Raw genomic sequence first — 72,089 nt, forward strand, 5'->3', positions numbered from 1 at the left:
ACCAGGCATTTATCCCACTGACCAGCAATTTACAATTTGTGCCTCTCAGGTCTTCTAACTCTGACACCAATTATTGTTTTGGCTATTTGTAAAGGTGACATTTATCTCACTGGCAGCAATGCAACCAGGCATTTACTCCACTGACTATCACACAAGCATACAGTGATCTGTGGATTGTGACAATGGTTCCTTAAAACTCAACCAAGCCATGCATTATGTCTTTGCCAGATACTTCTCCGCCTGCCTCTCAAGTACTAACTGTTGGGCAAAGGGATAAAAGCCCTGAGAAAGCTCAACCTGTGAAATTACTAATAGAAAGAGGTCACGCTCTCATTCCAGGAACAAATTAATGAATTGGGCATGTGGTGCAAGAGCATTACCATCTAAGCGCATGTGTGCTATATGCTTTAACCTCCTGGATGGTTCATTTCTGTCCGGTTTTATATGTCTAAAAGCGGTACATTGTTTTTCACGAAAATTTATTTTACAGTATAACATAATAGTATGAGTATAATAAAGTTTGAAGCACAAAATCATGTCAAAATAATAAATTAAATAGATAATAATAACAAAAAATAATATACCCATAATATTATATTATACTGTAAAATAAATGTTCACGAAAAACAAATGAATTTGAATTTCCCACTCCACCCCAAACAGAACGTCCTCACGCACCAAAGTCACCGGGAACTTCCCGGTGACTCATCAAGTGCAGAGGAAGCCAGCCTGAGGAAGGAAGAAGACGTGAAGTACAATGTGGGACGCCGGCGGATCAGGTAAGACTTGATTTACTAATATATCCTATCGGTTTAGCTCCCCCGAGTGTAACTTGAGGTTACCGCTTCAAGCTTCTTTTATCTACCCCAAGTCACATTCGGGGTGACCTCCCAGAAGGTTAAAGAAGCAGGCCGAGATAAAGAAAGTTATTCAAGGCTAGAGGAAAGTGGCCATTCTTCACCAATAGAAGTTATCCCACATTTTAGAATGTTTCCAGCATTTGGAAAAGCACGTGGACACCCTGTGTGATTTTAGTCAGGCAACAATGTTACTGGATTGAGCTTTTTGTCAGGCTCTCTGAAATCCTGGTACATTCAGACAACAGTTCCAAGTGATTCATAAAAGTGCAATGTGCTTCTATCTTATGTGAAAGGAATCGGAGAAGCAGTTTTGCTGCTTTCAATAGGAGAGCAAGAAAGATGATTCTATTCCAAACTTTTCATAGTAAGGAGATCTCTAATGGGTTTAGGTCAATTCGGGAACTGAAGGATTTAAATTCCTTTCACACTAGAAGGTTTTGTATGATAACTTTGCAGATGACCTTGTCAGTCATTGGTCTGGCTCATTAGATGATTTCAAAAGATCTAGCAGAAGCTTACAGGCCTGTCTCAATTGTGGAATGCCACCAGACATTCTTCCTGTGTGCTACGTTTCAAACACCTCCAGTTCACCTGTCTACCCTTCTGTCTTTAAACAGCTCCAAAGATGTTTAATAAAACATTTGTCACAATGATAACCTTGCTGTGGTTCAGGGAGTCAGCCTATGTCATTACTTTATTGATGTTCCTTGCTGACAATATTCAAAACCAAGTGGAGAGTCACAAGAAGAGAATTCTGCAAACTCTGACTCTGGTGAACTAGAAGTGTCAGTTAGGGCCTATGCAGGGAATATAAATTTGAGGATAATAATAATTACAGTGAAATCTAGAACACTTTTGTCTTTGTACAAAGTGGCACAAATGATGGTGTGGGCTCAAAGCGTTTTACAGGGGTCGACATTGCCAGCGAAGGAACTATTATTTTATTATAATTATGCAGGTCAGATCTTCTACATTACCAGAAAAGTGGAACAAAGATTGTCTATTTCCATCAAGTCACAGTTTTTCAAGTTGATATACCTTCTTGCATCTCCAGGTATGTCCAAATGCCAGCAAATACTGTCAGTAACCTTGGAATGAGAAAATTGATTTTTTTCCCCCAAGCTTTTAGAACCAATAGCACTGATCTAGAGGTCTTCTGAAATAAGGAAGGATTCAGAAAAAGCAAATGTTATTTATTTTTTATTTTTCCTTTTTATTTATTTCCCATGGAAAGGTGTTAACTCTAAATGATGGTTACTCCTTTTATTCTTACTTGCCAGGACTAACTTTTCCATGACCCTTAGCAGCATTCTATCCCTGACTGCCCAGGACTGAATGCCAACTTGCTGGAAGGCAGAGGCTCCTAGCATCTGGTTATTATTTTCTGTGGTGGCAGATATGTTCTAAGCTTACAAACATCTATAAATAGATGCCACAATATATAGAAAGTTTTTATTTGTATAGGAGAAATCAAGGGTTTTCTTGGTTAACCCATCACCAGCACAGGTTCAAGAATGTTCTGCATTCAGCTTCGGACGAGGAACTCTGGGTCAACTTAATTAGGTCCAAGTGTCAGCCCCCACATCCACCAAGTGAGTGAAACATCTTTTGCGGTGGCAGTTCTTTAAAGCAGTTGTGAAATTGAAGCCTTCAGTAAAGTAATTCTTTTCAACATAGGATTTGCTACATAGGTCCTACAAGTTCTCAGGGAACTTCCCTTCCATCCAGTCTAAGTCTGCTCAATAAGTAAATGGACTTGGAAGATGAAATTCTTGACTTACTGTGACCATGAAAGCAAGGTTTCAGAACTATGCATCCTCTTGGAAAGGAGCCAGATTGCACCTATCTTTCCGAAATGTATATGCATCTATCATTGAATGTCTTGTTTAGGGTGTATTCTGTATCACTCGAAATGAGAAGTAATTCTTCAGCATGGAGACACATTTTATGGTTCTCGTGTGACAATGAGGAAGATTTTCTCCATTTACCTACAGAGAAACAATTTTTTTTTTAGTTGTGGATGTTCTCGTCAACCTCCTTAGCGCTCCTATATGGAGCACAGCAGCATCTTTGACCAATTTTGCATCCTAGGGTTTTTAATACTATGTGGTATGCTTACATCATGAGGGCTTGATTCTGTTGCAGGAGGTCAAGAGACATTCAACTAGGGAAGGGGCAACCTTATAGTCTTCATTTACAGAAGTATCTACTGAAGTGATCTGTAACTAACCAGTTGGAAGTCTCCAAACATTTGTTTAGCTTTATGGGTTTGGACCTTCAGCCTTTGGGGCTTCCATTTGGCAGGTGGCAGAGGGTGGTTACATTTATTGCTTTGGTAAAGTGGTCCTATGAAGAGCAAGGGGCAGAGCTTACCCATGCATGCTGTCAGGTGGTGTTTATTGGAAAGGAAAATTACAGGTAAGTATGACAACAATTTTACATTATTGCAATGAAACAATATGGCTACAAACACAATACCATGCAGTCCCTGAAGTTTGGCTGTTTGTTTTGATTGGTCCCTCCATAATCATTTATTACTATGATCCTTTAGATTTGACTTTGTACACCAGTGAACATCTATCTAACAAATACATATAAATACACACACACTCACACACTCTAGTCCACTGGCAAAAGCGAGGTCTCGCCTACCAGAGTAGTCAGGGATTTATCAGCAGGCGGATCCTCGGGTTTGGTATCGTAAGTGTTTAACAGCGTAAAACAGCGCAAATAGGTTAACTTGTTCAGAACCCAAAAATATTGGGTCATTTCAAAATATGCTTGTTTCAAATTTCTAATATATATTTTTTAACATTTGAATACATCATACATTTTTATTTAGGGCTAACTGGAAGATGTGTAACATTTGAAAGAATGATCGGGGAAAGATTGACTTTTAATGCAAGCTGCTATGGTCAAGCTGCAGGAGATGCGCGCCTCGAAGCCTCAGATCATTTTAATTCAAAATTGTTGGGAGAATATGCCAGCGTATTCTCGTCAACTTAAAATACGTTGATAATGAGGTTAGATGGGTCCGATGTTGGATCGCGAATAGGTGTGCGCAAACTTCCGTTTTTGCTTGATAAATTAGCCATGTACCATCTGCATCAAAATCCCATTATTTTATTTCTAGAAGTAATTAGTTTGCCTTTTACTTATATTAGAACTCTTTAATTACATCAAATGTGTAAGGAAATTCATCAAATTTTCACTCTTCACACGCGGTAATCCCGAGTGTGACTCGAGGTGGATTTTTAATGCAAAAGCGGTAACCCCGAGTCACATTCGGGCTAAGAAAAAAAACCCCTGTTACCTGTGCCCTTTTTGCATTAGGGGCTGTGGCCTGGCGGGAAATTTAAAAGCAGATTACTGTGTACCGTTCTGGTACGCACAAAACGTGGGAAAGAAGTGATATAGCCACAGGTGGTGATTGACTACAACAACACCATGGGAGGTGTCAACAGAGATGACATTCTACCCAGCGATGTGGAAACAGCAAAGGAAGTACTACAAAAAGATTTTCAGGCATCTAGTTGAGCAGTGTCTATGGAATGCCTACATTCTGTACAGAAAAAATTGTCAGGGGCCTATAAATCATTCAGACTTCATTTTGGAAGTTTCCAAATCCATAGTCCAGAATCACCAAACACCATCAGTGGCTATGAACAGACCTGGACGTCTTGCTTCCACCATTGTCAACCCCTGACTGGTCGTCACTTCACTGAATACATCCCACCAACCTAGAAAAAGGCAGCACCTACAAGGATGTGCATGGTTTGCTGCTCAAAGACCGATGACAGAAGAAGGAAGATCAGAAAGGAAACCAGGTTCTACTGTCCTGACTGTGATGTTGGACTTTGTGCAGTACCCTGCTTCAAAATCTACCACAACCGGGATGTCTACTAGAAATAAAAATTTTTTTTTTCTAAAATCTGCATTTAATTTATATTATTATTTATCAATGATATTGCACCCTTATTTGGACAAATTTCCGTAAACATTTTTTGATAAATTTGTTTTTTTTTGATAAATTACATTGTTGTGGTCAATTATTTCATTATTTTTTATAATTATTATTTATAATTATTTATTATATTATAATTTATGATAATATATTAAATAAATATAATTATCATACCCGAGATTTAATCCTAAGAATTACAGGCCCACTATATATAAAAAAATTTCTATGCAAAAAAAATTGTATCACTTTTTGCATCAAAAAACGGACAGAATTATAACGCTAGGGGGGTTAATTAAGGATATGAATCCAGTGACCCAATGTTAAAAAGTTATCACTACCGGTTACAATACCCCAACACTGGATAATCTAGTCCGCTGGCAAAAGTGAGGTCTCGCCTACCAGAGTAGTCAGGGATTTATCAGCAGACATATCCTCAGGTCTGGTTTTGTATTGTAAGTGTAAACAGCTCAAATCAGTTAGGGCTAACTGGAAGATGTGTACCATTTGAAAGAATGATTTGTTAGGGAAAGAATGACTTTTAATGCAAGCTCGTTATGGTCAAGCTGCCGGAAATGCGCGCCTCAAAGCACTAGATCATTTTAATTCAAAATTGTTGGGAGAATACGGCAGCGTATTACCGGTGGCTTAATATACGTGGATAAAGAGGTTGGATGGGTCCGATGTTGGATCGCGAATACACATGCACAAACTTCCATTTTTGCTTGATAAATTATAGCCAATGTACCATCTGCATCAACATCTCTATATTCTATTTCCAGAAATCAATTAGTTTGCCTTTTACTTATATTAGAACTCTTTAATTACATCAAGTGTCTAAAGAAATTCATCAAGTTTTCGCTTTTAATTAAAGGTATGAATCCTGTGACCCACTGTTTGTAAGTTATCACCACCGGTTGCAATACTCCAACATTAGTGGGCCATCACCACAGTAATAAACACAAAAAAACTTTTTTATCAACTTAGCAATCATTTCCATGGAATCCAGTGTTACATTGAGGTGTGAATGTTAACCACTTTTCTCACACTGAATTCCCTCTCTGGGGTTATGATTCCACCAGGAAAAAAAAATTGAATGTATTATTGGAGAGGCACCTAAAAAATCCCAGAAAAGAGAAAATTGTGTTTACAGTGTTTCTTACACTGGTTTCCCAGGGGTGTTGCTATCATTGTGAAAGACCCATGGGTACTAGAAGCTTATACTCCTCTGCAATAAATAGTAGGTGAAACCAAATAGTGTTCAGTTTTATATCTTATTAATTATTTGTAAATAGCACTTATATGCCTTAGGCCTTTATTCTCCACTCCTCATCCTCTAGTCACCTTTTATCACAAACCATGCAAGTCTGTTTCACCTGTTGGTGGTATTATGTTCCAGAGTTTCAATGGACTACCATTAGCAGGTGGCCTTCTGCACTTGTTTTATCTGCCAGTATGCACTGTGTTGTATAGCTTACCGTAAACCTTATTTGTTCACCAGCAGGTGGGATTGCAGGGGGGTTAATGAAGCACACACCAGTGGACTGGATATTAAGATTGTGCCCTACAAATCCTTGCAGGAACTTTGGTATCCTTGATCTTTTCTTTCTGCCCAATTTTCCAGAAGTTTACCTTTTTATGGCTAACCTCAGAACCTAAAATGACTTTCACATTTTACTGCAGACCAAATTGTTTGTGTTAACTAAATGAGGCAAATATGCAATTGGAAATTTGTATATACTTTTCTCTGAAAATGGCAGTTGAAGGATCCAAGCAATCCTGGGTTTTTGTTAAGATAGCAATACTAGAAGACCATTGTTTTGTGTTATCAGATTTTTGACTCTACCCTAATTAATACTTTGTAGTGAAAACTTGACAGTTTAATGTAAAGAATAAAAAATTACACGAGCAAACCAAAACCAACTTAATATAACAGAAATGAAAAACAAACCAACTATCTAACTGTATACAACCATACCAGTAGGGTAACAAGCAGAAGAGAAGACAAGAAGGCAGGGAGATGTAATAAAAGTTCAGACAAGTTTCATAAAACAAACAGAAAGCAGGATCAGGCAATTTTAAATCGAAGCACTGGAGCACAAACAGTGGGGTAGAAAAAAAATGGTGTCCTAACAGCGAGATTTAGATAGGCGTTATTACAGTTGTTGGAGAACTGTGATTGCATCATCCCTGGGTATAATATATAGTCTCATCAGCAGATGCTCTTGCTGTGCTGTATTTTCCTGACCATTTAATTGCAAGGTAAATCAGTGAGTTCAGCATAAACAATGAGATTTAAGTTGAATTTTCCTTCAAAATAAAAAAAAAATGTTGTGCATTTCACTTCTTTGTGAACCTATTACAGTTGTACTTGATATTTATTACACTCTCCTTTGTGTCATCTGAAGTGCAACACTAAGCTGTTGTGACAGAAATTGTCTAGTGTTTGGTTGCTATACCCATATCATGTATATATGGGAGGGGTCACCTGCTTCCCCATACTCAAAAGCACACAGTCATGCATCCACATGTTATAAAGGCAGGAGCCTAAGGTCGAGAATCAAGAGTGTAGTGAAGGCCACTACAGAGAAGCTATCACTGTGCTGAGAATGGCAAACATGACAATTGTTTTAACAATGAACTTCCAAAAAGGGTTACATGGTGGTTCTAGAATGAATGGTTGCTACATGTATTGGGTATAATACATTCATTTTAGAAGCAATGCGTTGATACACCTGCTTTCAGTAATAAATACATTAATTTGGTTATTTGAAAGTTTATAGTAGGAATATAATGCTGTGATAGTAGACATCCTTGATGTTTAGAATATTACAGTAAATCATAACTTATGAATTAGATTCTTCTAAAACCAGATAAACCTTCACCAAATATGTCCAAAATTTTTGTAATTTACCCAATAGGGTTGATGTAGACTACTTTATTTATGGTGTCAACTTCCTTACAGTTGCCCTGATTGATTTATCAAGGCACATGCATTTTCGCAGTGCTAGTGCACTCACCTGCTGGATTGCAGCATTGACGAGCAGTGGGGTTGAGAATTTGCTAATTAGGGTGATTAATTTTTGGCTGCGCAATTGAGGTGGGTCTGTTAAGCACTGTCAATGGTGATGTCATGGCAATCAATAAGTGCACACCTGGTCCCTGTTCTGTGTACACCTACAGTCCATTACAGGTCAAGTTTGAATCTTTAGTGCTTGATCTTTCTTTTTGCTAGGTGCTAAAGTTTTATGTTACATTATACTTTTCAGAAAGTTCATTTATTTTTTGATTGGTTCATTTATGGTTTGATTTTCTGCAGTTGTTGTTTTGATACCTTTTGTTTGGTTGCAACACAGCAATGTAATCATTGTTAATAAAGGTTTTGTCATTTTATCCACAAATAATTAGTACAAATGTATGCATGGTTTCCACTACAAACTGGTACTTGACCCCCCCTTGTTGCCATTGTCCCATTCTTAAAGTCATATTGTCACATATTGGTATTTGAATGTATTATGTAAGTTTTCCTTTAATGAAAAAATTGTCATGGTTTTTATTTATTTTTTTTTTTTAAACTGACATTTGCTGAATAAGCTGTGGTTTTCCTTTAACATACTTCACACATGTTGATATGTTGCCACTGTTCTACAGAACTCCTCTGTTCATTTGTAGTAGTGTTATGGGTTTTTCTCATTGTGCTGTGCTGCCTGATCTTAGCTCTATTGAATACAAGCACATTTCCATTTCCTGGTCAAACAGGTTGTCAAATAGCTGTCCAGCTGAGTTGCATACTCATTCTAACACACCTAATGGTGATTGAAGGAGGTCCAGGTGGCCAAGCACAACATTAAACCACATTGGTTGACAAGCTCATAAGCAGGGTTAACCCCCTAACCGCTAAGCCCGTAATTTCTCGCACTAAATATTTTTGCTCTTTTGGTTAAGCCCGTATTTTTTCGCCTACACTAAAATCCCCACTTACCTGGTCCCGCTGTGCTAATCCAGCGTCGGTTCCGTGTTCCAGCATCTTTCACAAATTTACAGTAGTCTGTAATGTGACATTCCAGAGGCTTGCCAGAGGTTCCCAGCAAAGGGATGTTATCATCCAGTTACAGAATAGAATCAATTGTTAGGATGTGTTAAGCACTTAAGTAATAATAAGTGATATTACTTAAGTAATAATAAGTTAAATAAATAAATGAAATTATGTTTTGTTGGCAACTAGATGGTGCTGTATTGTATTTTTCCTGCTTTTCAGGCTGCATAAGCAATGCTTGGCCAAATCTAGATATGTGCATGTATAAGTATAAACAGTGAAAAAAACGGAAGGAACGGAAAAAGGAAGAGAAGGCTGCACGCTTTCTTTAAAGTCCTAAACTAGCTTTGAGCCAACCTCATGACATCAAAAATCATAGGAAGAAATAGGAATTCATTTCAATCTGAAGCATGTTAAGCAATATGTCCCAAAAAACCCTCTTTGCCTATTTCTTCCTATAATTTCTCTTTTATATGTATATGCACACATATAAATGCATACATACATTAATGCATGTATGGACATACATGAGTGCAAATTAAGCAAAACAAACTATACACAAAAAATAAAAAAAAATAAACTTACCTGAATGATGATCCGCAGGTCCTTCTCTGCAAAAGTGTCGGGAGCATTTTTGAACTGCTGGAACACAGTTCATGCGCACATCGGCAAACAACAATGTCCATCATAACACCTGAGTTTTGACAATTGTGCTGTTTTTAGCCTTTCAACAATTCATTGAAAGGAAATGCCTAAAAATAATCACAATTTACTTGTTAAATTGTAGGTCTGTTGGATCACCCAGGAGTATCCTGGGTGGTTCATTTATGTCCGGATTTATATGTCTAAAAGTGGTACATTGTCTTTCATGAAAATTTATTTTACATTGTAGGCATAACTCACCGAAATATGTCCAAAATTTATTAATAAACTTTAAATAAAAAGGACAAAAATCTGTTAAAACAAGAGTGCATAAATAAATCTAAAATACTGAAACTTGTAATATACCTGTACAGTAGCATAGATAATGATTATAGTATTGGATTACAGTTACTTTGTATTGAATCCAATCCAAAATAAGTTGAAATTCCCACCACGCATCTACGCACGCACGGACGTCCCTGTGAATATTTTCAAATGGCATTCCAATGTTCTAAGATACATGAGTTGCTGTGCACCACAACTCACAGTAATACTCTATTATGCAAGTCTGGGTGAGATATCAGAAATCCAGGAAAGATGGGTTGCCTTAGCAAAATATTGTTTGCTGAGGACTTTGGTAAATGGTGTTGTCGGGTCTGGATTTTTATGGAATGATGAGCAGGTTGGTAGTGGGGCTCCTCATTCCCTTCCTGTCCAAAACGCGTTTCCTAGATAGCTCTCAGCTAAACTCCTCAGGGCGTGGCGGATTGACAGATTTTTGAATGTGGACTATATCTATAAAAGCAAACAAGAACGTGGGTGGATAATCTAGTCTGCTGGCAAAAATGAGGTCTCAGGGATTTATCACCAAGTAATCGTAAGCATTTAGGCATTCGCCTATGTCGACTATTCGCCTACACGGCTCAAATAAGTTCACTATAGATATGTTTAAAACATTTGAACACATCATACATTTTTATTTAGGGCTAACTGGAAGATGTGTGGCATTTGAAAGAACGATTTGTTAGGGAAAGATTGACTTTTAATGCAGGCTCGCTAGTGTCAAGCTGCCGGAGATGTGCACCTCGAAGTGCCAGATCATTTCAGTTGATAAATGTCGGGCAATACGCTAGTGTAAGTTCTTGCTTGTCCCATGCTTCCACAATCAACTGATTAACAGTCTGTACTCAATCTACTAAAATCCAGTGTTTTGACTGGTTTCACTTTTTCTGGTTTGCAGGTAGAATGGATCGTTGTTGTCACAGATGGTGTGTGGTATACATAGGGAGTAGCAAAAAGGGGTAGGCTTGATTTGACATTCTCACCTGAAAGAAAAACCTCCCTCTATGCAATTCTTTTTGCAAAAAATGGCAAACACATGAGGTGATGGTATTTCCATAGTGACAGAAGTTGGGGTTTCTGCACTACTTGGGTGGGAACCACCTCTTCAAATGCATTATAAATATCTGGGGAGAGGAGGTATAGATATGTAGTCAAACCACTGTTATTTTCTATATATTTTCTAAAGCGGTGCTAATAATAACCTGACCTCTACCTCTTCACTGTGCTTTCCCCATGGCCTGGCTTTTTTTTCTGGTGCATCAAACTTTCCTCCCTTTTCCGGAAAGGGCAATTGCTGCATGATTTGCAACATCTTTAATGTTCTTTGTTTTACTTCAAAGGGTACAAATCCTGAAACTTCAAATACTTTCTTATTCTTTGAAAAGATATCTGAAAGTCCAAGCAACTGCAAAATATTTTTCCCCGCACTAACATTTCCTTGTTCTTGAAATGTTAATTATATACTTCATAATTATGTTTAGCAGGCAGCAAGCCATTTATATCTGCTAAGAAAACATTGCTGCTTTGAACTTAAAGCTTCTGCTAAAACAAAAGATCCTCAAAGTGACTTGGTAGGACTGTTGTAAATGAACCACTAGACATAAAATAGAGTTTTCTTTTTTTAAAAGAGAAGCTTGTAACATTCATAAATATGTATAGCTGATATCCTATCTGGAAAGCTGTCCTCACACACAGGCAGGTCTGTAAAATAGGCAAAAAACTACTTCAAACAACTATGTGGCCACAATCCAAGTTTTAGAGCTTGTCAAGTCATCCGGACTGCAATTTTAATTTCCTTGTTGGCTAAGACCAGACAAAAAGGCACATTCTTTCCATTACATGCTGACCTAGGGGGCATTATGTGCTTACCCAGGTTCTTAATGGCATCCTGTTTGTTTAAAATGAGACTCAAAAACATTTTGTTATCAAAAAATCCATGTCAGCCTACATTTTGAAGAGTTTTAGTAAACATTATTGATTGTTACTTGCCCCTGTTCTGTATTCCATGCTATTGATACACACAAAACAAGTATTCCAGACATAAAAGACTATAGAGCAGTATACTTTTTCATTTGTAATGTTTGCTGTATTCTGTTTAAAGGTGACTTGTAATTCTGATTTAGACTCTGTAAAAAAAATGCAAAACATTTGTGAGCCAGTTACTGATGAAAATGAGAATTCTCGGATATTGGGATTATATATTGTTGCTCTGGTTAAAAAGAAGATACGTTTTTTTGGCAGATATATAAAAATGACTGGTTGCAGAAAAAGTAAGATATGTTCAGTTCGATTAAATTAGAAAATGACTTGTAGAGTAGTTACATGTATACCCATGTTTATTGAAAGCAAAGTTTGCCTGCACCCATTCATACACAAAGGCTGCTCTTACACTCTGTGTTACCAGAAGCATGGACTCTCGGCTTTAGTGCTATGAGGAGGCAAGGCAAATGGCAGTGGTGGCATAAGTGACGCAGGAAGAAGCAGATGTAAAATGCAGTTTATTTATTCTTAAAGCAAATCTGTCATTTTTTAAATTTTTTTTTAATTTAGGGTAAAGTAACTGGTCTTATAGGGGGCTTCAAATACTTCTGCTTCTTCCTGCCACCACTGCCTTCTCTAATATTGACATCTACCCTACCTGTATGCTGCCCTGCTATCCTAAGCTCCATGAAATTCCAGATTCTTTATGTATGGACAACCATATACCTTAATAACATTTAACAACAGTTTTCTTTTTTTTAAGGTTAGAGACCGCACTAACTGCGATTGATTTAATTTGTTATCATGCCTAGAAATTGCCTTAATGATCCAGACAGTTTCTGTTACGTGTGTGGTTCATTCATGACGAAAGCACAACGTCGCCAAATTACCACAGAACTTAAAAAGATATACAAATTATATTTCGGCTGTCCACTTGGTGACCAGTATAAATCTTGGGCTCCACATGTCATCTGTACCAGTTGTTCCAACGTACTGCGTGACTGGCTAAATCCGCGTAAAGAAGCATTGCCATTTGCAATTATGATGATGTGGAGAGAACCGCGAGACCATCTAATCGATTGCTATTTTTGCTGCGTAAACAAAAGTGGGTTCTCAGTTAAAAATAAGCACAAAATTGTATATCCCAGCCTCAATTCTGCAATTAGGCCTGTTCCCCATGATGATTCATTGCCAGTTCCGATACCGCCACATGATGGACTTGCTTCTGTAGAAGGTGATGAGGAATGCGCTAGAGTTGCAGCCAGTTACAACCCCGAATCATCTGATCCTGACTACTTGGCCGATGGAGATTCAGAACCAGAGACCTTTACACAAGCAGAGCTGAAAGATCTCGTTCGTGATCTAAATCTCTCCAAAGACAAAGCAGAACTTCGTGCTTCAAGGCCTAAATAAAAGCACTTGCTTGCAAAGGGTGTAACTGTAACTCACTACAGAAAACAAAATCATAACATGTTCCATGTGAATGGCGTGTCTTCATTGATTCCTCTAAAAGAAGCTTGAAAGCAGTCTTGTTGCATATTGGTAATTCCAAACCAAGTTTACCGATTGCCTATTCCGTTAACCTAAAGGAGTCCTATGACAACATGAAGTTACTACTTGAAGCAATCCAGTATAAAACACACCAGTGGAACAGCTATGGGGATCTTAAGGTCATTGGCTTGCTGATGGGAATGCAAGGAGGATTCACAAAATATTGCTGTTTCCTATGCCTGTGAGACAGCCGATCTGCATAAAATATTTCTGCCACCTCTCCACATCAAGTTAGGCTTGATTAAGAACCTTGTAAAGGTCATTGGTAAATCAAACTCCATGGGTTTTCAGTACCTTGTTGATAAGTTTCCAAACATAAGCACTGCAAAAATTAGGGAAGGGATATTTATAAGGCCACAGATCAAGTCTGTTTTGCAGGTTGATATTTTCAAACATTCTCTCACAGCAGCTGAGCTAGCAGCTTGGGATGCATTCAAGTGACTGTGTTAAAATTTCCTGGGAAACTATAAGTCTCCTGCATACAAGGAAGGAGTTCAGAATCTGCTTGAATTATACTAGAAACTGGGTTGTTGCATGTCATTAAAAATACATTTCTTCACTCACATCTAGAATTTTTCCTGGAAAATCTTGGTATGGTGAGTAGTGTTGATGTTCGAATTCGGGTTGTCCCTATATTCGACCTGAATATGGCTGTTCGAATTCGGATAGACCCGACTCGAAAAACATGGGATTCGACAGCAAAAATCCGGGAAAAAAAAATGAAAAAAAAAAAATTTATCTTAAATGAATTTATTTGTATGTGTTTTTATTTTAACTTGTTCTTTTTTTATTTTTTACAGGTTATCCGATAATGACATTATGAATCCCCGGATTCCCGAGAAATGTAAAACCTCAGCCAGAGCACTAGGGGTGAATGGAGAGGCTTGTCGTCATTTAACCCCTAGTGCCCTGAGATCCCTCACTGTCAGGAGCATTTCCAGGACTGTGTTCATTGCAACCCTGGAAACCTTCTGTCATTGGAATAACCTGTAAAAAAAAAAAAAAAGTTTAATTACACAAACTCACACACATAATAAAATAATTTAACATTAAAGCCTTGTCTTATTTTTTACTTATATTTTAACCCTTTCAGGGAATGAGTAAGGGGTTTTATGTACTCCTGTACTCATTCCCCAGGGTGGGGCGGTGGAGATCTGGGAGTCTCCTTATTAAATGGGGGCTTCCAGATTACAAAGTCCTGCTAAAAATGTTTATAAAAGCCCCCAATGTTTTCAATGGAAGCTTTCATAAAAGCTTAAAAACGCTTGAAAACGCCTCCATTGAGTTCAATTGAAGCGTTTTCCCGCGTTTATCCAGCATTTAAATTTTTTAAATGTTGCAAGCAACTTTTAAGATAACGCTCAAAAACGTGCCTGAAGGAAACGTCCTGGTGTAGATAAGCCTATTGGAATGCATGGGGACTTCAAACAAGGGCTTTAAAAAGCCTCAGGTTAAACACTGGGGAAACAGTCCGTGTAGACTAAAGCTGCATACACAGGTCCAATAATTATCGTTAGAAACGACCGACGAACGACCGATGATCAACCGATTGGCCAAAAAAAAGTGACCAAGGACGCCAACGAACGAGGTCTGTCGTTGGAAATGAATGACGGCCACGGTGGATCTGACTGCCCGACGATCTTTCACTATCTATCGTGTGTACGGTCGTTCAGTGATCGTGCATGTTTCTGCGGTACACTTTCTCCTTTACATGTCCCTCCCTGCATCGTTCAAATGATTGTATCTAGCGTGTGGACACTGTTGGTGGATTATATTTGAACGATCATATTGCTACAGCATGTACAGAATTGTGCTCAATAGGATTGTTCAAGTATAGTCGTGCATAATCGTTGATCGGTCGTAATCGTTCGTTTTCTAACAATAATTATTGGAAGTGTGTACCTAGCTTTAGCCTAATATTGATGTGACAGCTGCTCTTTAATCTTCATGTGAAGTACAGGGGTATGTAATAGTGTTATGTATCTTTTTATAATGTATCTTTTTATGTATCCTTTTACAATGTATCTTTTTACAATGTATCTTTTTATGTATCCTTTTATAATGTATCTTTTTACATCTGTTTGGAGGCTGTAGAAGCTCTATACAGTGCTGAAAATAACCTGAATTTTTCCTCCCATTGACTTTAATGGTGTTCAACTTTGACATTCGACCAACCGAAAAATTTTGCTCTATTCGAGCGAATAGCTGCCGAATCGAATAGTGAGCTATTCGACCAACACTAATGGTGGGTGACGAACAAGGAAAACGATTTCACCAGGACATTCAGTTAATGGAGAACCGCTACTAAGGTTTCTGGAATGAAAGTATGATGGCTGACTACTGCTGGATGCTGTACTGCGACAATCCAGACAAAGAGTACACAAGAAAATCATACTCTAAGCATTTCTGAAGAAACAATGATACCTGACTGACACTGTTCAGTAGTTCTATACCACAGACTTTACTTCACACTGAAGATGTATTAACATTCACGTTAATGGTGCTTATGTTTTAGTACAGAATACATGCACATACAATGTTAACTCTATTAGTACTCGTAACTCATGAACTGTACGTGTTAGAAAAAAACTAAAAAAGTTTGCTGTGGTTTCTGATGATTATCAAAACTAATTTTTTGTTGACCTGTGATAATAGACTTTGAAGGAGAGGGACTGGACTATCAAGAATAGCTTCTCTTTAGCTGTATACAGACAATGTTACACATTGTTTTTATTATTTGTATTAATAAACTGTATTTATAAAATGCAAAAACATTAGGCAATCTTCTACATTAAATAGAGGTAACATGTTTGATTTAAAGGGTCCAAATTCATTAAAAATGCATTTAATCAAAGTGCATACATTAAATCATATGTAATCTGTATACAATATCCTATGTAATCCCACTAGATTTGCTACATTCAAATCAAATGCTATACTGTTAACTGTATAACTCTGACATTCAGATTTTTAGCTAGATTACAAGAAGACACTGAAATGTATTGAATATAAAAATGTACAAAATAGCATATTTTATGGCTTGAAGCTCATTTTAGACTTGCAGTTATCGGCAGTATTCTAATTCAGGCTCAACCATGCTCCCAACTACACCCATTTAACCATTTGTACATGCAGCTTCAGTTTAAATTTAAGTCTATCACAGCCCAGTTCCCGAGCCACAGCACAGTAGCAAGTTGCTCCAGGATGTTGGTTGCTTTTCCTCCTTGTCCCTAGAAAATTTGGTGACCATACTGTTCAGGGGCCTTTTATGTAATTTGCAAAAAAAAAAAAAATGGCAAAAAAAACTAGTGTCATTTTTGCAAAAATACAAAATCTGTTCTTGCAAGAATCTCCTAATCTTGCTACCACACTGATCTTCTGGCTTTAAAACTGAATCACTAACCCAGTAAAACTATGCAGATATAGACTTTTCACTTCCTTTAATTTCTCTAAAAGCTCATATACCTGTTTGATGCACATCAGTGATTTAGAGTATCGGATCCTAAGGCATAGCAGCCAGATAACTAGCATTTTAACAAACACATTAGAATGACAGCCCTATTATTTCACATAGAGATGGTTTACATCATTTTTATGTGACTTTCACTATTTTCATGCATATTTTTTTTTAAAATCATTATTATTGTCATAACTATAGAAGTTTATAGATACAAATTTCAATGCAATTTTGTAATACAGATACACAAACAGTATTCAACTGTTTGCTTTGTGGTCCACTATGAGGTTACAAAACTTTGTGACACTAAAACTTTTTTTTAAGAAATCCATTTCATGTTTGGTGGATCACCTAGATTCTTTCATAGTGGTCTATCTTATCTTTGTCAATCTTGAAGGGCTGTAGAAAATCAGGCGTATTGAGTTTGGAAAGCATGAATGCACTGTATATAAAAGCTTGTCATTTATGAGTTCACAAGTCCGTAATTACCCTTAATTTAGGAAGTATTAGTCGTTTAAATTAATGTTTTAGAATGGTTTCCCTCAATGGCAATTTCACAAAATGTGATTTTGGGAGTAATCTGATTTTCTAATGTTGGAGGTTGTTATTGTTACAAAACATCTTAATTCTAAATTGACATTGAATACTTAATTAATAAATAGCAAATTATGCGTGATTGGTTTCAGATTCCTATTATGGTCTTAATAAAAATTTATTTGATAAATAATTAATGCTAAAGTGAATGTCTTGGCTTGAACTAAATTAAGGAAAACAGAATCAATAAACATTATTTATTCATAAGATGTAGTACAAATTCTTGTTTATGCATAGCAGATTTCAATATTAGAACTGATCTTTAAGGCTATTGACAGTGCCTATTGACAGGGCTATATTTACCAGTCCTTACTCCGCAGGAAAGATGTGGATGAAAGCAAAGCAAGTTCAGGTTGTCTGATTTTTATTTTTTACTTGGTGGAATTAAGACGTAGCAGAAAAAAAGGATAACAAAACTGTTGACAAATTTTTTTTTACCTAGGTAGGTTCCTGATTAGTAGATGATACTAGATGATACTGATCTAGTTGTGCATTTAAAATGGCATTCTATTTCATTTATCCTTTCTAGTCCAACTCCAGTCAATCTTTTTATTTTTTTTTTTTCAATTTTGAGGCAACAAAGATTTTAACTGCTCTCTGTGTCCCCAATGAAAAGATTTGCCCTCCTGTTTATATCTCTCTGATACAAGGGCCCTGATTCATCAATGAAATGCGCGTACGCTGGACACGTGTACATTTGCGCCGGTCAGCGACCTCTATTAGCGCGAGTCGGGCCCAAGTTCTAGTGAACTCGCCTGCCGGTTTCCGGCGAATACGCCAATTAGGGCGATTAATTTTCAGCTGCTTGATTCAGAAGGAGATGTTAACCTCAATGATGAGGTGATAGCAATTGATTGGCACACACCTGCGCCCTGTTCTGTGCGCATCTCCAGTCCATTTTATAGGTCAGTTTAATTAGTAAAGGATTATAGGCAAACATGTTACAATAGATGTATTAAGGAACATTTAGTAATTTCACTTGTGTGTGTATATCAAAATACATTTAAATGTATACAAATACATATGCATTTTAATTAGTACTATTTTTAGTTTGTTGTCATTGTGCTGTGCTGCCTGATCTTAGCACTATTGTATACAAACACACTTCCACTTGCTGTCCAAACTGGTTGTGAATTAGTTGTCCAGCTGAGTTGCATACTCATTCTAACACACCTGATGGTAATGGAAGGAGGTCCAGGTTGCCAAGCACAACATCAAAGCACATTGATTGCCAAGCTCACAAGCAGGGTCTTGCACTCTTAGAAATGAACAGATGTTGTGTTGTTGCTTTTATTATTATTATTATTATACAGTATTTATATAGGACCATCATATTACACAGCACTGTACAAAGTCCATAGTTGTGTCACTAACTGTCCCTCAAAGAAGCTCACAATCCAATGTCCCTACTATAGTCATATGTCATTAATGTAGACTAGGTCAATTTAGGGGGAAGCCAATGATCCTAACTGCATGTTTTTGGGATGTGGGAGGAAACCGGAGTACCCAGAGGAAACCCACACAGACACGGGGAGAACCTGCAAACTCCATGCAGATAGTGTCCTAGCTGGGATTCGAACCTAGGACCTAGCGCTGCAAGGACCGGAGTGCTAACCCCTGAGCCACCATGCTGCCCATTGCTTAATGCAATGCTCATAAATACTGGAGTGTATGCATTATTTAGGTGTTTACACAAAACCAATAGTACTAGTATATCAAAGTTCCAAGGCCAAATCCACTTTGTGCCAAACATTTTCTTGCTTTTCCATCCCTTCAGGGTGTTTTTGCAGATTTGAATGGCATTTTAGATCTTAGTCCACTATATATAATTGACTTACTCACCTCAGCTTGGCAGTGGAAGCACATAAATGTGGATTCCTTCTTTTAAGCAGAAGCAATATCCTCCATGAATGTTGCTTGTAGCCAAGCCCATAATATCCAAAATCATAGGAACAAATAGGCAATCTTTGCAAATGTGAAGCAATATGGTCCAAAAAGCCCTCTTTGCCCCTTTCTTCTGATAATTTCTCTTTTCTATGTATATGTACACACATCTAAATGCAAACATACATGTTTGGCTTTATGTGCACTCATGTCTATACATACATGAGTGCATATGAAGCAAAACAAGCAATATACACATTATGTAGGACAAACATTGACAAGTGGTAATAAAGCAGAATTTTGCAATCAAACAATATGGACACAAACACAATAACATAGCATTAAAATTGACTTCAAAATTGCAAAATAGAAATTAAAACATTTAAAGTAAAAAAAAAAATAAAAAAAGAAGCTATTGTGCTAAATGGTAAGCAAAGTATAAAATGCAGCAACATAGATTAATTAGGATAACACACAAAACAACAGCCCCTCCAAGAAAAGAAAAAGACAAATGGAAAAAGCAAGATAAACCACACCCTTCTATAAGCTCAAATTTAAGTGCACAGGTGACAGAAATTCACTTATAATTAACACTTGCGCAGTCTTTCAAAATTGGCTGTTTTTTTTGCAATTGGACATTCCATTATCATTGATTGATATGATCCTTTAGATTTGTACACCAGTAAACAGATATTCTAATAATTAAAAAAATAAAATTGTTGAGTTGAGGAGGATTTAATGTAAAGTATTATATATATATATATATATATATATATATATACCATATTTTCTGGCGTATAAGATGACTTTTTAACCCCGAAAAATCTGTGCCAAAGTCGGGGGTCGTCCTATAGGCCGGGTACTTACCTGCAGCTTGCTTCCCCTTGCTTCATATGTCAGGTGCATATGGTGGGGGGTGCCGCGGCCAAGTCCCCGCTCTGTGCGAGGAGTATGAAGCAAGGGGAAGCAAGCTGCACACATCTTCCTGTACCTCGAGGAGGAGAACATTAGCATGGATTGGCTCTCCACCAGAACCCGCCCATTCGACTCGGAGGGCTGCACGTCTTCGGGTTGAGTGTGGAGCGCGCCTTAAAGGGGCAGTGTAGGCTGGCACTGGCTGTCTCCCGGCATTTAATAAAGCGCCTGGCTGTCTGTGCCCTGCCTGCAAATAGACACATGCCCGAGTCTGCTGCACAAAGGGTGACTGAGGCCACCCTGGGAAATAGTGTGGCTGCTCGTTCGTGCTGAACTTCTGCTGAGATTTCAGTAGTTGGGAGCGTATGGTGTTTGTTATCCCTGGATGGATTGTGATCTGAGAGGAAGACCACTCTAACCAATCAAAGCAGATGTATACAACAACCAGCCAGTCGCCTGTAAGGCACATCACTTGCTCTGATTGGCTGGTTGTTGTATACTGGGTACCAGATACAGTAAAGCACCAGTATCTGTATCTGTACCTGTTCATACAGTAAAGTCCCAGTACATACAATACCTTATATACAAATGTCCAACAGTCAAAACCCCATCATGGCCGCACCAGCAAGAACTCAAAGTTGTAAACTTTGCCATGGAACATAATAACTGTGCTGCTGCAAAATAATATGGAGTAACAGAAAAGATGGTTCGTGACTGGAAAGCAAATGAAAAAGCATTAAAGAGTATGCCGAGGGGTAAGTGTACATTAAGAAGTGGCACCCCACATTGGCCAAAACTCGAAAAACAAGTAGCAGACATGGTGAATGAGCATCGCCAAAATGGTTATGTAGTGACACGAAATCAAATATACGTTTGTTTGCACTTCTGTGGGCCAAATCTAACCCAGATCACAGCAACAGATTTAAGGCCACTGTATCCTGGTGTACTAGATTCATAGGAAGGCATAATATGGTACTGAGGCAAAAGACGAACATTGCCCAAAAATTACCTGCAGATCTTGATAGCAAAGTAAATAGTTTCCATCGATACATAATACGACAGCGCACTAAACATGGCTATGCGTTAAGTAGTATTGGAAATATGGATGAAACTCCAATGAATTTTGATATGGTTGGAAATAAAACTGTCCATCAAAAAGGTGATAAAACAATTTTAATTAAAACAACAGGACATGAGAAGTCCAGTTTTACAGTGGTACTAGGATGCACAGCTGATGGTGCCAAACTGAAACAAATGATTATTTTTAAAAGAAAAACAATGCCAAAACTCAAGTTCCCTGTTGGTTGTTTTGTACATGTAAATGAAAAAGGCTGGATGGATGAAGAAGGGATAAAGCTATGGCTTGATAATGTATGGAGCAGGCGACTAGGTGGACTTATTCAAAAACGTGGTCTACTGGTGTGGGATATGTTCAGGGCTCATTTAACTCCCAGCACCAAGGAAAGGCTTGCAAGACTAAAGACAGATGCAGCAGTTATTCCTGCAGGATTGACATCATTGGTACTGCCACTGGATGTGTGCCTAAACAAGCCATTTAAAGACCGCATTCGAGAACAGTGGAATGAATGGATTGTTAGCGGCGAAAAGTCATTCACAAAAGGAGGAAACATGCGTGCTCCACAGTTAGATGTTTTGTGCAAGTTTGTCATAAAAGCCTGGAATTATATTGATGCAGAAACAGTAATGAAGTCTTTCAATTCCTTCTATCATCATCAGTTCCAGTGGGATGACAGCTTAGAAAACAAACAGCATGGCAGCTCGCATGGGTTTATTGTCTTATCCTTCCATTCAGCTTTAGAGTTAATTAGGAAAAGTTTAATGTACTGGTTTACGTTTACATGTTTGATGAAAAACATCCTTATGTTTATAAGTGACAGTTTTTCTGCTAAGTACATGCATGTCATAAGCATTTGAATTAAAATTACCATATTGAAATCAAATCTGATGTTTTTTAATTTTTATTTGGTGTGCGTTGGAAGAGGGGTAGTCTTTTACGGCGAGTATATTCCAAACTCTATATATACATTTAGATACATATTTATAAATATATGCTGTCCTATAAATTATATCCTGTGCTTCTAGAAAAGCATCCAGCTTTTTCTTAAAGCAATCTATAGTGGTTGCTGAAACTACTTCCTGAGGAAGCCGATTCCACATTTTCACAGACCTTACAGTAAGGAATCCCTTTCCTTATTAAATGAAATCATATTATGGTAACTGCTACTCAGATTCTCTTTTATATGCACATTTGTTATAAGCTCTGCATTGTTAGAAAAAAACAGGTCCAGCATAGTATAATTTCTAGTTGGGACTTCTATAAACTGTACCATAAAATTATCTTAAATTCACAAATTTCCTCCCTTTCGCTGTTCCTGTAGTGCCATTAGTCCAGTCAATGTCAGGGTAGTTGAAATCTCCCATGAATTAAACACTTACACTTTTTGCTGCTTTTTCTATCCTTTAATAACATGCCTAACGCTGATATTGATTAAAGGAAATGGTGTGTTTCCTCTATAGATTTTAACCAAACCTTATCTAGTCATGTAGTCTGTGAGCCTAGGACAAGCATATCAGAGTGTGTGTCCTCAGGTTTCTGTACCAGACCAGGACAAATGCCTTTTGACTTGCAGATGATAAGGTGGGAAACCCTTGTCCCAGAGACAGGAACCCATACGCTTGTCCTGTCCCCCCAGATAGGCTTTTGAGGCTTGGGGAGAGCTTTGGGTGGAATCTGAAATCACCTTTAACAAGTTGATGACCAAATTTTCTTCACTTATCTATTTTAGTACACTATATAAATTAGTTTAATTATTGTTCTAGAAGTATATCCTCGTTGGTCACCTTGATGTCAATCTACTTCCATACCCATGACCCTACACCCTCTTACACTGAAACTAGAGATCAGTCAGAGATGTCCTGTAAAGCATACATGAATGGTCAGTCACGGCATTATGTACCCTGTAGTATTTGGTGGTCTCAAAGATCACAAAAATGTAGATTTACTACCAAATATTAAACATTTGAAATTCAGCTTGAACCCAAGCAAGTCCCAAACCTCAACCTCATCCATACAGAGGATCTGACTTAGTTATTGGCTGTTTGCATCTCCATTAGAGAAATTTCCCTGCAATTCCTGTCCCAGTGACAGGTAACAGAAAATGAGGGGAAAACTGGAGATATTTGCAATAGGGTACCAGAAGGAATTATAATCTGACACGGCAGTTATATTTAATTATCCCCAGTCTTTAGCCACTTTAGTGAAATACAGAGACCTGTACTATCAGCCATGCCATCCCTATACACAGCTAAGATATATCTAATTTAATCTTTTTTTCAAACTGACCTTGTTATCAAAAAACATTTTACATTTTACAATTTACATGTCTTTCAAAGAGATTAGAAGCTAGAAAAACAGTAGGTTAAGGCATCTGGTTGTTAGTGTACTAGGAAATACATTTTCAATTAAGATTTAAATACCACTGATGTGAGTTTCAATAGAATCAACCTAGAGTGAACCAGATAGAGTGCCACTTTGTGGAGGCTATAAACTGTGAAAAGAGAAGGACACAATTTAAGTGATCAAGATAACAGGAAGGTCAGGGAGACTCTTGGTGAAAAACAGAATAGAGCAAAATTTATAAGCAACAGAGGAGGCAAATTAGTACTCACTGGATAATAATCATTGGGTAATAAAGCAAGCAGGGATTGTAAGAAGTGAAGATTTTTGTGTCACATTTATCATATTTCTGAAAGGATTTTCAGGATTATAAAATATGGAATACTGATCTACTTCCATTTTCAGGTTTTAAAATTCTTGATTTTTTTCATTCCAACTTACACTTTAAACTGTTGTAGCACAAATGATCAGGTAGGCATATTTCTGTAATATGTTTGCACAACTAAATAGATTTCACAGCATTTTTTTTAAAATAAGCTTAATAATTAATGAACGACAGAACGACAGAGCAGCACCCCAATGTACTCTCTTCCCTTCATTTTCAGTACGATTGTTCCTCGTCCGTCGTCAGTGGATCTGCCAGGACGGTCGTTCGGACGATGATCGCTGTACACACTCCGGATTCTGGTCCTATGTCAACCCTTTTATCGGACGAGAACCATTTGATATATGTACCTATCCTTAGTGTGAACAGGGCATTGGTGTTTTATGACCTGGGACGGATATCCAAGGGATTCTGCAGGGATAACCACTGATTTGAAGATTACCACAGGTAATCAATAAAAAAGAGAAAATTCAGCAAGGGTTTTGTTGACAGAAGTATATATTGTAGTGCAATGGTTATTCATAAAGAGTAAAAATACCACATAAGTTATTCATACAAATCTTCAATCAATTTAAATTGAGTTATAAATTCAATCTGCATATATTTCACTGAGATTTTTTGGGACTCTTACTAGACAGTAATTTTTTTATTAATAGTTTAAACAAATTATTTTTTCATTAGTGAGTATTGAGAAGTAATGTAAAAGAATGAGGTCATGGGTTTCATTAGTCCTGTCGCGTTTCGCCTTACCCACTTCCTCAGGGTGAGACGTAAAGAATGAGCTGGTATAACAAATACATAGAAAGAGAATGATCTACTAAAATACTATACATACATCAACATCTAATAGCAATATTATTTATAATTTATAATACAAGATATATTGTTCAAGAACAATACACCTCGGGTAAAGGTCTATCATCAAGAATGTATTATTGAGGTTTATGAAATGATTAAAACTATATATAGGTAACTTTATGTAGTCTAAGAAGTGTTATTGCAATGTCTAGGATATTAAATGTTTAAAAAGATAAAGATATTACTATAGTGTAACGTAATGGGCAATTTTAAGGATTATTACATACCGCTCAGAGAGTTATATGAAAAGAAATAGGTAATCTACTGAAGTCATTTTCAGGAAAGAAAACCTGCATACAAGATGAAGTATCAAAATGAAAATGTATGGTTAGAGCGAGTGAGCGAGCGAATTCGGCCGTTCTCGTTTACGGAAATTGCAAGCGAGAACAGTCGGTGTAAATTTGCAGATCGAGATCGAATTTTATTTAAAAATAAAAAAAACTGCGATTGCCCGGGCACTATAGGTTTTTTACCCTCTAGTGCCCTGGAAATCCACTGCGATCCCCGGTCACTAGAGGTTAATTAACCTCGCCCGGGGATGGCACACAGGAGGATTTCCCAGGTGCCAAGCCCGCCTGAAGAGGCTGGGTCTCGGTGTCAAATCAATATCAGTGCTACAACACTGGGAGCTTGAAGACCAGGCTTACACTGAGGGTACAGAGAAATTACCACAGGTACCTGACACACTTCAGCATTTTTTTAGCCAGTTTTTCATTCTTTACAGATTCATGTTGAGGAGTCAGGATAGTCTTTATTGGAACTTTTTATACAGGCAGTTGGCTGAATGTATAAAATTAGTGACTTAACTGACCTGCCAGATTGAAGATCCAACCAACATTACCAGATTTTGAATAACGGCAAATCTAGATGCTTATTTACTATTTTTCGGGGAGAATATTAAACAAATATCAGTCATATATTTTTAGAATCTGACACAGGTTTCACTTTCATCCAAAATTTGGCTGATAGTCAAATTTGAGGCAGCAAAGCTTTTTTACATCCTAAATACAACAATTAATGAATCCTAGGTTCCAGTAACAGCCTTATTGTTTCTTATTATCTAACTGACACTGGCATTGAATTTTACAAAGCTACTGAGTTAAAGCACTCCTGTCTTAAAAATTTAAGCAGTAACAATGAAAGCAATAAGACAGTAACCAAGTATAACATCGGATACTTTCAATATTTTATGGGGTCACCAAAACCTTGTGGTGCAGAAAAGCTGACTTGTCCTTTTCCACCCTACACATCTTGCCAATGGCCCAGTACTATAACGGGTGGCCATACTGGAAAACAGGAAGGTGCATGGATGACAGGCCTTATATTTTAATAAAGAACAAAATTAACTTTTGGCATTATTCAAAGAAATTATTAAATATAAAGAATATATTGATAATATGTTACGTTTTATCACTATGAATTATATTTTGGCAGGGGTAGTATACAAGAAAATGCAAGTAAGTACCTCAGATGGTGAATTAATTAAAATGTAAATTCAATGTAATTAAAAAAATGTAAATAAAAAGAGGGTTTGTCAATTCAATGTTTACAGGCTAATTTGTTTTATATTATATCATATTTTTACTAGTGTTGGTCAAATAGCTCACTATTCGATTCGTCAGCTATTCGCTTGAATAGAGCAATGTCGAATGTCAAAGTTGAACACCATTAAAGTCAATTAGAGGAAAAATTTGGGTTTTTTTCAGGACTGTGTGGACCTTTTACAGCCTCCAAACAGATGTAAAAAGATACATTATAAAAGGATACATAAAAAGATACATAACACTATTACATACCCCTGTACTTCAGATGAATATTAAAGAGCACCTGTCATGTCAATATTAGGCTAAAGGTAGGTACACACTTCCAATAATTATTGTTAGAAAGCGAACGATTACGACCAATCAACAACTATGCACGATTATACTTGAACAATCATATTGTGCACAATTCTGTACATGCTATAACAATATGATCGTTCAAATATAATCCACCAACAGTGTCCACACGCTAGATACAGTCATTTGAACGATGCAGGGAGGGCCATGTAAAGGAGAAAGTGTACCGCAGAAACATGCATGATCACTGAACGACCGTACAAACGATAGATAGTGAAAGATCGTCGGCCAATCAGATCCGCCATGGCGGTCGTTCATTTCCAACGACAATCCTCGTTCATCGGCGTCGTTGGTCACTTTTTTTTGGCCAATCGGTTGTTCATCGATCATTCGTCGGTCGTTTCTAACGATAATTATTGGACGTGTGTACGCAGCTTTAGTCTACATGGACTGTTTCCCCAGGGTTTAAGGCATAGACTACATGGACTGTTTCCCCAGCGTTTAACCTGAGGCTTTTAAAGCCCATGTTTGAAGTCCCCATGCATTCTATGTTTTTGAGCGTTATTTTAAAAGTTGCTTGCAACATTTAAAAAGTTAAAATGCTGGATAAACGCGGGGAAACGCTTACATTAAACTCAGTGGAGGCTTTTTCAAGCGTTTTTAAGCTTTTATGAAAGCTTCCTTTGAAAACAATAAGAGCTTTTATAAACGTTTTTAGCAGGACTTTGCAATCCAGAAGCCCTCTTTAATAAGGAGACCAGATCTCCACCACCCCACACTGGGGAATAACTACAGGGGTACATAAAACCCCTTACTCATTCCCTGAAAGGGTTAAAATATATGTAAAAAATAGGAGGAGGCTTTAATGTTAAATTATTTTATTAAATGTGTGTGTTTGTGTAACTAAACTTTTTTTTTACAGGTTATCCCAATGACAGGATGATTTCCAGGGCTGCAATGAACACAGCCCTGGGAATCCTCCTGGGATCGCAGGGCACTAGGGGTTAAATGAGGAAAGCCTGTCTATTCACCCCTAGCGCTCTGTGACTGGCTGAGGTTTTACGTTTCTCAGCCATTCAGCACTAGACATGAATGGGGAGACTCCCTGATTGGCTGAGGAAAGGGAAATCCTGATGATGCTTGAGCTGTCATCAGGGTTTCCTATTTCTCAGCCAATCACAGAGCAGTAGAGGTGATGAATGGAGATACATATCTCCACTGAACCTCTATTGCCCTGGTATTGCCTGAGGTTACAGTTAATTGAAGGCACATGCTTCCAGCTGTAACCGCAAAGTTCCCACCGTCTGGGAATCCCACAATGACATTATGATTCATAATGTCATTGTCGTATAACCTGTAAAAAATGAAAAAAAAAACTAGTTAAAATAAAAACACACAGTAAATAAATTTATTTAGGAATAATTTTTATTTTTTTTTTAAACTTTTTTTTTCTCGAATTTTTGCAGTCGGATTCTATGTTTTTCAGGACGGGTCTATCCGAATTCGAACAGCCATATTCGGGACGAATATAAGGACAACCCGAATTTGAACACCAACACTAATTTTTACATGATTTACATTATACATTATACTCTGAAATCAAAGAGAAAAGCTAGGTGTATATGTAAAGGGAAGGTGTAGGTTGGTATTATGAATTATTAAAATAGTATATACCTTTTAAAGTGTATATTGACCCTGAAAATGAACTTTTTTTCTAATGTTTATTTTAGGCTCTGTTAATACTATGAGCGCTGTGGTGTGGTTTCTTCTTCCTTATGCCGGTGAACTGTTGCCTCTGGGGAAATACTACAAGTCCCATAGAGAATTAATAGGATTGGAAGAGAGCTGTCAAATCTGCAAACCCTGGTTCTTGCTACAGTACAAGTGACTGATTAGGAGTTGCATGGGATTGTTTGATCTTTACTGGCAGTGAGGTTGCAGTGCATTTACCACTTTCTTACTCCAGCTATCAAATGTGCAAACGCTGGTTCTTTTTGAAGAAAAATCGAGCTGCTCAAAATCAAGCAATCAAGCAGCAGGCTTGTTAAAACCTGCAGTAAAAAATCATGCCGTTAACAATTGCCTACTCTGCAGAGCCAGTTGTCCAAAAACGTTTTCAGGCCAAGAGACTATCATTTGCAAACGCCTATATAAAGAGCAAACATTTTTAGGCATTTTAAAGGCTCAGTTTTTTAATTTATTTAAAAAGGAAGTTGAGCTTATGACAGGAAAGGGAATGACATGATTGCTTTTTTTACTTCCTGTGCTCAAATATGTTCTGGTGACCAGGAACCCCTGTACTCATTTCCATAGTGTTAGTGGGAGGACATATGATGACCCACTTATTAAAGGGGGATTCTACATATCAAAAAAGCCCCCACCCCCAGACAGATTACACCTGGCTGCTCTTTGTTTCTCATCTGGAATACCAATGCACATGGCTGCCTTTCTGTCCACCTGGGCTACCAATGCACTTTGCCTGTCCTTTGTTCCTTGGAGCAAAACTAGGATGTCTGACTCCAAATACTAGCTAGATCCCCATAAAAATCATGACCCACTTCTCTTTTGTTGACTCGATGTTTTTATCTATAATATCAGCAACAAAGCAAATTTGTCCAACAAAGCCTTGCAATGAGATGACAACATATAAAATATAAGCAAAAAATATATATATATGTAATACATCTACATATATGTCTTTTGCAAAAAGGTAGAAAAACAAGAAACAGAAGAGGTAACCTGGCAATAGAGTTCATAAAAAGTTTTTAAAAAGTGGAAAAAAATTACTGAACTGAGAGAGATACTGACCTCTTTGAAATATAACAAAAAAAGGGGTATGTCCTTGACCAGTAGCAGCACCATTAAAGAAAGTCAAGCATCAAATACCTGTAATAAGACAGAACGTTTTTTCAAAAAGATCATAAGGGTGGTGTGTGTAACTTTTTCCTTATTCAATAATACACGTAATATATAGGGAATTGTAGATTAGTAAGATTAGAGGCAACAAAGGTTAGCTTCTGCACTGGCTCTATCTCACTGCTTAACATATATTGTGATAAAAGATCAGCCATACATTGATTTTACTGAATCTACAGACTAGATTTGTAAGTGTCGATTTAAAGCAACGTAGAGCTGTAAATTTAGATTCTGTGTAAAAGACAATATGTAAACCTTCTAGCTTAGTGGAATGGGAAAAGACACATTTTAACACATAAGCCTGATTTAATAATGCTTTTCAAGGCTGGAGAGGATACACTTTCTTTAGTAAAGTTTAGTGATCCAGCCCGGAATCATTTTTTTTCAAAGTCATTTGCTGTTTGCTGGCAAATGTTTCCAATCCTGGACCAGATGCAATCCAGGATTGCTGGATCACCTAGCTTTACTAATGAAAGTGTATCCTCTCCAGCCATGATGAGCTTAAATTAATCAGGTCCTTAACCTTTAACTACACGGGTGGGGTCTACACGGACCCCAAGCGCCATTTTATTGTCGTATTTTCGATTTTATGCATTGTAGCCCGCCGCGAGGTTATTTCTATTAAAATAAAGTTTTATTGATATAATATAAACCTTAAATTCTTAAATATGTTATAGAAACTTCTTTTTACACAATAATTGTATGGGGATACCTGCAGACCCCACCCGTGACGTTATGTCACTAGAAATGACGCGTATACTTAAAGGTTAATGCCACAATGCTCTCAATAGAAATAGAACATTACAAACTATTGATAGAAACTAGGTTTTTTAAAATCAAAGCCAGGATAATGTAACCCCGTGCAGGCATGTGGTAGTTCATTCTCGACACATGCAGTGGAACCTGGGAAGACTGGAGTTATCAGACTGGTAAGAGAGATAATTGCAATAGGAACAATCCTGCCTGATTGCGGATTTTTCAGTTCAGCATTGCAGAAGAATGATAGAAATTGGTAGGATTGTATCTCTAATTGATTACTTTTACAGCAAGAGTGCAGCATGAAATGTATTCTTAGTTCTTTAAACCATCATTGTATTTCTAGGTTTGGTTACAATTTGCATTGTAATAAGTACACTGTATCTGAAGTCATTTCTTAAAAATAATAAAATAAGACATTCAATATTACATTTATTGTGTTAATCTTTCTGCCGATGACTGTGTGGAAAATACGGACAACTCAATCATATTGCTTGACATATAATAAACTACAGGGCCAAACCATTTAAGCTCCTTATGTCCTCTTCCTTCCAATAACCTTTTTTCTTTTTCCCTTTATAGGTGACATTTTATCTTTTCTACCTCAATACAATTTTCTTATTCTTTAATTTCTGTCTTGCAAGCTCAGATTATGCCTTATCATTTCCTAACTGCCTTGTTCCTTGTTGCAATTATTTTTTCATTACCTGTAACTTTAGCTGCTCATCTGCAATTTTTTTTTCATTTTGAAATTCGTGCCATTACACTTTCAACTGCTGATTTTCATTTTCTCAACCATTTCTTTATACTTATTATTTTGTAGAGTTGATAGCACACAATTGTCTTTCTGTCAATCAAAATACATTATTGTATTCTGCTCCGCTCTATAGTTTATAAAATGTAAAAATAATCAGCAGTTGGGATCTCCTTTTTTATATTCACCATTAAGCTTTTATATATAAAACCATTTTTCACCATTTTTTTGGGGAATGCTTTATTACTGGCTACATTTTGAAAAAAGAAAAAAAATCAAAATTATTATAACAAGGTTCCTAACTTAAATGTTACACACCGAGCTATTAGTCACAATGCAGTAATATACAGTAATACATTGCAGGAAAATATACTGCTATAATATACCTGTTAAACTGAAAACGTTTGTGTATTTTTTTTAGAAAAAGTTTTCTTTTTTTATACATAAGTGTTTTTTTTACAATATTCTTTTTTCTATTATAATTTATAGATATGACTGCATTGTCTAAAACTCACAAACCTGTACTGGGTAACACTGAGTAACTTATAAAACTCAGAGTCAATAATCTTTTTATTTTCCTTTGGCAATTAAAAGTCAGTTAGGCAAAGAATAGAAACCTGTAGTTTTCAGTACCTGCATATTAACCCTTACAAAAAGGTACAAAAATAGTTAGTACAGACTAATGCTATGTTCAGAACAGCTGTCCCCGTGCAGCTTCCAGCGGCTGGGAAGATGCCATGCATCACTGTGCTGTGTTAAAAATACAAATATTACCATAATATATAGTAGCAGCAATTTTAGTCGCCTGACCAAGCAGTAGCTGCAACACAACCGCACCAGCAGTCTGAACATAGCATTATTTAGATGGATGCTGTGATATTGAGGATAACATTTATGTCTGATCTTCCCTTAAATGAAAAAATTGTCTCTCTTTTTTTAAGTTCTTTGTTTGAATTTTAACAGACCAGGGTCATAAATTTCCCCTAATCGGATATTTCTGTATCTGACAACCAGCATCCTACCGGACCCTCTAGTTCACAACACCCATTGTAAAAGTAGAAGTTTTGTGAAACAAGTAGACTTTTAATAAAGTGGAGTTCAAAAAAACAGGAGTTTAAAAACAAAAGGAGTTAAATCCTTACAGTAACCACAAACTGTAAATAAACGTTTATATCTCCTTGTAAACAAACAAACATTGTTACTGGGAAAATGAGTAGTAGCAAGGTGGAAGGTTTGGTTCAGTGCACAGTCTGGCCATATGTTTGCACAAATGGAGCAACAGCTCCTAGGTGAATACCGCTGTGACAGATGTGTGCAAGTCGGCTTTCTGGTATCTCACATTGGAGAGCTGGAGAAGCGCATTGCAACACTGAAAACACTGGATCACCTTGAGAGGGGTCTCCTGCTCTTTGAGCAGGCAGTTATTGGCTTAGATGTGGAGGGTGGAGAGGTTAATCAGGATGAGCATGTAGGGAGTTGGGTTAATGTAAATAGAGGGAGTGGTAGGGGCACCCTGAAAATGAAGGCCAGCCCTATGTTTGAGCACCCCAACATGTTTGCAAAGTTATGTGAAGATGTGCGGGTGGCAGACCCAGTGATGGCAACTCTAGATGTTACTGCTATCCCTAACAGCCGGGAGAGCAGCACATCTAGTAGTAGTGAGGAGGGAAACGCAGGAAGGAAAAAACAATTGCTAGTCATAGGAGGTTCTATCATCAGGAGGACTGATAGAATAGTTTGTCGCCCGGATCCCTTCAAACGAATGGTTTGCTGTCTCCCTGATGCCAGGGTTCGGCATGTGGTGGACCGAGTGGACAAACTACTGGAAGGGGCTGGACAGGACCCAGCTGTCTTGGTCCATGTTGGAACCAATGACAATATAAATGGAAGATGGAGGATCCCCAAAAATCAAGTTGAAGAAAAGAACCTCCAAGGTTATGTTCTCTGGAATTTTGCCTGTGCCATGCGCAACACAGGAAAGGCAGAGGGAGCTTAGGCAGCTAAACGCATGGCTTAAGTCCAGGTGTAGAAGGGAAGGGTTTGAGTTCATAGCGCACTGGGCTGACTTTTCATTGGGGTACAACCTGTATGCCAGAGATGGTTTGCACCTAAATGAAAGGGGGTCTGCTGTACTAGGGGAAAGATTTGGGGCAATGGTGGAGGGATATTAAATCTAGGACAGGGTGGGGGTGGGACAGTCAAATAAGGTGGCAGAAAGGTTAATCAGGGGTCAAACACTAGTGGAGCGTGGATGGGGGATAGTTGGGGGGAGGAATATTGATAATTGTAAGGAGCTTCCCATGTTACAAACAAACATTGGATTGTGCAGTACTAGTTGTACTGAAAAACAAAATGATTTGGCGAACAATGATGGTAAAAGCAGCAATGGTTTAAAGAGCCTGTTCACCAATGCTAGAAGTCTAGCAAACAAGATAGGGGAGTTGGAAGCCTTAATGAGTGAGGAGAATTATGACTTAGTTGGTATTGCTGAATCCTGGCTTTGTTCTTCGCATGACTGGGCTGTCAATATTCCTGGGTATACTTTCTTTTGTAAAGACAAAGACAGAGTCAAACAAAAGGGTGGTGGTGTCTGTCTGTATGTGAGAAGTGATCTAAAAGTGAATGTGAAAGAAGAAATTGCGGAGGGAACAAGCGATGAGGTTGAGGCATTATGGGTGGAGTTGAAAGTGGGGTTGAATAACATACAATTAATTATTGGAGTCTGCTATAAGCCCCCCAGTGCTAGGGAAGAAATAGAAAATCAACTACTAGCACAGACAGAAAAAGCAGCAAAAAGTGGAAGTGTTTTAATCATGGGAGATTTCAACTACCTTGACCTTGACTGGAGTAATGGCACTACAGGAACAGCAAAAGGGAGGAAATTTGTGAATTTAATACTTTTATGGTACAGTTTATAGAAGCCCCAACTAGAAATGATCCTCTGCTGGACCTAGTTCTTTCTAACAATGCAGAGCTTATAACAAATGTGCATATAAAGGATAATCTGGGTAGCAGTGACCATAAAATGATTTAATTTAATGTAAACTGTAAACAGGAAGCAAAAACAGGAAAGATAAAAACATTTAATTTTAAGAGAGCAAATTTTCCATTATTAAGGGCGGCTCTCTGTGACTTGGACTGGGAGACAAAATTGTCCTCAAAGAACACAGAGCAGAAATGGGAATGTTTCAAGTCTGTTCTACAAAAGAAAACTGAAAAATATATTCCAATGGGTAATAAGTTTAAGAGGCTAAAATTAAAACATATGTGGTTTACAGCTGATGTTAAAAAGCCATAAGGAACAAGAAATGGCCATTCAAAAATTTTAAAACACCTATAAAGAATATAACAAAAGACGTAAAAAGGAGATAAAATGTGCAAAACTTCAAAATGAAAGACGGATTTCAAAAGAAAGTAAGGCAAACTCCCCAAAATTTTTCAAATATATAATAATAGCAAAAAGATCAGATCAGAGCATGTAGGCCCCTTAAAGGATGTTGCTGGGTTGGTAAATGGGAATAAAGACAGGGCAGATTTACTAAACACTTTTTTTTTTTGTACACAAAGGAAATTGGCAGAGCTAATTCATATTAGCTATGTCACTGCCTCAAATGAGTCACAATGGCTCAGAATTGATATGATTGAGGAACAGCTGAGAAAAATTAAGGTTGACAAAGCACCAGGACCTGATGAATTACATCCATGTGTCCTCAGAAAGCTGAACTCAGTTATTTCAAAGCTATTATTTATAATTTTTCGAGACTCTTTAGTCACTGGCAAGGTACCGATGGATTGGCGTAAGGCCAATGTGGTTCCTATCTTCAAAAAAGGAGCAAAGTCATTACCAGGTAACTAAAGACCCATTAGTTTAACATCCATAGTTGGAAAGACCCTAGGGAGTTTGATAAAGAGCCACATAGAGGAGTTTCTGCTAGAAAATAATATTATAAGTGATAGTTAGCATGGTTTCAAGAAAGACAGAAGTTGTCAAACAAATTTACTCTCTTTTTATAAAGAAGTAAGTAAAAAGGTAGACAGTGGAATAGCAGTTGATTTAGTGTACTTGGACTTTGCTAAAGCATTTGACACTGTACCCCACAGACTGTTAATATGCAAGTTAGGGTCAAAAGGTTTAGAAAAGTCAATCTGTAAATGGATGGCGAACTGGCTTAAAGATCGCATCCAGAGAGTTGTAATTAATTATTCATACTCTTAATAGTCTAAGGTTATTATTGGTGTACCCCAGGGTTCAGTGTTGGGACCTTTGTGGTTTAACATCTTTATAAATGATATATAGTGTTTGGGATTAAAAATACCATTTCTGTGAAGATGACACCAAACTATGTAATGGAATTAAGTCCATACAAGATGTCTATAATCTACAAGCAGACCTGGATGTACTGTTTGATTGGGCAGCAAGTGGCAAATGACATTTAATATAGATAAATGTAAAATTATGCACTTGGGAGCTAACAACATTAATATTATTATTATGCCATTATTAAACAGCACAAAATAAAAACATAAAAATAGTTGGATTTATTTTTGTTTATTCTAAATTTGCAGAGTGCTGACAAAACGTATTGAAGTTTTAGTTGTTAGAATATATTTTACCTTTGCTCTGCAATTTCTGATTTAACAAAATAATAATGTAGTACTTTTGGCAAATCAGACCTGCCTTTCAGCAGCCATTTCTCCACCATTCATTATCATCTTTACATTATTATGTTGATCCACCTAAGGCTTTGTCACCCAACTTCCTTTTTGCCTTCAGTCTTTTTCTAGTACAACAGCCTTCCTCTGTGAGTCTGGTGCTCTCTAATTTTGGGACACCTTTGTGTCTGGCATTAGTGAGATATCTAGTTTATTTTTTTTGGAATGCTGACTGATTTGTTCTTTAAGTGAAATATACTTTTAATGTACTTGTCCAATACCAGAAGTGTCAATTCTGCAATGCTCACCATTTTTGTTTCTGTTACAGGTTTTACTAAGAAGACTGAAGAAGAAGAAAATATAGGTTGAAAACTTGAATTTTCTTTTCTCCTTCATTGTGTACAGTTTTTTCATAGGATTCCACTCAAGAGTAAAACAGTCATTTCAAGGCTGTAGCAGCCATTAACCAGCTACAGATTTCAAAAAATAAACTTTGTTAGTACAATGCTAAATCCATTGTGCAAAGTTGAGTAGAACATACTCATATTTAACAATCAATTGTCATACTATCACAGTTATGTAACGTAAGTAACAATGGAATACAAATGTAGTAACCCATAACAAGCAGGCTATTGGCAACAGACCCTAAAAAGAATAAATGTTTACCTGAGAGAGATGAGCCATGAGAGAGATGAGCCATGCAAATAGAAACCTCCCTTAATAAGAATGATCAGGCAGAATATGAACACTGTCTCGGGTAGAGACAGTTTGCACATGGTTAACACCAGTGTTTCTTTTCTCATTAAACACACCGGAATGGAGTTCCGGCACCTTTTTTTATGACTGATTTTCCAAAGGAGAATTAAAACTCTAAAGCCCTCATAAAAGCTTTCCTTACTCTCTTTTTCTCACATACCTTTGTATGGAGTGCTCTCTGGGGGAAAGGTCTGGCACAGTATCTGGAGTGAGGGGGGAGACAGACAGTGCCCCTGATTCATCAAGCAGAATCGGATGATCGCTCGCGCATTCGTATTCGCGATCCGAAATCGTTGCTATGATCTCACCAGTGACAGCTTAACAGATCCTCCTTAATCGCGCAGCTGAAATCTAATCGCCTTAATTGGCAGATTCGCGCCCCCTATTGCTCATTATTATGAAGGCAGGAATCCAGCTGGCAGTGAGGAGGCGAGTGTACGAGCACAATCGAATCCGGACCGCGGTAAACCGCGCTCGCTGGTCGCGCGTACTTTCGCGCTTCCAGCGAGTGCGGATTTTAATGATGAATCAGGGGCAGTATCTGGACTCTGGGGGATTAACAAGATGTGAGTTCTGGCACCTTTTTTCTTGCCAAAAATGCATTGGTTAACGTTATGGCCAGATATATGGTTGTTATACTAATGCCCATTTTATGATTGTTCATTCAGCTTTCCAGACCTGTGCATCATGTTCTGATAGCCTTGCTGCTGTCAGTAATACATATTAGCTAATAATAGAAAAAGAAGCAGCAGAAAGGCCCTGCAATTTATGAAAATAATTGAGTCATGCAAGACAACAATGTGCTCTGGTATCCTGTTACATAAAGTCCCACTATAATGCATATGAAAATGTGTATTGTGGTAATGTTCTTTGGAAGAATCACATTCAATGATTTGAATGACAAAATTCATAGCGGTGCTTTTAAAATTCAGTTTGCAAAACCTATCTAGTCTCTTGCTCACAAAACTTTGAAAGACATTATAAAACTGTATAGAAAATCTCCAAGAAAAGTTAGGATTTAAACCACATTTAGTCATGGGGATGTAATAGAGAATATTACTTTATTTTCTAGTCCTACAGGCCTCCTCCCCACCGGTTCATTTAATGATGAACACTTTCCAAAACAACTCCTCTTTTCTGGTTGCAGTGTTGAGGGCTCATCCATATTTCAGGGACAAATCAAAGAGAACCAGAGAGTTTTTTACACCACCTTTAAACCAAACAAGTCCTTAATACTTGAAATGAACACATTTCACTTTTTTCTTTTATGCTGGATTTCATTTAAGAACCAGGCTTTCTCAATATAAAGAAGACCTCCAAAAGGTACTGATTCTTACCTCTGCCCCGCTCTCTTATCACCAAAATATGGCTTATAGAATTTCTTTGCCAGAATAGAACATTTAAAATAAAAACTATGCACTCTATGCAACAGTGCTTGGGCCTGGCAATTTTCCATTCAAGCTACAGGTAACCTGTAGATACATGCCTACTTTTAGACAGGTTCAGAGTTATTTGGAGCAGTTTGCAACTGGTTTAACCTCCCTGGCGGTACTTCAGAGTGTGGCTTGGGGTGGATTTTCCATGCAAAAAGCGGTAACCCCGAGCCACACTCAGGGTGGAATTTCCAGGGAGGTTAAAACTCCTACCTTGTTCCCATCTCCAGTGGCGTCCTCCAGCAGTGCCCGTGGTGTCCTCCAGCGATGCCGGCATCTTTTTTCTCCTGCCGATCCCGACTGGGCCTTTGTGCAAGCTGGAGATGCCCGGGTTCTGCGTCCCCAGCGTGTGAACACTGGGGACATGAAACTAGGGGAAGCAGATGCTCGCGAATGCATGCCTGGAGGGCGGGACCATGCAGGATTTTTAAATTCACAAAAGTGTTTAAAACAAAAGCATGCCATAAAATAATAGAACAATCTTGGTAAAATAAAGCTAAAGTCATGAAGAAAAGAAAGTATACCCTGTTTTAAATATAAGGTTTTTTGTATCAGAATTAGAAACATTACTGTTTAATTTGAAATTTAGGGGTTTTCCACTTTTCCCTGCAAAAGTGTGTCATGAATTATGATACAACTGGCAAATAAAGTAAGGAAATTAAATGTATATATATATTGTGTATATACAAAATGTATACATATTGTGTATATACAATAAATACAAAAACAATAGTTGCATACAATATATAACATATAACAATGCTTTAACCCATTTCTCATGATGGGATTCAAGGGCTTATTCTATACACATTCTATTCTATTCTATATACATTTTTTTTCAATAGGAAATTGTAAGGAGGAAGATAGGTGATGTAATTTATACACAGCCTTTTAACCTGATGAGTTTCACTCTTAGGCTTCCTCAGGGGTTTTGATTTTGCCGTAGATACATAGCTAGTGCAAAAGAAATTATATTCATATAGTAACATTATTAGTAGTACTCATAATGTAAGGTTTGTTTGAATTGTAGTAGTGAAATGCCCAGTTTATGTGTAGGATGTAGCAAAAAAATGGTAATGGAAAGCAGCGTATAAATAAAATTTCCTGATATGAAAAAATGTAAAAAAAGTATATTGTAATATCAATAACTAATATAATATCATTAGGCGGGAATAGTTCTTATATCATAATGTAAGGGGAGGGGTGAAAACAACTGGCATACTGGCATCCAAATGGGGAAATTTACTTAGGTCTTTTGTGTCAATATGTGTAGCACAATAAACCTGAAAATATTAAAAAAGTAGACAGGTATCTGAAGAGGACAGGAAAAAGATAATAGAGAAGCAATGTATAGGTAAATGTCTTAAACCGATCTTTAAAGTGCTTCATATTCTTGTGACCAACGTTGCTAATATTATCAAGACGTTTCAGTCCATGGGACTAGAATTAACCTTACTATAAAAAATCAGTTATTTCCAAAGTTGTCATAAGGATATTCCAAACAGCGGAGAACGAATAATAAAAAAACAGCAAAACAGATCATGACTGACCTCTAAGATCAAGGTGCAAAAAAATCTAACCACACCATCCACTGATGTCTGAATGAAAGTGATACCTATTAAAGAAGAATCTACTTTTTATTGTGAGAAACAAAACTACGAAACTGGAATTTGCTGAAAGTTAACTGTTTTTGTAGGTATATATTTAGATAGAGTGAACTTTTTGTAAGTCAGAGCAGTGGTATGTTCACAGGAAATATCCTCTCTGCGAAACAGAGAGAATGTTCCATTATGTTCTGGAATTACTTTGCTACCTATGGCACCTGGTGCCTGGAATCTGTGCAGGGAACTGTAATATCAGATGATTTACACAATATTCTGGAGTGAAACATGTTGCTCAGTTTTAAAAGGCTCTGCCTCAGTCACGGGTCATTAGTCCTCAGGATAAACATAACCCAGAACATACTGTATATCCCCTTCCAAAAATGGTTAAATAGCAAACATTGAACTTTTATAAGATGTCCTGCTACAATTCCTAATCTGAACACAATTAAATATTGGGAAAGGGAACCTATAATACCTAATAGAGATAAAAACAAAAGACATAGGGAACAGTTTGTTTAATAAGATTTTTAACGAATAACTGCACATAATAAAGTTACGGTATCATGTTTGCCCCTTATCTTGATATAAAGCCCCTCTCTCTCTCTCTAATAATAAACAGGTTTTATATAACGCCAACATATAACGCAGTGCTGTACATTAACTAGAGGTTGTAAATGACAGACGAATACAGGGAGTGACACAGGAGGAGAGGACCCTGCCCCAAAGAACTTACAATCTTAGAGGATGGTAAAATTCATCTATTGGTATGTCCCAGAGAATACCAATATTTGAAACCTTCCAAGACAAAGACTGGCTATGGATATACCAAGCATAGGTCAGCATTGTCAAAGAAAGGACCATTTAAAACAATTTCTAGAAAAACTTTTTTTAAATATTTTTCTACAATTTCACTTAATTTACTTGAAATGCATGTCCTATCCTATTGAATACCATTATAAAAAAAGTGAATGGGTGTCATTGTTATGATGGACCATCTATCCAATGTGTGCACATGTAAGTTTCTATTGGTCTTCCTGCCCAATCAGTGCCCATACATAAAAACTGTGGGGAGTAAAAAAGGAAAGCTAGGGCTAAAAACACAAGACAATACATCAGATTATGCTAAAATATACTGCTGTATATAATTTTTAAAACGTAGAGTTAACCTAAAACATTTATGATTGTATCAGATGGCGGATGTAGTACATGTGTAGTGAAAAACATATTCCTGCTTCATGGAGTTGGAAATTCTCTGTAAGAAATAGCAAGCATGCTCCATTACTAAAACACTTCTGCCCTGTAGGGAACCTTACCTAAAAGAATTGTTGCCTGATGATCACCAGAACATACAATGCAAGGATCTTGTCTTGTATGGCTTTGCTAGGCTTTGTCAAATGCAAACCAAACACCAGAGGACAGTGGAATTCTATATGAAACTAAATTAAGCAGCAATAGGGTGGGGTTGATCTGAAAGCCTTTGTGCAGCTGAACTTTCCTGAATAAAGATTTGTTGCTGGTAAAATTTTAAAATAATTGCTCCTATTGTACTTTAAAGAACATCTTTAGAAAGTGTTTGCTCCTACTAAATTACTGAGAAAAATATTCATGATATGCTAATTTACTTTCACAATAAATATTCTATAAACAGATATGGGGACATGTTTGAATATTGTTATTTTACCTGTACAGAATTCTTCATATGGTGATGCTACAATTTTTATCTCTTTAGATTTACCATGAAACAGGGGTTTTTCACTGTTGAAATAAAGAGTTTCATTCCCCAGTTCTCTTAGAAATAGGATACCAGATATAAATTGTGCTTGCCTACTAGGCAGAACACATTCGAGTACATCTACCTGAAAACCAACGTGGACCACCTGATATGTCTATTTAGATATATTGATGATCTAAAAATAAAGACAGAGCTAACAATGAACTGCAGTGAAGGTGGTTGGTAGCAGCTATTGTTAAAAAATGTAAATATAGATAACATATTTACATGGTATGGTAGACTGGAGTTTGTCTTCCTACAGCCCCTAAAGGCACCACTATCACTACTGCATTGCCCATTCTCTGCAATAGGGCATCAAGTAATAATAAAACCCCTACAAATGTGCCCTAGAATTACATTGTCCTGGCTCCTGGCTACATTCTGTTTAGAGTAGGCTGGGAAGGTGCCCTGTGCATGCACCACAGGAAGTGATCCTGCTTAGTATGGGGAAAATTCAGAACAACAAAACATATTGCATAGTCATAGCCTTTTTCCTCAAGGTTAGTGAGGCAGGGATATCTGTAGAGGTCTACTGGTAATGTTATCAATCCATCCATCCCATACCCTCCAAATCAATGGAGGATTCTGAAAATGGTTACTTACAAAGCACCACTCCACTTATTTTTTTGCCATATTTTAACTGAGGTGCCAAAGATCCAGCAAAAACTAAGTCTTTTTTCCTTAGCTAAACCAATATTTTTTTTCAATTTACCTCTTAGCTAGAAAACCATAGAAGAGGTGAAAATCTTTGTCAGACTGCAGACATGGTAACGTTTAAAACACAAGACACAACATTATTTAACGTTATTTTTAGAACAATCTCCTTGGCTAATACATGCATTCTATGATTTGCCATGTAGAGAAGGTGCATCAGTGAATAAGATCCAATATTCTCAATATCATAGCACTGGAAGTACAGCAGAGCTTTAAAGCAAATATATTTTGTTTTTCTACTGGCACAAATAAAAAAGTATATACTTGACACCTACATTGCAAAACTTTGCACTACTAGTTGCATTATAAAATAGTGCAGAGTACAGATGCACAAAAATTCCTATTCAAAAACATTTTTGCATAGTATTTTTTCCGTTTCAAAATTATCTGCACTGCAACATTCTTCTACCAAAAATCTGGCAGGCAGATTATGCTTTAATAATGCAACAACCCTAATTTTAAGAGGCCTCCTTATTACTCATCAACATACCAATAAGAAACCATTTTAAATACTTTGTTTCCAGGAGCAGGTCAACATCTCAACTACAGATGGCAAAGCTTTGACATTCTGCACTCCACTGACTCATTTGTAGCAAATAAATGACTGATATTAGTCAGTAAATTACTTTCTAACATAACACATAATACATAAATTTATGTTCACTGGAGAACAAAATGTAAATTGTTGAATAATATAGAACATGTTTCATCTTAGTGAGTGATATGGGAATACAATTGTACTAAAAAGTCTGTGTCATATCTGTGTTTTCATAAATGCAAATACCATCTCCTTTTACTGACTGACAAAAACTGTTAAAATTTTTTATAAAAAATTCTATATGGTATATTTGCTGAAATAATATGATTTTGCTTGCATCATGTTACAGTCTTTACTGGGATACGGCCACCTTCATACTCTATAGGTGGCACTAACGTGTGATACCTTATATCAAATAATGTACGTAAATGTATTTCTTCAACAGTTTAAAACAATTCTGTACTTGCCCATATTGGGGAACTGATTATGGTTACTTTATATGAGCCAGTGTTAGTAGTATTTAGATACCTTGTTGCCACCAGAATGCCTTTACAGTGAGGGAAAAAAGTATTTTAACTGCTGATTTTGTATGTTTGCCCTTTGACAAAGAAAATGACCAGCCTATAACTTTAATGGTAGGTTTATTGTAGGTGTGGGAGACAGAATAACAAAATAACCCATTACTCATTACGAGGCACATCAAGCTCTGACTTTTGAGCACTGGGTTTTTGAGGGTTCTTTTGTTGTTATTCTGTCTTCCACAGCTACAATAAACGTACTATTACAAATATAGACTGATCATTTCTTTTTCAGGGAGCAAACGTACAAAATCAGCAGGGGATCAAATACTTCTTTTCCTTACTGTAAATATTTTACAACGTATGACTTCTAACATAGTGCCTGATTTATTAAAGCTCTCGAACTCTGGGGAGGTTACACTTTCACCAGTGAAGCTGGGTGATTAAGCATACCTGGTTCTATACCTAGTTTATAGAGGTATGTCTCCAGTCCCATGTGACAGTGCTTGGACCTGGCATTTAATTGCTTAAGAACCTTTAAGATATCTTTAGGGAGCATAACATACTTCCTATCAATTACAGCAGAGGTCCCCAACCCCCAGTCCGGGCCGCGGCCATCTGACAGGTGGGCCGTGGCTCTGGCTGTTGCACCACCAGCGGGGTCAGGAGAAGGACCCTGCTTGGGGGGGCCAACCGACCTCAGCAGCTGACTACGTTTGCCAGAGTCATTGCAGGCTCGGGCAGTGGGCTCAGACCTGCGATGGGAGAGTGGGCAGGTTCTGGCATCATGACGTCACTCAGGGGGAAGTTTATTCCCCTTTGAGTGACACACGGATCCCTGCGCCTGTGCAATCCGGAATCCATGCATTTTGTGGTCTACGACCTGCAAAAGGATGGGGATCACTGATTTACAGTTAGAAAACCTGATAAACCAAAGAGTTCCTATTTAAAGGTATCAACAACGAGCGTCAAATCTGCTTTTGGAAGTTTAAATGCCTTCACTTTAAGGAGATGTTAGGGCAGCCTTTCTTACATTTTTATCCTTAAGAAACCCTTAAAGTAATTTTTGGGTGTTGGACAACCCTTTCTTTGTCAGGCATTGGTAGTGGGAACAAATGTCCCATAAATTAGTGGTCAGAATGCAATCTTTACAGACTGATAGAAAGTGTCCTTATTTCCTTGCAGCTGGCCTGTAAATGGTCAAGGCAATTGTTCATAGCAGTAAATTGGATGAAATGTTTCTGTTGGTAACTTACACAGGAAGCTGACAACATTTCTTTATGTGGACTGGTGGCAAAGTCTTGTTAGAGCAGAAAACTTGGAAGATTAACATTAAACATTTACATGCACCAAAATAAAGAACCTTCTACAACTACATTAACAGGGAAACTTTACAGAGAACTTTAGGATCTGGGTTTACATACATGTAAATAGAAAAATATATCGGATTTTAGGTCAACTTTAAGCACAAGAAAAAAGTCCTCAATATGGCAATAACAGAGGGATGGTATGTACTATAAATCTGTTTGCTGTACAATTTTCCTCAGCACACTCATCGGTCCAGCTAAATGACTTTGTGTTTTAATTTTCTTTTTTATTAATATTTTGTTTTGGTTTTATTTAATGAAAAGAATACTATCCCCAGTCTACATTACAAAAACAGGTTCCGGTTTATCCAGGAGCCAGTAAGATGTAACAGAAGAAGATTCACAGAGAAGTCAGTAGCTCTACAATTGATGGCCACTGGTTTTTGAATCGTCTTGTATTACATGGTGTTCTGCCTCCCAGACACAGAGCTCAGGCCAGCCATGCATTGTGTGATCATTGATATATAGCTAAAAATGAGATAAGAGTTAGCTGTACTGCATCTTATCCTTTTACAAGATCATGCACTAGACAAGCTTTAAAATGCTGTAAAATCTAACCTGACCCATTCAGGGCTGCTTTCTTCCAGTTTCTTCAAGCTCTTAACCTTGCATACTTCGTCTAAACCTCATGTGCTATGTATAACTCCCAGCTGCTTTATAAATCCATTTAAGAATTTATGAAGAATCCAGGCAAAGCGCTTTAGACAGAGCTGAAACACAGGAATTGCTTTAGCAGCACAAACTTTGTAATTCAGTTCAGCCATTCTTGTAATTCACACTTGACTGAAGACTGCTCAATAGAAAATTAATTAACAGCTTCACCTTGCTGATTATTTTGTCTGGTAAGCTGAAGCAAGAAGTAAATATAAACCTATTGGACTCTGCAGACACAGGTTACATATTTACATAGTACATAGTTACATAGTAGGTTAGGTTAAAAAAAGACATAAGACCATCAAGTTCAACCACTAGAGAAATAATCATATCCCAGATATAAAACCCTGTAGGACATTGTTGGTCCTGAGGAAGGCAAAAAAACCCTGGTACAATTTGCTTCAACAGGGGAAAAAAGTTCCTTCCTGATTTCAATGAGGCAATCAGATGTTCCCTGGATCAACAGTCACTGTTATTTTTACTTTAAAGCATTAATACCCAGTTTTATTCTGTGCTTCCAGAAAAACATCTATAAGAAAAATTAAAGCAATCTATAGAAGTTGCTGGAACTACTTCCTGAGGGAGCCCATTCCACATTTTCACAGACCTTACAAAGAAGAATCCCTCCATTATCCAGAGATTAAACTTCTTTTCCTCCAGACGCAAAGAGTGCCCTCTTGTTGTATGTAATGATTTCAAAGGTAATATTGGGAAAGAGAGTTCTCTTTATGGACCATTTAAATATTTACACATACAGGGTGATCATACCCCCTCAAACATCTCTTCTCAAGGGAGAATATATTCAGTTTCAGCTAATCTGTCCTCATAGCTGAGCTCCTCCATTCCTTTTATTACTTTAGTTGCCCTTCTCTGCACTCCCTCCAATTCCACAATGTCTTTTTTGTGAACTAGTGCCCAAAACTGGACTGCATATTCCAGATGTGGTCTGACCAAAGCTTTGTACAGGGGCAGGATTATGTCTCCATCAGTCTATTCCTCTTTATTCTAATAAAGTACCTTGCTAGCTTCAGATATTACAGCTTGGCATTGCATGCTGTTAATAAGTCTATGATCTACCAGAACCCCCAGATCCTTTTCCATTTCTGACTCCCCCAAGTGTATTGAACAGTATGAAGCATGCATGTTGTTAGCTCCCAACTGCATAACTTTACATTTATCTATATTAAATGTCATTTTCCACTTGGCTGCCCAATCAAACAGTACATCCAGGTCTGTTTGTAGATTATAGACATCCTGTATGGACTTTCATTGCATAGTTCATTACAGTTCATTACATAGTTTGGTGTCATCTGCAAACACAGAAAGAGTACTTTTAATCCCAAACTCTATATCATTTATAAAGATGTTAAACAGTAAAGAACCCAACACTGAACCCTGGGGTGCACCACTAAAAGCCTTGGACCATTCAGAGTATGAATCATTAATTACAACTCTCTGGATGCGGTCTTTAAGCCAATTCTCTATCCATTTACAGTTTGACTTTTTTAAACCTATTGACCCTAACTTGCATATTAACCGTCTGTGGAGTACGGTGTCAAATACTTTAGCAAAGTCCAAGTACACAACTACACAAAAGCCTAACACTCCTCTAAAGTCCATTGCTAAAATTGTGCCCTCTTCCCTGCATCCTAATAGCAGTAATAAGTGAATACTATACTGTTTTAGGTGGGATAGTGCAAAAACTGGCAGAAAAAACATTAAAAATAGACCTGCACCAATATAAAGAAACTTCCACAACTACATTAAGGATGTGAAATGGAAACAATTTACACAAAGTACATACCTAACAATGTTTTTAGATGTCTGAGGACATAAAGGGATGCTGGTACAGTTTTTTGAACTTAGGGCAGAGTCTTCAGTACAGGAAGACTCCAGCAAGGGTATCTGAAAAGAAGAGGTAGGTAGAAATTGCTTTTCCAATTTACAAACACAGATTCAGAATAAAGTTAAAGTATTTTGTACTTTTGAGTTTGTTATAATAAGACGCTCGCTTTTAATTGATCTTGAAATCTTTGAAATGATCTTTTGTGTATGATTTTTGCCTACCAGTAGATGGCGCTGTGTCTTCAATATAGTGGGCAACTAACTCTTTAATATTAAACGGCACATTAAAAGTTTGTCACACACATTACAATAAGGCTAACCTCTGGTGTGACCCGAGTATAAACCAAGATACCGTAATTTGGTCAGCTTATTTTTGACAACCAACAGCCAATGGGAATGTTTACAATTACTGTAGCAGTAGGTTCCCAGCCAATGGCTGCCAATGTAATCACTGAGCTGTAAGCCTACCATTTACACCAAAACACTCCTTCCAGAAACGACTGGAAAGTGTTGAAAGTTGTGATTTTGTAATGAATACAAAAACAATAACAAGTAGAAAATAATAATAACAATCAAGAAGATTTGTATTACTCTTGTATTTACTTTAATAATAGATTAAGATGAATAAAAAATGCCAAAGACCATTTCTTCTACTTTTTGTGTATCTGGAGTCGGCTCTTCTAGATCAGAGACTTCACAGTGGGTCATTGGCAACTGTGAACTCTCCATCCCTTTTAATAACACAACATTTAATTTAGGTATATTTACATGTTCACAATCTACCTACCCACTCCCCTCCACCCTTAGCCCAATAGCAGGCACTCTTTTGTTACTCTTCTTGTTGTCAATGTAGAAAGAGCATTAACTTTTCAAAATAGAGAGAACATTTTAGATCCCAAAAAGTCATTGTGGCTCCTATTCATTGCTCAGACAGGGGTGCATTAGATGGTCATGTCTACCATTTGCATGCAAACAGTAAATAAATGGTATGGGGTCAAAGTATAAGACAATAAGTAAATATGCCCATGTAAGACCTAGTCTGCTTATTCATTTACAGATGATTTAACAGTATATATATATATATATATATTTATATTTATATTTTTATTTATATATTTATTTATATATACTGTTTTCAGAGATACTAGACTCTAGAACTTCTATTGAATACATTTCCCACACTGTTGGAGTGTCACACAATTACTTTAGTATTGATTTCATTATGTCTCTCAAACCATGTGGACGGCTTGCATTTATGGTATGGACTTTGGAACGTTTAAAACAAGTACCACACATGATGTAAGTCTAGACAAGGTTGAAAGGGGCCCATGACGGTGTTTTACAATTTTTTAGTCCCTTATCAAAAATTGTGTAGTTGATTAACTTAAGTTGAACCTTTTTCTTAATCGATTTGGAGCTCTATTATTTAATGATTGTCCTTTTTTATAATATTCATGTCATGAATGCATTTAAAACAATAAAATGCTGATCATTTTATTATCACCATTATGTATTAATTTGCAGCTATTCTTCTAATAATTACATAGTTTACTTATCTGTTCTTTCTCAGGAAGCATGTTTGCATATAGCATTTTCTATGTGTTCTTTATTTAGCTGATTAGGTTTTTCACAGTGCAGAAGATGTTTTGCTGTATAATTTTATCACAACATGAAGCTTTCTCACCAGGGGAGGTTTGCTGGGTATTAATAATGAACAAACCTAAAACTTGTTTGCAGTCTTTTCTTTTTATTATTTGACATCCCCTCATTATTCTGCTTTCAGAAGCAAGGGATAACTTAAATTGAGAGTAGAAATTAGCATACTTCCAACAGCTTTATTACTTATATTTTGTCACACGGTATATTTGCCTCAGACTGAGAAAATAAAATAATTACCTTGTTGATGGCTTGCAGATTAAACCTATACATGCACACATTATATCCCAAAGAAGATGACTGTATATCAACGGATGTTCAAGGCACTTGGAAAGATAAACTAGGTTGTGTGTTTTATGCTTATAGCACAAAATGCTACCTGGCTGTGGTTGTTTGTTACAAAATAGAACTCGTTGTTTTACATTATCCTAATGTGTTCCTTAGCTTCATTTGTCCTTCTATGAAAAAGTACGTTTTTCATTAGAAAAACAATGAGGTAGCTACTTGCTATACAATGCACATTGTGACAAAAAAGAGGTTTGTTTTTTCATGACTTAATGGTCATAAAATAACTTAGCAAAGACAACAAAAAGAAACATATGCTTACTCTGTGGTTGGTGCTAGAACATGTTGGATCCTGCCAGAATTTCATTGCTTGGATTAATATCTGCCATAGGCGCCATTACAAGAAAGATTTCAGGTTTTGTTCCAATAGTAATTGTCTCCTGGTACAATTAAACAATGCTGTGTAAAAGTGGAAATCTTTTAATGCCTTAAACAGCAATTCCCAACAGGAAAATGAGTCATTTTTAATAGACACACTTTCACACTGCAATATATAAGTGACTGATACCAACACTTTTATATTGAGCATTTCTAATCACTTAGCACTTGCTTTTTTGTGCACTAGGTTTCTATTATAGGCTGCGTAGCAATCTAAAGCATTTTTTGAAATGTGCTGCTACTACTTTGCAAATATGTAAGGTTGATTTATGGGCTAAAAATCTCTATGTGTTTGGACTGTACACAGACTGTGATTTAAAGTATATTTATTATGAAAATCAAAAAATAAATATATTTCAACTCATCAGTTCTTAGATGAGATAGCTTTATTATTATTCCTCTTTCAGACTTTTGGATCTTTTTTTTCATCTGGAAATTCTGTGAACAGCACACTTCCTGTCTTTGGTTGGTTTAGTTCCACTTTATCTGTGGGGAGCCATGTCTTTCACCAAAGCTGGACCTATTATGTTTTTCCCCCATATTCTTTTCAATTACATTCCATTGCAGATAAGCTTCTATTCTACTATCATTAAGTGACAATTGCACATTTCTTGCCAGGGCTTTAAAAAACATGTACTCTACCACATATACTATTTTGTTCAATACAATAACGAATACTTTTTGAAAATTCTCAAAAGATAAAACAGCAGCAATTGTTTTGAAGACAATAGGGGCCAATTCAAACCTCTCAAGTGTTTTAGTATGTTGCAGTAGTATTCAAAAGCTCTTCAAAGCTTTAATGATGCACATTTGTTGTAGCACATTTCTATACAGTAGATAGTAACTTCTGAGCATTGTGGTGTACTGAATAGGAAAAAATGATGTGTCCAATTTTTGGTCTGTTCTAGTGCATTAGCAGTCAATTTAAATAATTGGCTGCCTAACACAAAGTGAATTGATGGAGAATAAAACTTGTGTATGCAAAGTGATACATTTGATAGAAGTGAATCCAGTGTAAGAGCTTAATATACGTTAACAGGCCACTGTCAAACATTTTGTTTTGTTATCTTTCTGTATCTTATTAGAAACCTCATAATGCCCTGTGACACCAGTGTTATAAGCATACCTTATATTTAAGTATATCTAAACCCCAAAACTTTTGAATAGAGTAAGAAAGGAATTGTTGCTGTCTTTAAACCATTGTGGAGATTTCCTTGTTTCTACCTCTCTTCACATTCTTTTCCAGAGACACACAATGGGGGAAATAATCTCTACTCAAAGGAAATCTCCTCTTAGTTGTCACAGAAACATGTCTATATTTTCCATCACCTTCTAAAGACAAATCTCACATTTTGGATTTCCCAAGATGAATAGAAAGCTGAATGTTCAGACAAAGGCATTTTGAATTGCAGACAAAGGCATTTTTGTAAAGTACAAGCAAATGTGTTGACCCAGTTTGCAAACTAGTTATCAAGTCTTTACTACTAGCATCTGCTTCTTAACAAAGTTTCTTACTTGTACATGAATGTTCTCTGGTGCAGTAGTCCAGTCAGGTCTTAAATGTGAATTTAATTTCAGTGGCTAAGCTTTTGTTACTTTTGTGGTGAGATTTATGGCATTGGTATTATTGTTGTAACCAATCATTTGGTTTACTTGCCTGTACATTGCCATACTCCACTGTTGAAATTTGGTTTTGGCCATATATAAATATTATTTTTCATTTTCACTTTAAACTGCAACATTTACTGTGTGTGCATATAAATTGATGTCATAAGATTTACAGAATGATTTTGTTTATAATTTACAGCACTGCAGTTACCACAGTGGTGCTTGATTGTTGCTTGTTTAATTTTCATAGCTACACAGCTGGAAAATATTTATTCCAATACTGTAGTATAATATTGCTATTAGGCACAATCAGCACCATATTATTATTGATTTATAAAGTACTGATTTATAAAGTGTTGACATCTTTCCAATGCTGATCAATGACAGAATATACAGGTTCTGTGACAACGCTTTATATATACAATATAAATAAGTTAGAATGTGTTTATACATAACAAAGCATATTGCAGAGATATGACCAATATACAGTCAGGAGCCAACAGCATAAATATAAAATATATATGTATATATGAAGATACAATACTAAAGCTATCATATAGTGCTGGCCATCAAATATTGCCCCCTGTTCAATATTTCTGAACCAAAAAGCAGAAACTACACTTACAATACAATGCATCCTCTCAGATCTTAGGGTGGGGGGGGGGGATCTAACCAGGTTTATTATTTCTGCAACAGTTATTTCCGTAGAAATGCAACTTGTGGGCTAACTAGTCAGAGGAGGAGATGCACTTAATACTATATTTTCAGTTACCTACATCTTTTCATGTCAGACAAATTGTGGTTCCTAAAAGTGACCATGTGTGACTGGGTATTATGGTATGATTGTTATAATTTTTGTTATCTTAAGATGGTACAATAGTGAGGCAATTTTAGGAATGGAATTTAAGCCACAAGAATCCTCCTAAATTTTTGTTTACCTATATCTCCCTTTAAAGAAAAAATGGATGGACAGTTATGTGTAACAAGGCAGCGTGTTTTGATGTGTTTTTTCCCCACTTGCACCTATTTTTTTTGTTTCCTACACCTCCCTGTTCCAGAGAAATTTGTTTCAAAGGAGTAAAGCAAACAGGGTATTGTAGTAGGAAAGTTAAAGTTTGTGAGCTGGCAGGTATAAATTTAGGGGCCCCATTCCAAACATCTTTGCTATGTAAGTGGCCTCCTAAATTCCCAATTTACATGCTCTGCTTCTAGCCATACTTGCTTTTGAAACAACACCCCAATGTTGTACTTTTACAAGTTTTTAAACTTGACAGCAAGGCCACTTGTTCACATGCCTCCAGTAGCTCAGGGGGGTGGAGGGTGAATGAATGCCCCCCTTGTGACCATGGCACCTTAAGCCATGGCCTAGGAGGCCTAATGATAAATCCAGTCCTGCTGAGAAGTACCCTATAAAATTTACCTTTTACGCTAAATTCCTTCTGAAAAATAGCAGAGCACTTCCTTTAGCTGCAGTCTCACTGCTGTATATTTATAGTGTAAGAAACATGATATCTTTATTGTTCTACTCATTGTTCTCCTTGTTGGAGAGAAAGCTGTTGTGTAAGGATATATTTATGCTATGACTTCGGACTTTCTAAACTTGTGCTAATGTTTCTTGATTATTTCTACATTAGATAATTAGCTCTACTTATGTCAGAAATCAAAATTGTTCCCCTAAAGCCACTATCTACACTAACACTTTGGGCCTGATTTATCAAGCAAATGTGCAAAAGCTTGCCGCGCCTATATACACTCCGCTTTAGATGACGAATTACCGCGAGCTGGTGTCGAGTGCTAGTGCACTCGCCTGCTGGATTACAGCATTGACAAAAGCAATAGTGTGGTTGAGAACTCGCCAATTAAGGTGATTAATTTTCAGCTGAGCGATTAAGGTGGGTCTGTTAAGCTCAGTCAATGGTGCTGTCATAGCAATCAATTAACACTCATTTTGAATCTTTAGTGCTTTGTCTTTATTTTGCTAAGTGCTAGAGTTTTATGTTATATTATACTAATTCAGAAAATTGCTTCATTTATAGTTTGATTTGTTGCAGTTGTTGTTTCAAATTCTTTTTTGTTTGGTTGACACTGCAAACTAATTTATATCAAGCGGTATATATAAAAATTAGCACTTTATAATATGTCATCTCACAATAGTATGAATTTTAAGGAAAAAAATGAAAATAGTTTGCTTGGATGGTATGCATTGATGTGACTTTTTGTAATCTTCATTATCGTTAGATTTATTTGTAGCTGCAATGTTTTTGTGCCTGTTTGAAAATGATGGTCCCTATTGGTTAGCAATTCTTCAACCTGTTTTCTTACAATGTATATGTAATCATTGTAAATAAAGGTTATGTAATTTTATCCATGAATAATTAGTAGAAATATTTGCATTGTTTTCACTACAAACTGCTACTTGACCCCCCTCATTGCTTTTGTCCCATTCTCAAAGTCTTATTGTCACATATTGGTATTTGAATGTGTTTTCACTACAAACTGCTACTTGACCCCCCTCATTGCTTTTGTCCCATTCTCAAAGTCTTATTGTCACATATTGGTATTTGAATGTATTATGTAAGTTTTTCTTTTATGAATAAAGTGTCATGATTTGTATTTATTTTGGTTTTTCATAGTCTGACATTTCCCAAATAAGCTGTGGTTTTCCTTTAATATACTTCACATGTTGATTTGCTGCCACTGTTCCAAAGAACTCCTCTGTTCATTTGTAGTAGTGGTATAGGTTTGTTCTCATTGTGCTGTGCTGCCTGATCTTAGCCTTATTGTATACAAGCATACTTCCACGTCCTGGCCAAACAGGTTGTCAATTACCTGACCAGCTCAGCTGCATACTTATTCTAACATACCTGATGGTGATGGAAGGAGGTCCAGGTTGGCAAGCACAACATCAAACCACATTGATTGACAAGCTCACAAGCAGGGTCAAAACTCAGGGATTTATCATCTGGTGAATCCTTGGGTCAGGCAGCATAAGCATTTAGGAATTCGCTTATGTAAACAGCTGAAATCAGTTAACTCTTTCAGAACCCGAAAATATTAGGTCATTTAAAAATATGCTTATTTCTAAGCTGATAGATATGTTTGAAACATTTGAACACATCATACATTTTTATGTAGGTTTAACTGGAAAATGTGTGCCATTTGAAAGAATGATTTGTTAGGGAAAGATTGATCTTTAATGCAAGCTCACTAGTGTCAAGCTGACGGAGATGTGCGCCTCAAAGCCCAAGATAATTTCAGTTGATAAATGTCATGAGAATTTGCCAGTGTATTCATGCCGGCTGAAAATTAGTTGGAAAAAGGATAGATGGGTCTGATGCCGGATCGCGAATACACACCGTGAGCGAACTTCCGATTGTGCTTGATAAATCAGGGCTTTTGTCTGGAATCGGACCTGGGGCTTCTGCGGTGGCTGGTAGTGGACCATTGCACTGAGCCACCTGACGTGCTGGATAGCTCTGTACCTGATCACTTAGTTAAACCTTGCCGGATACTGCTCTTTGATGAATTCTGAACTCCTATGCTCCTCCCAGCTACTCCCTTTAAAAGGCTTGTGTGGAGCTTCCTCTGTGCCAGATTATTTTGCTCCTGCCAAAATCTCACATTTATACTGCTGATCCTGTTTGATGACTACCTGTGTACCCATCTCTGGCTGCTGTTTTACCGACTACTCTTCTGATTATGCTTCGTGGACTATATTGCTAGTGTGTAAACCAAACTACGCCTGCCTTCGCTGTGAGCTTGCTTGCTGTTCCAGCTACTTGAGCCTGAATCTTGACCATGTTTTGACAGTGTTTTTTTGTAACGTTTCAAGTCTGCACAACTAACTTTTTTTCTTGACATGTACCTAGATGAAGATACAGTATAACTGTCCATAGAAAATGAGCCTTTTATGATTAAAATACTTCATTATTTACTACTTACTTACATGTACTTACATGCGCCTAATATGAAAAAGCATAACTTATGCAGCTAAGCTTAACCCAACTGGTAGCCTAAATTCAATTGTAGATGGCAAATATATTAAAAAATGTAACACAAATGCATTTGCAACTCCCCAAGCCACATCCTTTAGCCCTTTCCTGCAGTTTTAGCACACTCTTCCACTTTGCTACATCTTATGCTTCAGCTCCACAGCTGTTTATGAACACCTTTCCTGAAACAGCACCCTGCACTTTTCCCTATGCCCCAACTTGCCCAATTCCCTTGTCTCATACGTCCTCTTCCCCTCCAGGAAACACTTTACATTATATTTTACATTTTGTTGCAGAGAAACAATATGCAGAACAGTGTAATGGTGGTTTGTTGCAAAATTGGGGGAAACTGAGTAAAACAAGGCAGGAAACAAAATGTACCAGAAAAAAAACAGGAAGAAAATAAAACAAAAATGAATAATCATTATGTCAGGCAAGAAATAAAAAGAGAGAGTGACAGATGCACTTAGTTCTAGAATAGAATAAAATGAGTAACAATGGCAGTACCAATGAAGTAGGATAACTACTAGCTGGGAGAATTAGAAAGTAGCAAAAGAATCTGCAGTAAAGATTTGATTAAAGTGGAGCTTCAATTAGAAAATAAAAGTCATAGGAGAGAACACCACTTCAATTCCCAGATATTGAACAGCTATAAATTTTGAATATAAAGTGGATTGCAGACATGGAGAAAATAATTAAAAATAAATATATTTTAAAGAAATGAAATAAAAGATAATATTTTAGAACATAGTGGTTAATACGTGTGAAAAACATAAGTATATCAATTTATCCATCCTTTTTTTAACAATATTCTGGAAGTGTCCCACACTCCTTCTTCTGTACTGACACCACCAGATATCAATTCCACAAGCACATATGTTTTCTACTTATCAAATCCACACCTCCCGATCTCTAATCTGCCTCTTACCACAAATTCCCATCATTAATTCCCCATCTCTCTTTCCTCAGTTACCTAATCAAACCTGCTGCAGCTAAAATAAGAAGTTGATAAGCATGGCAGAGGCACAAAACCACTTAACCATTCAGTTGGAAAATATGGTGGCAGGTATAGCATGTAATAACATGGACGAACAAAGTTCCATAGTAAGACAGGTTGAAAAAAAAACAAGTCCATCAAGTTCAACCACTAGGTTGAATAGTTGTGAAGAGGGTTCTCTATATGGACCATGTATATATTTATACAGGGTGATCATATCCCTCCTTAATGTCTCTTCTCAAGGAAGAATAGATTCACTTCAGCTAATCTCTCCTCATAGTCCTCAGCTGCCCTTCTCTGCACTCTCTCCAATTCCGCAATGTCTTTTTTGTGAACTGGTGCCCAAAACCGGACTGCATATTCCAGATGTGGTCTTACCAATGCTTTGTACAGGGGCAGGGCAATGTCTCGATCTCTGCAGTCAATTCCTCTTTTAATACAAGAAAGTACTTTATGAAGAAAGTACTTTGCTAGCTTTAGATATTGCAGCTTAGCACTGCATGCTGTTTTTTGTTACAGGAAAACTGGAACAGCACAGGGAAGTTGGCTGAGAACCAACAGACTGGACCGCGCTCCAGGAGAGGAGCTGGATGGAGGAAACACTGAATTAAGCACCAGGTGGACAGGAACTAGTTCACAGAAATAGGGGCTCGGCACAATGAAGACACAATGGAGACACGTTGCACGAACACTTAGTGCAATGTGTGAGCCAGGGCTGGTCCAGAGGCTACTTTCTCATTGGCCAGCAGATTGGATGGAATAGATAAAGCTTGGAAACAGAGTTACGCCCAGCATCAGAACTGCCCGCATGCGCAGGAGAGAGGCGTCTGCGCTTTAGAGGGAAAGAGGTAAGTGTGACAAGCAGCAATGCTGCTGTCATTATCTTCATGTATAAACCTACACTGTTATCAAAGAAATGCTATTTTCAGGGTTCACAGAGAACCATAAGAGCTGGTAAAAAAACAAATTTCAGTTCCCTAAACATACCAAGTTGCCAGATACGGCGTCACAAGCATAAAATCTTAAAAACAAGCAGGTATATTTTTACATTAAGGGGGGGCTATTTCAAGACCAGGGTCCCCAAATTGAGTTTGCATGTTAGGGACCCCCGGGGGCCACTTGCGTGGCAATGAGCATTAGGGTACTGTCAATTTACTCTGTGCTGTGGTGCCTTAAATATATACTTACTCATTCACAAAACTTCAAGACTGTGTTCAGACTGGCGGTGAGGTTGCGGTGTGGTTACCCTTTCCTCATGCCATGGAATCCATCCTAGTGGGTGACGCTCAGTACCGTCTACTGCCACCTGGAGTCAAATGTGCAGATGGAGTGAACGGTTTCAGGGGTGCCTGTTACACGTAGCTGACCAGTTATCTTCTGTGACCCTCAATTTCTCGGGAAACGAGGGATGTTGGCAACTGGAAATGTGGGAGCCGGTAGGGAATGCCTTTTGTCCTCCCCCATGATACCCATCATATAATGTTACCCTGTCACAAATAGCTATCACTTTTCTCCCCATGAACCCCAATTTTTCTGTAAGAAAAGGGAATTATAACTGCAAGTGCAGGATTTGTGTGGCTAACTCCCCCTAACATTTCATCACTACAGCGCCATTACAAGATATGAAAAACTATTCTATGCTACCCTGTTACACAAAGCACGCCATTTACCTTATGTGAACTCCAATATCTCAGGAACAGGGAGATGTAGGCACCTGAACATGTAGTAGTAAGAACATGTACTGGCTATCTGTCACATAAATTGCATTTCTCTGGAAGCATCATTTGCAGATATTTTGAGGCACAAAGAAGGTTAGCGCCCCCTATAACTGGCAGGACGCATTGGATGGTGTAGTTTCTGGTCTTTCATACAGAAATTGGAAACGGAGAGCAATATATGACCAGCCAGCAATGTAAGATATCTTTCATTTTGTATCTTTCATTAATAAAGTGAGCATCTTAAAATGAGCATATAGTTACATAGTTACATAGTAGGTTAGGTTGAAAAAAGATATAAGTCCATCAAGTTCAACCATTAGGGTAATAAACATATCCCAGATATAAAACCCCTTAAGACAACCCTATTTGCTTCAACAGGGGAAAAAAATTCCTTCCTGGTTACATAAGGCAATCGGATGTTCCCTGGATCCACAGACACTGTTATTTTTACTTTAAAGCCCTAATACCCAGTTATATTCTGTGCTCCTAGAAAAACATCCAGCTTTTTCTTAAAGCAATGTATAGTAGTTGCTGAAACTACTTCCTGAGGGAGCTGATTCCACATTTTACAGACCCTAAAGTAAAGAATCCCTTTCTTATCCGGAGATTAAACTTCTTTTCCTCCAGACGCAAAGAGTGCCCTCTTGCTCTTTGTAATGATCTCAAAGGGAATAATGGGGAAGAGAGTGCTCCATATGGACCATTTATATAATTATACAGGGTGATCATGAGCATGAGAGGAGAAATTCTTGACTGGTCATCTCTTTCATTTGGTGTATGTACCTTACCATAGCTAGAAACATTTCAATTTAATTTCATTTTAAATTAAAACTATTCTAGTTTTAAACATCAAACTATATTTAATGTTTGTTTGCATTGTGGCCCGCAAGTTTTATGTCAACAGCAGCCCCCAGATGAAAAAAGGTTGGGCACCACTGCCTTGGACCATCCAGAGTATGAATCATTAATCACTACTCCCTGGATGCAGTCTTTAAGCCAGTTCTCTATCCATTTACAGATTGACTTTTATAACCCTATTGACCCTAACTCGCATAATAACCAGCTGTATCTTTAGCAAGATCCAAGTACACTATATCAACTGCTACTCCACTGTCTACCCGTTTACATTACTTTCTCATAAAAAGAAATTAAATTTCTTTGACAACTTCGGTCTTGAAACCATGCTGACTATCACAGATTTTATTTTCAAGCAGAAACTCCTCCATGTGATTCTGTATCAAACTCTCTAGGATCTTTTCAACTATGAATGTTAAACTTACCGGTCTGTAGTTATTGGTGACATTGGTGCGTTCGTCGGTATGTGTGTCGGTGCGTATGGTAGCATGGCGGGAATTTCAAATTATTTCAAATTATTTTGTATTGGATTCAATACAAAATAACTGTATTGAATCCAATACAAAGTAATCATTAAATATATATATATTATATATGCTACTGTACAGTTATATTACAGGTTTCAGTATTTTTGATTTGTTTATGCACCCTTTTTTTAACAGAGTTTTGTGTTTTTTATTTAAAGTTTCTTAATAAATGTATTACATTTATTAAATATTGGACATGTTTCAGTGAGTTCTGCCTATAAATTACAGGCCTACAATGTAAATACATTTTCATGAAAGACAATATCCCGCTTTTAGATATATAAATCCGGACAGAAATGAACCGCCCTTGAGGTTAATACATGAGAAGTAGGTTCCGTGATTTATATCTCACAATCTATTTTGTTTTCACATAATGTGTATTCCTTCCTGGCCATCAACCACACCTGGCCATCAACCACAGCATAGAGCTTCCCAAAAATAGCCAAATACTCAACACAATAGGCACCCAACTACATATTCACATAGCATCCTTCTCCAGCCAGCCTCAAGTACTCCCATTTTCCCCTCTAACCACTTGTAACCACTCCCTTGACCCCATCACCCCAAACCAATATTATTTCCCTACCAAATTAATCTTGTTGATACTGCCTACTGTCATTCTTACTTTTCACTTTTCTTCTGTCTCCTGCAAATTCTTCCAGTCTTCTTTTGCACTATACTAGACAATACATTCCCTTAGCCTTACATAACTACTGCCTTCTAGGATATCTCCAACCTGACTGTTTTAAAATAGGCAAACATTGTTAGTTAAAAATAATTGTGGTGTATGCTTACACAGACAAATAAGAATCACTTACGGAGTAAAGTTTACAAATGTACACACCTCTTTTTACTTGTATCTTTAAGTAAATGATGGTTTGTCATGCTACTTCTCTCCCCAGCTCACCCAGCAAGATATAAACCAAAGGGTTTCTTTGCATACTTATTGGCCATCTTTACAATGCCTATAAATGTAATAAACTTCTTATCTTTAAGCACTATGTGTGTAATTGTGCATGTTAGAGTTTAGGTTTTAGAAATGAGACTAGTATAAGCTGAGTAGAGTTAAAGTTGCTTACCAGCTAAGTAGGGGTGAGGTGGATATTAAATGATGAAGTGTGAATTTTTTGAGAAACAAATAGGTGAATCAATGGTAGATCATATTTTTAGATGTTATTAAGAAGGCCATACACATATATTTCACTGTAAATTTCTACATTAGCCCTCACATTCTTTTCCAATTATTTCTACTGACAGACAAAACATTTGTACATTCACAGACAAGGCACAATTTAAACTAAGCCAAGGTCATATTTGCTAAGTAGTTTCGCTAGTTAGATATTTGACCTTCCAGTCTTGTAACTAAGCTCCTAAAGTCCACCCTGCTCAACATGTTTATAAAAATCTTTTTTTTTCTTTTTTAATCAAGGTCCTAATTATTTTGCCTACAGCTCTGTCAAAGAACGAATACTAGATGAGTCAGCTGTAATTACAAGATGTAATTACATTCGGAGTCCCATTCATCACATCTTCTGATGAATTACACAGAGCAATGCAGGAAAACCATGCAAAGAAATAATCACTAGTGTCACAGCAACAAATGCATGAATTACGTTAGTGATCAGAGCAATTGAATTAGCACTACACAAACACTACACTAACAAAATATACTAGCTATGTCTTTTTAATAATTGAAGATTGTGGATATAAGTTGGATGATTATAAATGGCAGCATTCTTATTATTTTTTGGTCTTCTCATATTTTATTGGATATTCTGCCACTGTATTTCCCAGCCACAAAAGAATACAGTGTAACACTGTCACATATGTTGTAACTTTAATAGCTAATACATATGACTGTAAGGTATAAATATACAGTGGTACCTTGGTATAAGTCCTTAATTAGTTCCAGATCCTTGGACTTAGACCAAACAAATTTGTCCAATAAGAAATAAAAGGAAAACGATTAATCCGTTCCCATGAAAAAAAATTCTATTGGTATTGGCATATTATACATTGATGGGGCTTTATGAAATAATTTAAACACTGCTTAATACTAAAATACATAAGTACAAAAGCAATTAGATGAAATAAATAATAATTTAACCTCAATTTACCTTGCTGAGAAGAGTCGAGTGCCTACTAGGATGGTGCTGAGAAGAGAGGAGGAAGAGATTTTATGTTATTCACAGAGAGATATGGCGTGGGTTGTTCACTGGATGGTTGCTACCATTCTGGCATACTGACGCTTGTGGTCAGTCGTGGGGAGGTAAATAAGGGTAGCGCGTGGTGGTATGGCTCATTTTGACCCATACAAGTTCTAGCAAAAAGGTTGTATACCAAGCAAAGTTTGTATACCAAGCAAAATTTTTCATGTCCAAACAGGACTGATACCAAGTTGGACTTATTCCAAAGCAGATTTATACTGAGGTACCACTGTAATTACATTGAAGTGAATACTGTTGTTAAATACTGTGCTAGAAATTGTCTTTTTGTGTAATAAAAATATCCCAGGTTAGTCTGTGTCTGAACCACAATAGTGGCAGCAAAACAGTCCCCGAGAAGCCCTCCAAGGGGACCCCAAGTAGGGTTTCCCTAACCTTCGCCACTTCCAGATAGCAGCATCAAATTTATCCTTCCTGCCTCCCTACACCAACTGTCCAGAGCTGCTTCCTTAAAATTTAATTTGAATGGTCAGCACCACAGAAGATAAAACATTATGACCTCACAAAGCCTACCAATCCCGTAAAATGCAAAGTGAGAATTTTTTTTTTTTTTTTTATCACTCCATTAGTTCTGGTATTGTTATCCAGTTAAACCATAAGTACACATAATACACCAACAGAGTTGTTCAAAGAATGGAGTGACAACAACAATGAGGACATGAGTAAAATGAACTGATTGCAATGGGCAGATTGGGAAAAGAAAAGATTCCTGGTGCTAATGATAATTTGTCAAGCATCATAAAGATAGAATTCTCACATAAACAGGACACAATTGCCCACAAGGCCTTACGTATAGTGATGTCATAACAAAAAAGTGAGGACTCAAATACAAGGGGGAAAAGCCCTATAAAATAACAAAAATATATATGGATATATAAAGATATAAAAATAATATTTCACAAGAAATAACAAGAAAATTATCAGTCTGAATTTTTTTAAAATATATGGGATAAAGTTATTGAGAATAATATAATACATATGTGCAGACTCGGAAAAAAATATTCACAATAACATTACTCACCCTTTGGTGAGCCCCATTTTTTTAGGCTTATAGAGCTTTGTTTAGTGGACCCCTTGTCCCCATTTACTTGGACATTGTTAGTGTGCTGCAGTTCAGTAGTCCCCTGGGATACAAATGTCCCATATCCCAGAAGGTTGCTACCCTCTTCTTCTGCATTGAAGAGCATTCTTCTACTTAAAAAAAGGCATGTGCAGTGAGGAACATTGCTTTGCATTTTCCAGACGTGCATCACCCAGCCACACACCTGCACAGATCGGGTGTTGTAGAAAAAGAACCAAGAAGAAGAAGGGAGAAGATGGTGGCACTCTGTGCCCAGTCCATAAGGATTGATGGATTTTCAGCTGTAAAGCTGTTATTTTATTTTCAAGATAGTTTCATGATAGTATATCAATAGGCATTACAATGTTTGCCCCATATTGGGGCATAGTCCACAATGTTCTACACTAATAAACAGTTGGTGCCACTTATGTGTAGTGTGCTTCAAATGTCAATATGTTATCCCGAACTCCAATACCCTCCACCTCAATCTTACCCCTATATTTTTAGTATTTCTCTAATAGGCAGCACTACATTTTGTAAGGCGTGGTTTACAGAGAAAATGACTAGCCTGTTTGTGGACTAACATGGAAAAGCCCTGCTGCATAGTGTTGTAATATCGTAATATAGTAATATATTGTAATATATTGTAATATAGTAGTATGTACTGTAGTGGCTTATTAGAATGTGTTATACTATCACAACAAACAATGCCCGTAGGAAAAGCAAAATGTCTATGCCCAGTTAATGGATAGCAATGGAAGTAATCCATCCTTACTTTTAGCTGTGGCTGTGCGCATCACAAAAAGGTGTGCTCGCTCCAACTCTTGTTTTGGCAGGTGGCCCCCTGTGTCCCAGTCTAAACTTGGATGGGTGCATTACCTCTACTAGCCTTTTCATGTCAGCTATGCAGAAATCTGGATGGGCAGCACTGAAAGAAGGAAGTATACTGATAGTCCTGAGCATCGCATACAGTATTTTAGGCATGTAGTGCCTACTAATTGTTTGTCAATTAAGAAATATGATTTATCCTCGGAAATATGGATTTAGGCCACCTACTGACTTATAATGTCTTTGTAAATAACACACAAATTGGTTTATATTTTTGATCAAACGACGTTTACCATGAAGCCTGCTGTGTTTAAAGATGTTTTTTTTCTCACACAAAACTAAGCCTACTGTTGAGAATATACAACAGCGTCAATATGTTACTAAACAATAATTACAGGAAAAGAGAAATTAAAAAAGAACATAATCTCTGTCTATGACTAACGATTCCAAGCATTTGTTAGAAAATGCATTACCCAAATCATCGGTGGTTGAACTTGTATGCAACCAGTATGTGTGTGCACAAGGATGTCATTTAAGTCCTTCCCTGGAGATAAAGTTCCCTCTCATCTGTTCTGTGTTCTTTGCATGTTGCTCCAACCTAGCCCATCTTACTACCCACTGGTCTACTACTATTGCTCTCCTCCTCCCGTAAAGGACCTAGCCTGACTTAGCTGATCTCAGCTTGTTTCTCTGCTCAAGTATGTCTGCTGTCAGTATTAGTCTCTTCCTGTCTTATACTTAATCTGCTTGCTGCCTGTATTTATATCTGCCAGTCCCCTGAATGCTCTCTGTCATCAAAAAATAATAAACTTGTCACTAGGTTTAAAAGTCCATCATCCCTTGCAGGGTGTCCTGCATAGAACCAAGGTGCTCCATATATACCCCGCATTTTGAGTGTGCTAATGGGTGGCCTAACAACTATACTTCTTAGAATATTGCATACAGGTCTGTCAGCCTCTTTTGTAAGGGAATGCAGAACACTCAACTTTAAATGTATCTCATCCCAAGAGCAAAAATGCTCAGTTGCAGGTGCAGTTAATCAAAACTGTGTAAGGATGAGTTAGCTGCATTTATTTTAATTTTTCCTTTTGTTTTTGTCTGCACTGCGATCTTTATCTGCTTCTTCTCCAGATCATTGGCCACCAGATAAGTATGTTTTATTGCTCACCTGTGACATCTATGATAAACAATCTGTCTGCTAACATTTTTTTCATGTGTTTAGTTTTAATTTAAAACAAAAAAAATATACTAAGTCTGCAGAACTCATTTTTTTCTATAACATAGGGCAATTTGTTCTGCAGAAACACATGTTCACAAGGTGAACTGGGAAGGGCTGGTCGAGATTTGCATACAAAGTTGTATAACACAATATCTATTTAGCAGATCCAAATGGAGCAAATAAGAGTAGTTCACTGTTACACTCTTTACATGGGGAGCATGATTCATTAAGCAAAATTGGACATTCTCTAGCGCATTCGTATGCGCAATCCAAAATTGGAGCACGTTGATAGATTTACAAAACCAATTTTCAGGCGCTGGCGTATTTGCGCAGAAATTATCTCTCCGCTGGAGATGCGCATCTCCAGCAGTTTGACATTGGCGAGCTTGCATTAAAAGTCACTGTTCCCCTAAAAAATCATTCTTTCTAATGGCACACATCTTTCACTCAGCCCTAAAGAAAAAAAATGTTTGTGGTGTTCAAATGTTTAAAACATCTATATGAGCTAAGAAATAATCTTATGATGCCTGATCAGAGGAGCCGCCTGGGGGTAAATATTGTGTCTTTCCGCAGGCGAAACCTCGGCTTTGCCACCGGACTAGATTTTCCCACAAAAGTCACAAGCACATACATAGATACATAGATATATAGGATACAAATATGACTATGTGTTGTAAAATTCAACAATACCAGTAACTTTGCAAATTCTTTAATATAAAAATTAAAAACATAAGATAGCACACCAAAACATGCACAACACATATGTATGAATTAGCCTCATGAATTATATGGAGAATTATGGGATATGATATGGACATACACAGACAAGTGAAATCACTAAATGTTCCTTGATACATGTATTCTAAAATTTTTGCCATTATTAAAATATTGGAGTTATCTAAAGCAAATTTAGAATAAAATTTAAAGCAAATCAAAAATGGTTGATTGCATTTTTTTACATTCATAATATTGTGTGATGACATATTATAAAGTGCTAATTAGTAGATATACAGGATGATATAAATTAGTTAGCAGTGTTGCAACCAAACTAAAAAGTATCAAAACAACAACTGCAACAAATCTAACTATAAATGAAGAAATTTTGGGAAGGAGTATAATGTAACATAAAAATGTAGCACTTACCCAAAAAAATCAAGCACTAAATATCTAAATTAATTAAATAATCAATTGAATAATTAACTGATCTGTAATGTAACCCTAATTTCTTGACCTATAATGAACTGTAGATGCGCACAGAACAAGGGAGCAGGTGTGCGCTATTACTTGCTACAACCTCACCATTGACAGCTTAACACCTTAATCGCGCAGCTGCAAACTATTCGCCTTAATTGGCGAAATCTGGCTCACAAGTGAAGGCGAGTATACTAGCATCCGGCTCGTGGAAAGACGCCTCATATATCAGCGCATAGATACGAACATCTAGCTTCTGTGTACTCACTTGTTAAATCAGGCCCTTTAAGTTAAACCATGTTTTAGAGTTGCAGGATTTACTTATTATCGGGGCTCCTTAATATAATAAACAGAGGACCCGAAAAAAAAAATTGTTGTTGTTAGGGGATCCAAAGAGTGAATTTCCATGAAAAATAACAACAAAAATGGCCAATCAAATAAAAAAAAAAAACAACACCAAAGCTTTGTATTTATAATACATCAATCAATAATTTGTTGGATTTGTTTTCATGCTGTGGATGTTTTGCTTGTAAAATGTACCGCATTTATTAGTTAGAACTTCACATAGCTCCTCAAACTTGTACATGTTGTCAATTACAGTTGGTGTCCTATCACTTGCTTTTGATCTACTGATTTCAAGTTTGGACACCTATTCAGGTGGGGGCCAATTCCAAAGACATCTGTGACCCAAACTTGTTCCCTGAGCCATGATAAAGAAACTATAATTTTAGTAGCTCACTAATTGCTTTGACTTCTTAAAAAAGACTAAGAACATGAGACAGCCTAGATATTGTTTATCATTTTGAAATTCAATGCAAAAACTTAAACTTAATAACCTAATATGCAAGGACACTTACATTCTGAGTTAGGAAACAGATCAGTTTAGATTTACCAGAGATCTCTAATTATACCAAATATGCATGTTATGAAAAGAACAAAGTAACAGAAAAAAAAACATAACTATGTACATTTAGCTTAATTCTTTTACATATAAAATAGCAGGAGCCTTTCACCAGAGTTTGGAACATACTATTGAAGGACATTAGGACTGATAGGTGATTGGTGCCTGGTTATTTCAAGAGTAGTTTTCCAAGCAGTTTCAATTTCTGCAATAAATAATGAGACACTGTAGTATGTGGTGAGGTTGCATACATTAGATTTAAACTATTAGGCAGGGGTGTCAGACTCTGGCCCACGAGCCAAATCTGGCACGAAACATCCTTTTTTTGGCCCCCAAAAGAATTCTTAGTACGAATTGCAGCTGGCTACTGCAATCTGTAGTAATGGCGGACCAGCTGTAATTCATATTAAGCTGCTGTTCTATAGACGCGAATGATGCCGCTACTAGAATTCCCGACATCACTCACGTCTATAGACCAGCGGCCTCTCTGCTTATGCGTGGCCCCGCATTTTATAGACGCAAGTAATGCTGGGAATTCACTCGTCTCTATTGAACAGCAGCCTATCCGTGGACCCCGCAGAGTTTATACTGACAGGTAAGCCAGAGAATCGTGCCAGGGAATGCAATGTGAAACCAAATGAATGCAGCAATTCATTTGGTTTCACAATGCATTCTCTGGCAAAGTAAAACAATTAGAAAAAAACAATAAGAAGAAACAAGACTACTTACCCTACTATACTGAAAACCATGCAGATTACTCCAAATTGAAAGTTTTGTCACACGCCAGGATAAACAAAATCCAAAAGACTTCTCTTCTGCATAGCTTATTGTGGTCTTTTTATTTTTCTATCATGCATTAAATTTAAAAAAAAACTTTAGGCCTTTCTAGGCTTTCTCTATTATAGGCTTGTTCAAGATTGAATGTTAAGCAAAACCTGTTTCGATATTAAAATGTTTTATATCTAATGTTTGACACCCCTGCTATTAGGAATGAAGAAAAATTATAAATGGTATGGAAAACTATCACTTTTTTTCACTTTACTTATGTCTGTTACTCACTTGAATATTATGCTCACATTGGACAGTTTGAGTTATGTTATCTATATGAGAAAAAGAAAAGTTCCAAAAGATTTTTTTTTGTATTGATATGAGGTTCATAAGATTTCTTTAAAGAGAGGGACTTCAATTGAAACTGGTTTCATACATTTAAATAAAAGTAATATATACTACTTTCAAGTGACAATAAACAGTATTTTTATTTATATAACAAAAGATAGATGTAACAATGCAATACCACAAAAAATAATTCTAAAAAAAGATACTTAACTGCAGAAATATGTTGTAATTCCAAGGAGTCCTATCTGTTTGATTGCTGATTGTCTGTTGATGATTACCTAGCTTGGCAGATGATCACATGCACATTTGGGCTGATTTATTGCTTTAACCCTTTTGATATTGAGATGTACAGTATATATAGTTGTTTCAATTGTGTGAGTGTATATAAATATTTACTTCTATGTATATAAATACATATGTATTTTATTTCTTTACATTTTACATAAATATACATTTTTAGGAGGGCTAAGCTACTGTTAAATCAAGTTTACATGTATGGTATGGATTGATGTGATATTGTACTTTCTTGTGCCCTTCAGTATTGTTTGCTTCATTGTTGTTTCCATTGGTTATCAGATTGTTCAAAATGTTTCTTATAATGTATTTGAAATCATAATTTCTTTTTCCCTGTTTATTGTTTGGGCAAGTGATGTGTTTTGGTGTTTGGGAATGTTAGACAAAATGAATTTGACCAAATTAATGCACGTTTCCAGGCCTTCTACATGACCTCTGTTGTGGCCCTTATGTTCCATTCTAGGAATAGTTTTGTCACATATTAGGATGTTGTATTTCAATGTATTATGTATGTATTAATTGATGATTCATTTTGTTCCTTGTTTATTTATCCCAGACAATTGCTGAATAAGCTCTTGTTTTCATTTGACATGAGCTTCTTTAACTTCCTGGGCAGTTCATTCTGTCTGGATTTATAAGTCTAAAAGCGGTTCATTGTTTTTGATGAAAATGTATTTTACAATATAATATATTAGTATGAGTATACTAAAGTTTCAAACACAAAAACATGTCAAAATAATAAATTAAATACATTTAAAAAAAAATAAATATTAAACTCATTATTATATTATACTGTAAAGTAAATGTTCATGAAAGACAATGCACTGCTTTTACACATATAAATCCACTATATTGCATTCAATACAGTTATTTTGTATTGAATGCAATACAAATAGATTTGAATTTCCCGCCACGCCCCGAATGTAACGTCTGCAGGCACCAACATCACTGGGAACTACCAGAGACTCATCAGATGCGGAGGACGCCAGCCGGAGGAAGAAAGAAGACGAGGATCGCGAAGGAGGACGCCAGCAGATCAGGTAAGACTCAATTTATCATTGTTTTACATTGTTTTTACCGCTCTTAGGAACTTTTTTTTACCCTGAGTCACACTCGGGGTTACCGCTCAGAGGGTTAATGTTGTTTTCCTGCCACTATTCTACAGAACTCCTCTATTCATTTGGTGAAGTGTTATCATTGTACTGTACATTGTAGTTGCAGTTCTGGCTGATCTTAGCCCTATTGTATATGCAGCTTTCCCTATGCGTTATTGTGCCAATCACCTTTTTTTCTTATATCTTGCATATTTACTCACACACAACACACACTTGCTACAGACATGCTTTTAATTCCTGTCCCTACAGGTTGTCAGTTAGCTGTCCAGCTCAGGTTGTGTACTCATTCTAACACACCTGATGGTAATGGAAGGAGGTCCAGGTTGACAAGCACAACATAAGAAATACACTCAATAGACATGCTCAAACGCAAGTTCAAGCAGAGATGTTGGGTTTACATAATTCAAGGTGTACCTAGTACCAGAGGACAAAATTACCAAGGAAAATTTTACTTCTTGAAACAAATATTTTTAAATATTTATATATATATATATATATATATATATATATATATAGGACCTTTAACCTGGCTGCCAGATTAAGACAGCCCATGGATCATACTTTACAGGCAATCAGAAGTTAATGCAGTGGGCAGTATAGAAGGGACACCTGACCAGTGTCCAAAGTGGGTGAGTGACATTTTGGGCCGCAGCTGGTGTGTCTAGGGCACAGAGACTGTAAGGAGGGGTATATATTCACAACCTCTTGTATAGTGTCTTAGGGACAATGAGAGATCAGTTTTGCCATGTATTGGGCCAGAAACAGTAATAGGTGTGGACTACTGGGATTTTTCTGATGATTGGCAACCATTTAAATACAATCAATTTATATTTGTTTACTTTGTCAAAATGTCATTATTTATTTTTACACAGACGATGACAATAATCTTGCTCCAGGCAAGAATACCCTGCATGATATACCTTGTTTGACAATGTTCAGTTGTCTCATTTCATGTTCAACACTACAGTCAAATGTGTGTGATTTCAGCTCCCGACATGCTAAATTCCATGCATTTCCTAGTTTTATAGTCCTACAGGGAGTAGCTTTTATTTTTTCCTGGTTGAATTTCTGCTTTTGGACAATGACGTTACCAAAAGCTTCAATATATATTTAGGGCATCTCTACAGTACAGGTGCAGTGGCCTTAGTCAAGGCATTGCCCTGCTTTTCCCTTTCCTCCAAGTTTCCCGCTATCCACTCTCAATCAATTTTTTTTTGTGCTCCATCACTGTCAAATAGTGGTACTGTCATGTAACACACTTTGAACAGCTAACTTTCACAGCTAAAAACACCCATTGTGCCTTTCAAATGTTTTTGAGATAGTCAAACAAATGTGTCATATTTAGTAATTTGTTTTTAAATTATCAACACAAATGATGGTTCGTAGCCAGGCTTACTCTATTTCTGTTGTTGTTTTTATATTTAACAGAACATCAACAGCAGGAGGTTGTTGACTCACTGCAGAGAGGTCTGGAGGAAACTCAAGTTTTTTTTTCCCCTTCAAAAAAATAAATAAATTACTATATAAATTTTTTATTTTTTTTTTGTGAGATTTTATGGGAAGGTGGATATATGGTGCTGCCTCCCTCTGGTGATGTCTATATGGTACTCTTCCTAATTTTTACCACCTTAACAATCAAAATATTATTGTTGTGTTAACCCGTCCCCCTCCCCAAATGAAATTTTTTTTTATGCTATTTTTTTTTCTCCTTTCCAAAATAGTGTTGAGCTTTTTAATTTTTCAATGAAATTGTTAAACTTTGCTGAAGAATGTGCCAGGAGACATCTGTCTAAGCTGTAATATTCCTTTTTATTTTTTTTTCTTCCTCCACCAGCAGCACCTGGCAGCATTGAAGTATGTCATGTTGTCATGTCATGTGTCTTTGTACAACATTCCTGTGCACTATTTTTCTGTTTCACAGACTGCATCCACTAAATTAATGATATATTTGATTTCTTTGTTAGAATCACAAGATGCACCTTTACCACCAAAAAAAAGAAGCAAGTAAAATATGTTCTTTCTTTTTAGGAAAAATGTACATGATTGTTTATGTGGGTGTACACACATGCACACTTTCCCAGCCATATGCAGTTTTTGTTTGAAATGTTTTTTGGAGATGGATGGAATTTATGCATTCCAACCATAACTGTGAATAGGAATGCCCACCTGTACAAATCTCAGTTCAGTTTGTCTGCTATATATTGGGTGCCTCAAAAAAAGTTCTAAAGTAGCCAGTATGTAACTGATGGTGTGCTGTGTGGAATCCCATCCCTACTAATATATATTAAAAAAATTCTAAGTTACTAGCTGTTCTATTGTGGGGCTCTTTGTTTCCTTTCCTTGATAACACATGCTTTATTGTGGACATGAACATGTTGTTTTATATTCACTTGCTGTCTGCCTAACAAGTTTCTTAAATGTGTCTAACTAATGTTTTTTCTTGAACTTTTAGCACCCAGTGGATGCAAGTTGATTCAGTAAACCTAATTTCGCCAGTTAGTTTCTAAACCTAGTCATAGACTGGCGGGCCACTGTGATAGAATAAAGCAGTCAAGGATGGCTGCAATTAAATGATTTGGGAAATATCCTACACACCTACATCAATTGATGTCTGAAAACAGGCAGGACAGAGAAGCTCTACAACAAGACAGACATAATGACATGCAGCACCTGGTTGAGCTGGTCTAACAACAAACAACAGCTGTGATTTTACAAACCATCTAAGTTGATCATCTCTGTACCATGTTCAGTGAATTACTGTGCCAAAAATATTTATTAGGACAAGAATACCTTCACATACTGGGTTTGCCGATCCCAAGCCACATACACCAGGCCTCCTCATTTGGGCCCCACCACCAGGTCAAGGTAGGCTGGGCAGCTTCCAGGGCTGACTAGCTCAAACAGGCAGGCACTGGACATGTCTGGGCATTCCACCATGCTGGCCCAGCCTCGGCAGGTGGACACTGGATGCCTGGTGCCAAGTGACCTTAGTGAAAGAAGGACCTAGGCCATAAAAAATAAATAAAATTTAGATTTAATGTGTCTCCAGGCTCTTGTGTTTAAG

The sequence above is a fragment of the Pyxicephalus adspersus genome, chromosome 6 (assembly GCF_032062135.1).
Source record: "Pyxicephalus adspersus chromosome 6, UCB_Pads_2.0, whole genome shotgun sequence".
Taxonomy (NCBI): domain Eukaryota; kingdom Metazoa; phylum Chordata; class Amphibia; order Anura; family Pyxicephalidae; genus Pyxicephalus; species Pyxicephalus adspersus.